This window comes from Babylonia areolata, chromosome 11 (assembly GCF_041734735.1).
Source record: "Babylonia areolata isolate BAREFJ2019XMU chromosome 11, ASM4173473v1, whole genome shotgun sequence".
NCBI classification, from domain to species: Eukaryota; Metazoa; Mollusca; class Gastropoda; order Neogastropoda; family Buccinidae; genus Babylonia; species Babylonia areolata.
Window position 1 is genome coordinate 34,385,474 of NC_134886.1, and position 66,456 is coordinate 34,451,929.

The window sequence follows — 66,456 nt, forward strand, 5'->3', positions numbered from 1 at the left end:
AGTCACTGCAAGTATCAACAACGAAAAACGAAAGAAAAGATTGGGGTATGTGTTGCAAAGTAGTAAAAATAAATATCATGCTTGAACAAACACAAAAACAGTGACATCAGATATGTGCCTGTGGAATTGTTTGAGGATGAACTGGTAATGTAATAATAAGGAAGTAATGGAATGGTTGTGAGTTAGTGATGCGGTTATAATTGCCTGCGGAAATGTTTGATAAATAGATTTTGTGAAAACAAGGAAGTAATAAAAATGGCTGTGAGTTAGTGATACGATTATAATTGCCTACGGATTTGTTTGATAGATACATAATGGAAAAATAAGGAAGTAAGGGAATTGTTGCAATTTAGCAATACGATTTTAATTTTTTTTTTTTCTGTTGGCAAGCATGGAAGAGATTCATCGGTTCATTTAGGGGTGAGCTTCACCCATTGTATGATTACCATAGTCTCACCCCTCCTTTCTTTATCTTGGCATGATACCGAATCTTACCATCTGCACCACTGAGGCTGCTCGTATAGTTGTTGAATTAGTTTTGAATATAATTTTATTTGTCCAGCGCAAGCCATGATGCTTAGATACCAGTTTTCGTGAACATCATGGAAGGTCCCCTACTGTGTGCAGAACGGCGGGTGGACTCAGTTTGCGGGCAACAACTACCCGTTGCGCGGGGGCAAGTTCACCCTTTGGGAAGGGGGTACCCGAGCTGTGGCCTTTGCCCATGGTGTTGGGCTGGACAAGGTGAAGGGCACCACGCATGACGGGTAGGTACCCGACTGCACTGCAGCTTCACTGCAGTCCCTGGATTCCTAACTGCAGTGTGAGGGAAGGTGCCTAGCTGTACTTTGAACTAGAGAAGGTACCTTCTGCGATATGAAAGTATAGATACCCGACTACTAAATGGCGTGGTATACCCGAGCACCCAATGACGGGTAGACACCAACCTGCACTCTGCCACATTGCACTATTTCCCCAAATCCCTATGATTGGCAGGTACTCTTTTTCACTATTAAGGTTCCGTACCTTGTTCCATTTTGTAGGGTAGGTACCCTGTTGCTCTATGACGGGTGGTTATCTGACTGCTGTGTGATGGGTAACAATATACCCAGCCGCGTTATGAAGGGTAGGTATCCAGATGGATGTCTTCTTGGGGTTTGTCGATCTAAGTTGTTCCCTTGAAGTGGTTTTCGGCATAAATGGACTCACTTTGTTTGCCTTTGAATTGTGTTTAATGTGCATGCATTCTTTTCGTGTTCAGTGAAGATTGTGATTGTTGTTTCCCCTCTTCTTCTTTGTACTACTACTACGACTACTGATACTACTATTACTAATACTACAACTGCTGCTGCTGCTGCTGCTGCTGCTGCGCTACCACTACTACTACTAGTACCACTACTACTACTGCTGCCACTGCTGCCGCTACTACTACTACTGTTGCTGCTGCTGCTGCTGTTGCCGCTACTACTACTACTGTTGCTGCTGCTGCTGTTGCCGCTACTACTACTACTGTTGCTGCTGCTGCTGCTGTTGCCGCTACTACTACTACTGCTGCTGCTGCCACTGCTGCCGCTATTACTACTACTACTACCACTACTACTGCTGCTGCTGCTGCCACTGCTGCCGCTATTACTACTACTATTACCACTACTGCTGCTGCTGCTGTTGCCGCTACTACGACTACTACTACTACCACTACTACTACTGCTGCTGCTGCTGTTGCCGCTACTACTAATACTACCACTACTACTACTGCTGCTGCTGCTGCTGTTGCCGCTAATACTACTACTACTACCACTACTACTACTACTACTGCTGCTGCTGCCACTGCTGCCGCTACTACTACTACTACTGTGTGTGTGTGTGTGTGTGTGTGTGTGTGTCGGTGTGTGTCGGTGTGTCCGTGTGTGTGTGTGTGTGTGTGTGCGTGTGTGTGTGTGTGTGTGTGTGTGTGTGTACGTCCGTGTGTGTGTCGGTGTGTCCGTGTGTGTGTGTGTGTGTGTGTGTGTTTCTGTGCGTGCATACCTCAGGATGATGCACGCCGTAGATTGGCTTCCCACCATTGTCGCTGCAGCAGGCGGAGAGATTAAAGGTACGTGTGTGTGTGTGTGTATGTGCGTGTGTGTGTGTGTGTGTGTGTGTGTGTGTGTGTGTGTGTGTTTGACAGTGTTTATTCCACTTAAGCAAATACATAATACTCGCAGGCTCTCCCCTCTCCTAACACACACACACACACACACACACACACACGCACGCACGGACACACACACACACACACACACGCACGCACACACACAAACACACACACACACACACACAAACGCGGGGGATCTTGTAGACAGATCAATCGGTTAGATGGGCCAGGTCCCCGTCTCTTACCCCTCTCCTCCCTTACTCTTTCATCCCGCCTCCACCCCACCCCACCCCGTAGACCCCCCTAGCATGGCGTGGCTGATGTATACTAGTGAGAAAATTGAAAATGTTTTGGATGTGGTTCAATGGCTGGGCTACTAACTTCAGCTGGCTTAGTCAATGCTTTCTACGGCCATGGTCCCTGATTTTGCTGTGGTTCAATTTCGGAAGTCAAATGAATGAAAGAATGAAAGAAGAAAGGAAATAAAGAAAGAAGTGATATAGGCAAAACTATAGTTATCAAAACTTTGTCATGAGAAAAAAAAATAAATAAAAGAAAGAAAGAAAAAAAATATATCGTTTAATTTTGTAGGAAGGAATGAATATACGCAGAAAATCTGCAGGTATCCAAAATTTGTCATAAACAAAAACAGCAACTAAAAACATAAAATCAGTTTTGTTTTGTTGTAAAGGTCATGGTGTCGGAAACGGTAAGACAGGCAGGGAGGTTACAAGCAATGTGAAGGGAGACAACTGGTGGCATGACCAGACGGAAAACACACTGTACGGGTTTTTGTTCCTGTTTCGTGCGCCTGAGCATGCGTGCTTATTCCCCGAAGAATACACTGATGATTTTATAATGAACACACATGAAAAACTGTACAATATACAATATTAGAATTTTCGTCTTTGGAAAAAAAAGCGAAGAAAAAGGAAGGAAGAAAGAAAGAAAGAAAGAAGAAGAAAAGAAAAAAGCAACAAACATTTTGTTCATCCAAAATTGTCAGCAGAACGTGTTCAATTTTCGTAGCGTTATCATATTTCATTTCACATCTGGTAAACGTGTTCCGTCTTTTGTTTGGTAGGTGTTTTAAATCTGCTTTTACAGTTGATCGCATCACGTTTTCGCAACAAAACTGTTAATGTTATAATTGAAATAACATGTTTTAGTCACTGTACCTTAATGAAAGGTGGAAACGGTGACTGTTGTTGGGTTCCTTGGCACCGTGGCATTAAATACTTTATTTTATGTCGTGAAAATGCCGATGGCCTGGCAAAGCATGGAGCAAAAAAGATTTGAAATGAAGCTGAACTTCCTTCTCCACCAGAAACCTGCAAACGCTTTTAGAAAAGAACATGGAAGTTGCTCCCTTCTTTTTTACTTTTAAGAAAAGATAAGAATAACTTTCTTATCTCATTAAGAGAAATTACATCAGGTGCGGCCCCGGGTTCGAATCACGGTGACGGCGCCTGGTGGGTAAAGGGTGGAGATTTTTACGATCTCCCAGGTCAACATATGTGCAGACCTGCCAGTGCCTGAACCCCCTTCGTGTGTATACGCAAGCAGAAGATCAAATACGCACGTTAAAAATCCTGTAATCCATGTCAGTGTTCGGTGGGTTATGGAAACAAGAACATACCCAGCATGCACACCCCCGAAAGCGGAGTATGGCTGCCTGCATGGCGGGGTAAAAACGGTCATACACGTAAAATCCCACTCGTGTGCATACGAGTGAACGTGGGAGTTGCAGCCCACGAACGCAGAAGAAGAAGAAGAAGAATCAGGTGCGGCAAGACAAAACGTAGACAATCACTCAACCCAAAAATATCAAACATGACTTGATTAAAAAGAATCAATACCCATATAGGACATTCATCAAAAAAAAAGAGAAAAAAAGTATTACAAAATATATAATTCTGTATCTTCACTCAAAATGTTGTAATTAATCATCATTGTAAACATATTGAAAGACACCAAGGTTATCATTGCATGTCTTGATTGAAGTAAGATAAGATATATTGTTCATTGAAAGACACGAACATTTCGCAATTCCTATTGTACATTCATCCTGCACACTGTCACACGTATTCAGTAAATGATTATCTGAATAATTTATACAAAGTGCAACCCATTATGCATGCACTTTCACACGTACTCGCATGCAAACGCAGGCGCGCGCGCGCGCACACACACACACACACACACACGCGCGCGCGCACACCCACACTGTGACGCACGCACGCGTACATAGTTCTTAAGAATTTAAAAGGTGAACTGAACGTGGTATAAAAGTCGTCTGAGCTCTCTATTTTAATAAAGTAAACGCTCTGTAGTGTTGTACACTACTATATGATTTATTATTGTTGAATACTAAGTTGAGTTGAATAGTTGTTTTTTTGACTCACTTGTGTAAATAAAGTTCGGTTGTCTGTGTGTGTATCTGTGTGTCCGTGGTAAACCTTAACATTGCTATTTTCTCTAGAAATGCTTGGTCTGCCATTACCAAATTTGGCTTAAAGATAGTAGGAAAAAAAATCTTCACAGTGATACCAATAATAGGTTATAAGTCTCCCGAATCATTAACAGTTTATTTCGTTGATGTTCGTTCCGCATTCCGAAAACCGCTGTTACCCCCTTCGCAGCTTCCCGATTGTCTGATGACAAGACGCCATGACCTCGTTTTTCTTGTTCGCAATTAAAAACTAAGAAATACACATTCTGGACAGAACACATACAGTGACACTAACTACATTATTGACGTGTTTACTGCATATGAATATTCTAAAGTGGACACTGAATTAACTAGAATGAACAGAAAATAAAACTTGAATTGGTCGTTTCACTGCCTCGTCTACACGGCACTGGTCGGTGCAGATCTTGACAAAACATGTTGCAAAGCTTGACGCGATGGCAACGTCTCCTTTACCACCGCAGATATTCGCATAATCCCAACACGCTAGTCAGGCCTTGCACTTAGAACTCGTCCGTAGAACATGTCTTGTTTTCCACAGACAAAGACATCGACGGCATGAGTATGTGGGACGCCATCCGGACCGGAAGTGCGTCACCAAGGTCAGAGTTCATCTACAACCTGGACGACAAGTTTTTCCCTGCCGAAGGTCACGCTGGCATCAGGTGAGGCGAATACGCCAGGCCTGACTATCTCTGTAATTGATCGTTGTTTTATTTCCAGAACATCTACTGATGTTTAGAAACCTTTGTAGAAGTGATGGAGGCTATTCAGCTAACGAAAAGAAAATGATTCCAGGAACATGATCTCTTTTTTCTTGCTTTCCATATTCACACGTTGTCTTTTTTTGTTTTGTTTTTTTGGGGTGGGGTGGGTGGGAGGACTGGGGGGATGACATGATCGTTCATGTGTGAATTATTTGTTAATTTGTGCACACCCCTTCAAATAGCTAATAAACTCAATTCAGTTCAACACACACTCGCTCTCTCCCTCCCTCCCTCCCTCCCCCAACTATATTCCTTCCAACTTTTTCTTCTTCTTTCCCTCCACAGACAAGGTGACTACAAGCTTCTGGTGGGATTCCCTGGGCTATACAGCGGCTGGTACCCACCTGCGAACATGACCCTGGGTTGGTCAGATATTGAGATTCTGGTGAACCCCAAAAGCTGGGACGATAAGCCCCGCCTCTATAACCTGAAAGGTGCGTGTTCTGTTGGTGTATGGATGGTTAGTAGTAGAAGTGGTGTGGTAGTAGTAGCGATGGTAGTAGTAGTAGCAGCAGTGGCAATGATAATGGTTGTTGGAGTAGTAATGGTGGTAGTAGTAGTAATAGCAGCAGCAGCAGTAACAGTTGTAACAGCAGCAGCAGCAACAGCAGCAGTAGTAGTAATAGTAGTAGTAGTAGTAGTGTTCATGGTACTGGGCATCGTTTGTTGTAAGTATTATGATTATTATTATTATCGCTAGTAGTAGTTGTGGTAGTAGCTGTAGTCGTCGACACCTCCCCGGCCCTGGAGGGGGTCAGGCTGGCTTGATCCTCTCCCGGGGGGGTGGGGGTGGGGGTCACTATCTTGTCGTGGTCGGGAGGCTTAGTGGTCAGTGATCGAGCAGTCTATGTCGGCGGGGGCATCAGTGCTTTCAAAGATTTATTGCTTTCTAGGCATTTGATAGCCTACATAGCCATTGTAGTTGTTCAGGCTGAATACGTGGTGATTTTTGTACTGATGCCCCTGGTAGGGCTTTCCATGCCGAACAGGTCGTGAGTGAGGCCCAAACTAAAAGTGATCCACTGTTCCTTTCGCTATTCTCTCTTCTTCTTGATGCAGAAGTGAAGCTACTCATAGAAGAAAACAGTAAAGAAGGGGACATCATCATATACACAGATGGCTCAGTCACCAAAGACCAGTCCGGTTGGGGATTCACTGCAAAACAAAATGGCAAAAACAATTAGGGAAGAGGATGCTACCTGCAAAGTCACAACCTCGAGCCTAACGATGCAAGTTGAAGCTGTGACATATGCTGTCCAGTGGCTATCATCTATCCATATGCCTGGAAATCAACATACCATGATACTAACGGACTCAATGAACCTCATACAGAAAATTGAATGTGGAATGCGAAGTCCAGAGTGGCATGAGGCAATGCGCAACTTTCAGATTTAAAAACTTACATAGTCATACTGCCCGGGACATGCAGGTGTTAAGGGAAATGAGCGAGCTGACAGACGTGCTGGTAACGCAACAACGAGCGGCCTACATCTAGGTAATTCGGAAATCCTCAGAAAAGTAAAAGAATAACAAAAAGAACAGGTATAAGGCCATCACACCATCGATCGCCTCAAAGAAATAAAGGTAGAGAGAGGGAGCAGCCGTAAGTTTAGCATGAAAGGTAGTGCACGATGCTTTGCAAATCAAACGAACATTGGCATCATTTTCAAACCAACATTGCGCAAAATCTCTGTGGGCTCTTCCAAATACAGTAGACTGAGCAACACGCTAGACGCCACGTTCCTGGCATCAGAGATCTTTTCCCACCCCTCTTGCGGCCAATCAGTGGCAGCCTCTCTCTCTCTCTCTCTCTCTCTGTGTGTGTGTGTGTGTGTGTGTGTGTGTGTGTGTGTAGAGGATGAGGTACGTGTGTGTATGCATGTCTGTACTGTGGGAGGAACGGAATATTGGAACGTGCGGTTTTGCATATGTATGTATATTTATTTATATATTTATATGTTATGTGGATGGGGGAGGGAGGGCGTAGGGGGTGGGGGGTGGGGCTGGTATGGGCGTAGGTGTGTGTGTTTGTATAAGTAAGTGTGTGTGTGTGTGTGTGTGTGTGCGTGCGTGCGTGTGTGCGTGTGTGTGTGTGTGCCGTGGAAGCTGCGATACGTAGCCTAGGAGTGAGTGTGTGGAGAAGGGTGGGGGTGCGGGTTAATTAGGGAGGTGGCGTGGGTGTGTGTGTGTGTGTGTGTGGGGAGGTGGGGGAGGGGGGGAGGAGGGGGGGGGGGGTCGCGTACGTTTATGTGTATTTGTTTGTGCTTTCATATCTGCATGTTTGTTGCATATCTGTTATGCATGTGTGTGTGTGTGTGTGTGTGTGTCTGCGTGTTTTACATTTATTTGCTTATTTGCCTATCTGTCACCATTATTGTCTTTTAATTTTTTTATTTCTTCTTCTTCTTCGTATTATTATTATTATTATTATTATTATTATTATTATCATTATTATTATCTTCTTTTTTTTCCGCAAGGCCTGACTAAGCGCGTTGGGTTACGCTGCTGGTCAGGCATCTGCTTAGCAGATGTGGTGTAGCGTATATGGATTTGTCCGAACGCAGTGACGCCTCTTTGAGCTACTGATACTATTATTATTCTTTTTACCGCCTCTTTTCTGCCTTCAGCTCCCCATCAAGCCTTCTTTTCCACATTCTTTTTTCTCTGCTGCCTTCTTCAGTCACGCCGTGTTTGCCGTGCGGCGCGACCTGTGATGGAGGGGAATGAGATCCTGGGGATTGAGAGAGTTCGCTGTTCTCAACACGTCCCTTTGGCTCGGACCTCTCCAAGGACAGGCGGCACACGTTGGCCCGTGTGTGTCAATCAGCTTCCCCTACGTGGGGCTGGGTCAAGACTGCCAGTTAAGAGGTTGACTAGGTTAACCCTCGCAGTGTCCATTTCTCAGTTCCCCCCAGCTGGGCATCATCCGGGGGAGGGGGGAGGGGGAGAAGGGTAGAGACTGAGTTAGAGCTAAACTGTTGGTCGTATGTCGGTTCCGAAACCTGGAAGGGGTCAAGTTGGTGTTCCCTTGACCCTGGCCCCTAAGTTGGATCCCATGGTGGGTGGGTAAGGGAGGGATGAATTCTAAAACTCAAAACTATGACTTCCAATCAAATCATCCCCCAAAAAATTGCGAAGAGGAGGAGACCAGGAACGGAGAGTGACTCCGATGCCGATTTGGAAGTCTGAGAGACCTCTGGATTTTGGCCATCATGGCTCGTGGTGGAGGGTTCTGATACTGACAGACCCTTGGCGGCTCTCAGCCCCTTCGCCATCCAGAGGGGCTATCAAGGTCTAGTTGGTACTTCGAAAATTATCAAGCGGCTGAGGAACGGATCCTTTTTAGTAGAATGCACATCCAAGGAGCAGTCTCAGCTTCTACAAAAAGCCATCACATTTGTGGATCGGGCGGTGAAGGTCTCCCCTCACAAAGAGCTGAACTGCTATGAGGGGGTAATTAGATGCCCTGATCTGAGAAGTATCGGAGGCCGAGATTTAAAAGGAGCTGTTGTTGCAAGGGGTTACTGATGTTTACAGGGTGATGGTACAAAAGGGGTCGGACAGAGTCCCGACCAACACACTTTTCCTCACCTTCTGCTGTCCGACTATCCCCAAGGATATAAGAGTTGGTTACCTGCAGGTGAACGTGTCCTTGTACGTTCCGTCCCCTCTCCAGTGCTTCAAGTGCCAGAAGTTCGGCCATGTCCGAGACCGCTGCAAGGAGGAAGAGGCGTGTGGCACCTGTCCAAAGGCGGTTCACCAGGGCGAATGCATCAGTCCAGCCCGTTGCGTCAACTGCGGAGGCAGCCACCCGTCTTCATCAAAAGACTGTCACACCTGGAAAAAAGAGGAGATCCAGAAGGTGAAGACGCAGAACAAAATTCCCCTTTTCGAAGCTCGAAAGATAGTGGAGGCTACGTTACCGAAGGCAGGACCGTCATACACGGCTGTCGTCAGACCCAAGAAGGTGAACGTGGCGGTCCAGACGGCGTCCACAGGGACGCAGACAGATGCACCTACATCAGTCAAAGTTCGAAGAGATGCTAGCCCAGCGTTCTGAGACTGAGTCTGATGAGAAAGGGTCAAAGTCATACAGACAGACCAGTCAGTGTCGGATTTCACCTGTGCGAAGTGTAGGAAGGACTCTGTCTGACTGTCTGTCTTTCTGTCTGTCTACCTACCTGACTATCTATCTATTCACCTATCCACCTACTTTCGTATATGCCTACCTACATACTGTCATTGTCTTACAGATGACCCCACAGAGCACAATGACCTTGCCGACAAAATGCCGGACCTGGTGAACAAACTGAAGGATCGTATGGCAGAGTACAAGAATAAGTACGTCCAACCCAACTTCCCTGCCTACGACCCCAACTCCAACCCAGAAAAATACGGTGGTGCATGGACGCCTGGATGGTGCTGAGTGACGTTAGCTGTTGCCTGAATGACGTCAGCTTTCGCCTGCATTTGTCTGAGTAACATCATCCTTGGGGGTCGTCGTAGTGACGTCGTCTTTCGTCTGAATGACGTGACCGCGTGGATATTTTGCTACAAATTTCTCGTTGTTGTTGGTGGTGACCATTTTTTTAGACAGAGGAAATATAAAAAATTCTGTTAATTCTGGTAAGGCTGTCTTTTTCAAACCTGAGTATTTGCTACACTAAATCTGCCGTAAAAAAACACAAAAAACCCCACACACCCACACACACAAAAAAACCCCACAACTCCCACCTCCCCTCCCTGAAAGACCATCGCATAAACCCAATGTTCTAATTGATGTTTGATTGGTTTTTCTGTTTGTCTGTGGGCTTGTCTGATTTATCTGTTACATGAGTTACTTGGTATTTTTGTCCTGTGCATGATGTGCGTGACACTTTGGTTCGCTGCGGTGCTTGAGATACTCGTGCACTTGGTGATCGTGAGTTTTAGGAAGGTGAGAATGTGAGTGTGTTACTTTTTAGATAAACCGGGTAGCACAGGATTGTTTTTTTTAGTTCTGTCCTTTTCCTGACCTCGCTGTATTCCTATTACTTCTTCTTGTATTTTCTATCTTTGTGTTCTTAGTCTTGATAAGGTCGTTGGCTCATGTTGTTTACTGTATCGTTTATTTGGATAAAAGTTGGGTTTTTTTGTTGTTCTTTTGTGTGTGTGTGTGTGTGTGTGTGTGTGTGTGTGTGTGTGTGTTTTTTTGTTTGTGTTTTTGTTTGTTATTTACGCCTCCATCTGTGCATTTTTGTGTGAATCCCATGGTAGTGCTTGACCATCGCTCCTCCTTACCCACCTTGGGTTTGTGACGGTCCAGTGGTTTTCTATAGTGTATGTGTGAGCTTGCCTGAACTATGCTTGATTGTTTTCTTTAGTGTATGTGTGAGCTTGCCTGAACTATGCTTGATTGTTTTCTTTAGTGTATGTGTGAGCTTGCCTGAACTATGCTTGTTTTCTTTAGTGTATGTGTGGGCCTGCCTGAACTATGCTTGTTTTCTTTAGTGTATGTGTGAGCTTGCCTGAACTATGCTTGTTTTCTTTAGTGTATGTGTGGGCCTGGTTGAACTATCCTTGATTGCTTTCTTTAGTGTATGTGTGAGCTTGCCTGAACTATGCTTGTTTTCTTTAGTGTATGTGTGGGCCTGGTTGAACTATCCTTGATTGCTTTCTTTAGTGTATGTGTGGGCTTGCCTGAACTATGCTTGTTTGTTTTCTTTAGTGTGTCTGTGGGCTTGCCTGAACTGTCTGTTTGACTTACTGTCTTCTATCGACAGACCCCAGAGAACACCACTCACCACAGCCAAAGAACCACAATCACTGTCAAATCTTTTGTAGACAAAGGAGTTAAGTGGTGGGTTCAGTGGCGCCAGCCAACCTGATGACCTCCCTTGTTAATATGGTTGAAGCTATTGAATTTTAAAAAAATAATCTGGTGTGAGGTAACCCCTAGTACCACCACTACTACTACTACCACCACCACTAATACAACTATTACTACTGCTGGTGTGCATATCATTCAGTATGAAATGAGGCGCAATCAGTATGTAATCTGGAGAATATGTATATATGCACCACGGCGTTGACCATTACACAAAGCTGCACACGCATACACACACATACATACACGCGTACGCACGCGGGCGCGCACACACACACATACACACACACGCGCGCGCGCGATTCAAGATTTAATTAACCTTTGACACCTGCTGGGGCATGAAATATTTCAGAAAACAACATAATCAAGAACACAACTAGAATTGGCTTAACCTTTGCATCAAGTAAGGTAAAATAAGGATTAACATTCCTTCTTTTGTATGAAAGTCTTCTTTGCAACATTGCAAGTCTTAATGAATTTACTAAACCTAAAGAGAACCGTTTACATGCAAACAATATTTAGGAAAAAGAAAATACATACATTGTACATACATGTTTATCAGGCAACAATCTTTTACGAATATATATATATATATAAAATGACACACACACACACACACACACACACACACATGCGCGAGCCTATATATCACATTCAGTGAAAATGCATAGAATCGATGAATAACACACACACCTGTTCAATCTATGACCCCCCCCCCTCTCTCTCTCTATGTATATATATATGCACGCACAAAAGGCATGACTAGCGCATAGGTTATGCTGCTGGTCAGGCATCTGCCTGGCAGATGTGGTGTAGCATGTATGGATTTGTCTGAACACAGTGACAATTCCTGGAGTAAAAGCTGAAACTGAAACTAAAAACGTAACTTGGCACACATTGATGCCTTGATGTTCACATGGAAGAGTTCACTACGTTCCTGATATAATTATTTTTGCTTCCAATAATGATATAGTTGTAAGCTGAAACAGTTTGCTGAAAAAGACAGCTAAACAAAGACTGATTCATTTTGACGCAATTGGGAGCAGTGGATTTGGAATTCCCCATTTTGCAGAAAGGGGCTTTCCCCCCTCTGTAATTTAAACGCAAGTTTGTATTCTTTTGGAAAGGTGAAATGTTAGAGGAAACATTTTCCATTTTATAGAAACTGTTCACACAGACGACATGACATATTTGACTTAGAATTCCTATCAGAAACAATGATTCTTAGGGTGTGCCCAGAGTAAACTGATTTGACTTTTTACCCCTATTGACTGTAAAAATTCTTTATAAAAACTGAATAAATGAACCAAATCCAAGATTATGAATATCATGGTGCTAGAAAAGGGTCCAGCCCACACAAAAAATTATACTTTTCTCGTTTTTCTTCCTTTTATAATGGATCTTGAGAATGAACGTACTGGCTGAGACGCTTTGTAGGACGTGTGCACTTCATTACTGTTTTAGCAAGTCATGAAAAGACTTTCAGCATGCTAAAGGCAAAACTGAGTATTTTGTGTCAAATGTGTGATATGAATAAAATATGGTGATAAGAGCAAAGATCAATTTTACCTACAGTTTGTAGACTGTTATTCAATTTTCATTTTCAAACAGTGAGATTCAAACCTGTGACTGCAAAAGACAATGTCCTCAAAGTGGAAAGCTGAAGAATGGAATTACCGGTTTGGTCATGTTGCCAAGTCGTTGGCAGAACACATCACACGATAACAAAGGTCTCCTGAGAAAGTCCACCACTGAACAGCACAGGAAGTCTGCACTAATAACAGCACTAAGACACATTTCAAACTGACAAGACTGGTAGCCATGCCATCAGAATGTGTTACAATGTGCTGCTGGGTCTTCTACAGCAGACACCCCGCAAGAGGAAAACTGAACTGCAGAGCCCATTCTGGTTATTCTGTCTGTACTTCACAGCAATCACAAGTACACTTGTCTGATGCTTATCTTGTACATTAGCATGTCAGTACTACCGAAATTGTGTGCACCATCACTTGCCACTGCTGTGTAAACAAACACGCAGCACACTTTGAAATTCTTTTTTTCAAAGGGAACTGCCCAAGAAATATTTTTTTCAGCTGAGCTGCCAAAAGGAATAAGTAATATTGAGAAGAACCAAATCATAGTCCTGTCGCAAACCTGATATTATAAAATATAAAATTCAGGCGAGTAATGACATACACTTGAAGGGATAAACGGGTGATTGCAACGCGCTGAAGGTATAGGCTTTTGTAATCTGAATTCACAGATGACTGATGTCATTTCATCTCCACCCAGTCCTCTCTCCAACCACCACTGTTCTTACCTTAACAGCTTTTCATTCCGTCCAGACAAAAAACCCAGATGAAATAAATTCAATGACGTCCTCATCCAAAATATACCAGCATGGACTGACTATAAAAATATTGACAACAGCAACATCACAGCAGTAATACTACAAACAAAAACTTATTTTCTGTCAAGATCGAATTGTCACAAAACCCAGGAAACAAAGCAATTATGGCAAACAAGATAATGAAGGAATTTGATAACAACCTCAAAACAGTTGCAACAGGGAAATAATGAAAAACATTTAAAACATTGCGAAAAACAGCCCATCAAAGCAAAATCACGGCAGCAGAAAAAAAAAAGCAATTTGCAGACTCAGTGAAAAATTGGAGACTGCAGCCAACATGGAATATGGCACGAACGACAGGATACTATCTCTGGTAAGCACAGTATTTCTTTTTGATATATACCAAGGTATATAAATATGGTTACCAATTAATGATATTGAAATATAAAAAAAAAGCATCAACAGGAGAGGCAAGGCCTTCAAGACTCACTTGTGATACATTAAAAAAAAAAAAAAATCTAATCGTTAAAATGTGTTCTGTACTTGTTATCATAAAGCTTCAGGTTAAAAAAAAAAAGGAGAAAAAAAAAGAAGAAAGAAAAGATAAGTCCTAACCGGATTCGAACCCCGCGTGTTCGGATGAGAAGAAACTGTCTTACCCATTACACTATCACGGCTCCTGAACTGACATTCTAAAATTTAATATTTAAACATACTTGTTTAAAGGGCGATAAATCGATTGCGGCATTCGCTGTGAGAACGCTGTTTAAATCATATTATTCTGGTGTATCTTGGGCATTCAAAAAATCTTTAAGGACAATAAAAAATTCTTTTTAAGTCCGCGGTAAAGGAGACGTGGCTATCGCAACAATCACACTGCAACATTTAGCCGCTTTCTCTAGATCTACAAGTTTACCCGCCGGGAATGTAGTACGACACGGTTGAATGATTCAATTTCTCTTTTATGTTCATTATAGTTTTAAAGTTGATATGAAAATTTAGTATTTTGTTAAACTAATAACATGTATGAAACTAATAACGTCGTATGAACTGAAAAGGCCTTCATTTTGAGAAAAGTCAAGACTGGAAATTTTTTCGTTTCATCAATTCAAGGGTATTAACTCGCATGGTTTATCTGTGAATTCCGACTGATTCTGTGGATATTCTATGGCAGTTTGGGGCATAATCCAGTAAGTGATGAGGCGTTCACAAATCTTTCTCTGAATAAATATTTAACGGTCTCCTTCTCCAACTTTCCATCACTTATCATGTATTGTCGATTGAATATAGGATTGAACGGGTAGGTCAACAACTTGAAACAAAATGGCGTCGTTCGCGTTCGCGAAGAATATGAACACGTGCTTTGAATGTGTATAAATATGTGTATGCAACTGATTTTTGCCATTCGTCGCCTTGACAATCCACAAAAGCGTGTATGGAAACGGGCATTAGTTACAGAAACAAATCACATAAAAGTGGCGTGTCCGCCACAGAAATGCTGACAAACACCAAGTCCCCTCTGCTCCCCAGCGGAGTAGAGGCAGTTCCTCTCCCATGAGAGGAGGGAGAGATTGATGAAGAAGAATTGGACCCTTTCGGACCAAGAAAAAGAGGGATGAGTGTGGCATCCCTCTCTATGGAATCTGGGCTATCCTCAGACGAAGAAACTTCCTGGACTTTGAAAACAAAAAAGAAAAGACGAGACTCACCAATCCCAACCCCCGAGAGGCCTGAAAACGCCTATGAATCTACTAAAACCGATACTGGACCTCCCCCGGAACTCAGTCAAAATGTACCAACCTGGTCAACAGACAGTCCCAGGAAATCAATAATCGATGGATCCTCCCATGAACCTAACAGAAATAAAAGACCCAGACCCACCCGAGGGCCTGGTAAAACGACAAGAGAACCGGTTATGAGCCCGGTCTTCTGCGACTACCCTGTGATCATTGAAGATGTTGGCAACAGCCAAAACACCCTCCAGGCTCTTGCTTGGAAACTTGCTGATATACTAAAAGGCTTGGTGGGCCCTGTCTGCACCATCAAACCTCTTGGGCGGAAAAAAACATTAATTGGCCGCAGTTGCCATCTTCAGCAGCAAAAACTACTGAAGCTTAAGAGACGGCGGTACAATGCACAGTGCCTATGCCCATGGTGGAAGGTGTTCAAGACAGCCATTCGTCTAACCTATAAAGACGGAACTCCATCCCAGGCAGTCAAAATGACCGTCCTAGCAAAGACCCTACCAAGGGCTTTGAAAGTTAACAAACGAGAGTACGCCGTGACTCCCTATGTAGCAGAAGTCACGCGATGCTACAAGTGCCAGCAGTTTGGACATGTCAAAAAGAAGTGCCCGGCAAAGGAGACCACCTGCCCGACTTGTGGCAAAACGGGCCATGTGGCTAACAAATGTACTGCACTGAAACGCAGGTGCATAAACTGTAAAGGAGAACACTCGGCAGCATATGGGGGCTGCCCAGCGCGACGTGAATGGTCGACTGCAAACTGCATAAGATCGGAACATTATGTGCCCAGGGCGGAGGCTTTCCGACAGGCCAAGAACATCCTCCTAGAAAAAAGAAAAAGAGAACAGACCACTGCGCAAGAGGCCCGTCCTCCTGTCCCGAACGCCTGGCAGCCAGAGAAACGCTCAGCCCCAATCACGAAACCAAAGGCTAGAACAACGGCCGCTCAGAAGACCCCTCCAGCAGAGACAACGGTTGAAAACCCTACTGCGGGACCCTGCCCGATGGACCCCATTGAGGAGCTCCGCATGGAATTAGCAGCAGAGAGAGAGGTAAGCGCATCCAAGCTGAACTGCAAAAACTTAAGGCCGCCAGTCGAGAAAACAAAGAACGAGCCCAAGCCCCGACAACCCCCCAAAAACGGAAGAAGGAGCCCTCCAAAAAATAACAACGGCACTGGAGAGCTGCCGAGGCCTCATCAATGATGATGTGGTACGCCTTGTAATGGCAATCATCGAATCCACCTGCTAAAATGGATAGCAAAAAAGACAGGAAGATGAGACAACAGCTGACAGTACTCCAGTGGAACTGTCGAAGCATTCGAAGAAAAGTCACCAGCCTCTCCCATTACCTCCAAGAACACTCCGGCATAGACATACTGATGCTTCAGTCACTCAACACTGAAGCCAAGGAGCTCCCTCATCTGCCTGGATATTACTATCCACCTGTGATGGGTTTAGAAAACAGAAAAGTGATGGTTGCCACGTACGTCAGCACGCGCCTGACATACACGGACCTCCAGACTCCTGCTGGCACAGTAGGATGTCGGCTCACCACGTGCGCTACAGCCATCTCTACGAAGGGTAACAAACAGACCAACCTAGTCAACGTTTATTACCCTGCTGGAAGCCTCAAAGAAGAAGACGTGGCATGGCTACAACATCTAGACAATCAAACTAGCAGTTGGGTGGTAGCTGGAGATTTCAACGTCAGCCACAGACTGTGGGACCACGACCAGACCCAAAACACTGGAAATCACCTGGCAAACGCAGTTACGGACTCCAATCTGTTTGCCGGTGATACAGCATTTTAGACCTGGCGCCCTGAGACTCATGCTCTTTGTGTGTGTATACACGAGCTGGTCCTTCTTGCCTGTTCCCACTTTGCCTACGCTGATCGTGCCGCCTCCTTCAGCGCCGGTCTCTTGAGAGTTTTGACGTTGTTTGTCCTGTATCGCCTACCCGTCATTCATTCCCATTTCGCCTATTCACCTCTCTGTGTCTTTCTCTGTGCTACACATAATACACAACACACACACACAAAGAGTCACACACACGGACGCACACACACACACACACACACACATGCACACGCTCACACCACCCCGACCCTATTCTACAATGCAATGAAGAAAATGATTTTTTTTTTTTTACACTTTAAAACACACACTCACACCCACACCCGCACACACACACAGGAACTTGGAATAGGCGAATCGGGTCACCAATTTAGTGATAGACGAATCGGGATTAGGCGAATCAGGAACAGGTGAGTTGGGAATCTGGATGACACCGTTATACAGTTAGTGAAGTCAACACAGAGATAAAATTATATGGTATAGCGGAGTGATTATTGTGGTGAAACCATAGCATCCCTTGAACGTTGAACTGATACACACAACGTGACGGCTTTCAAGTGGAGTGATGGCCAAGTGGTAACGCGTCCGCCTAGGAAGCGAGCTAGAGAATATGGGCGCACTGGTTCGAATCCCACAGTTGCCAGTATTTTCTCATTTGGAACAGACGAAAAACTGACGTTCCGTGTACAGCTTGCACTTAGCGCACGTAAAAGAACCCACATCAACGAAAGGTTGTTCCTGGCGAAATTATGTAGAAAAATCCACTTCGATAGGAAAACAAATATAATTGCAGGCAGACAAAAACGAAAAAACACAGAGATGGTGGTGCTCTCAGTATAGCGACACGCCCAAATTTCACACAGAAATCTGTTGTGACAAAAAGAGTAATACAATCAATACAATACGATGCATGTTAAGAAGAAAGGTTCCCTGTTTACTGCTTTGTTTCATGTTTTCTGTCTTCCTTTCTGTCTTGCTTCATTGCTATAATAATCTTTCTTGTGATAAGAATAATACTACGTACTCTGAAGAACTGTCACTGTTTTCTTGCGTGTTTATTATGTTTGTCATGTTTCCTACTTTCCTTTCTTTCTTTCTGCTTTCGCGTTTTTCTAAATTTGTTTTGCTGTTTCTTCCTTCGTATCTGCCCTTTTTTCTTCCTTCCTTTCTTTCGTAATGTGCTCGAGGCCTTTTGTTTGTCTGCTTTTGTAGTTCTTTCGAGGAGGAGGAGGAGGGGGATTAGAAGTGTAAGAAGAAGTGTAAGAAGAAGTGTAAGAAAAAAAAGAAGAAGAAGAAGAGAAGGAGGAGGAACAAGACCAAGAAGAACAAGAAGAAAGTTGTAACAGAAGATAACAGAGATCACAGTGTTTGAAAAGACAGACATAACTTTGCTCTAAAGCAGCACACCCATAAAGCAACACACCCATACAGCAACAAAGCAGCACACCCATAAAGCAACACACACATCAGGAACGAACTCTTCAAAAAAAACAAACAAAAAAAAAAACCGCACTCAAAGTGGCGCACTCATAAAGCAATGCACCCTTTAGGTTTTGCATCCATGAAGGAACGTACCCATAACGCCACACTGCAACGCACCCATCGGGCCACAAATGAATGTACTCCAGAAAAGAATATGCCCACAAGCCAATGTCCCCCTAAAATCCTGCCCCCATGACACAAGGTACCTCATATCCTGTCACCGTTTTCTAAAAATTTTCATTTGATCCAGAGTTACAGCCAACTGCTGGTCTGAAGATGGTGTTTATTTCTCAACTTTGGATACCATACATGCTCTGAGATGTCCCAAAATTGCAACAATTTAGTCAAAATTATGTGAACTATTAAAGTTGGGTTTTTATTTGCAAGTTGCAACCTCTGCCATCATTTCCAAACATTGTGTTGCTCTTGATGCAGAAAAGGTATTCATTCAGCTTCAGTAAGGCAGTTGCAATCATGTTTAAGGAGACCTAGATGTATGTGTACTGAAAGATGTGACCAAACACAATACAACTGACAACAGATGAACTGAAGGAAATGACCTCAGAACAGTGGTAGAGATCCGTAGCTCCAATGCAAGTGAGCTTAAAAAAAAAAAAAAAAAAAATCATAGGAGTAGCCAGAGCTGTCACTTCTGGATGGAAACTGACTTTACCAACAAAGAAATGATACAAATCAATTGTTGAAGACAAAATTATTCAATGGAAAAAATACTGCAGTAGGCCATCCTGTTTACCACAGAATATTTGCTATGTTGTGATAAAAACAGGTTGGTCTACTGCAGTATTTTTTCCATTGAATATCACATGAAAATATGCATATGTATAATGCATGCTCGCTTTAACTGCCTTATAATTATGGAAGGCAAATAATAATTTTCAATAACTGCTTGCAAACGTACTTTGATTTGGCCTTAAGTGTATGGAATACAACTTCAACGGCCTTCTTCCACTGATCTCTCTCTCTCTCTCTCTCTCTCTATATATATATATATATATTTAGCACAATATTGGTGCAGGCGATTTCTCTCTCACTGGCTGTAAACTTTCAGAATCAAATCTCGACAGTATTCTTCTGAAATTAAAAATGTTGATGGAGAAAATCATGTTCCAACTTGTTTTTCCCCTTTACCCAGGATGCTCAAGACTTCCGGCCATACCTCTAGTTGTAATCAATCTTGGTTTTGTATGTTGAGGGTGACAGGGAGGAGTATGATGGATATCAGCCTTGTCTTTATCTTATGGAAAACAATATATGCACAATCCATCTTTTATATTTCAACTAAGTGGGTTTATCACAGTAAATCATTATCACCGGAATAGAAACAACAGACTCTCTGAATGGTATAGATGTACATTGATGTAGTATTCATACTGAGTGTCAGGTCAGGTTATTAGATCTGCTACTGGTAACCTGTAATCCAGTACAACCTGTTCAGGGTCGGGTTGCCGGCGACTAAACCGGCACTCCCACCGCTCCCTTCCGGGACTGGTGAGGCGGGTGGCTAGACACCCTTATGGAGATCCATAAAAGGGCGTTGGCTCAGGAGAGCCACCGACGGCCATCTAGCTCCACTGTGCTGTGTGCATGCCACACGCAGTTGGCCCCCGGGGTGTGTCTACCCATGCATGCGAAGTCTGGATCCGGCAGAATCTGCGGAAGAAACCTATCGGTTCAACAGAGAGGAAGGCGGTTACAGCAACGCACTGTGGAGTGCAGAGAGCAAGATGAGACACCGAAAGGATATCTTGGTCATCCACTGCATCCGTGCTCATCCTCCAGTCGTCTCGACTTAGTCTTGCCACTGGAAACTGGTGGACCCGGACGAGAGAGTGAGGTCGACGTTGCGCAACTCCTCTTCACTTTAAACAAACTCATCGCGCAAGTCATCAGTCATCCAAAATGACCTTTCATCCTTCATCCTTTCATCACCCCCAAGTCCTGTGGCGACAGGCGAGCGACGAAACGACAGGTGTGGGTACACTGGCAGTCGCAGCCGCAGACCTGCACGCAGGCGGCTCAGGCCATAGGGTCGTTCTTCGTCGACAGGAGCAGCGATGGAGCTCGGCAGCCGTCTGAGCGTCTGAGCAGCCCTCTTTAGGAATGCACTGCTCACCTCCCTGGCATGAGGAAGGGGCTAGAAAAGGTGCCCTAAAAATTGCCTGCTCCATATCACCCTGGCCAGCATACCGCGGCTGGCAGGGACCCTACATCAGCGGTCGAAACAACAAGAAAGAAAAGATAAAAAACAAGGATCGTTCCTCTCACCATTGGTGCTTGGAACATAAGGACTCTCCTGAACAGAGATAACGCGGACAGACCCCAAAGGAGAACGGCACTAGTTGCATCCGAACTCGCCAGATACAACATTGACATCGGAGCCTTGAGTGAGACTCGGCTTGCAGGCGAAGACGAGCTCTGTGAACAGGGATCTGGTTACACCTTCTTCTGGAGTGGACAAGGAAGCGAAGAGCGACGTGAGGCTGGCGTTGGTTTTGCAGCACTTGTCAGCAAGCTAGCTGGAATCCCAAAGGGAGTCAATGATAGGCTTATGACCATGAAACTCCCACTGGCATCTGGCCAGAAGCACCTCACCATTGTCAGTGCCTATGCCCCAACCATGACCAACCCGGATGAAGTGAAGGCGAAGTTCTACGAGGACCTTCACTCTGTCATTGCTGCTATCCCTAAAGCAGACAAGCTCATCATTCTTGGGGACTTCAATGCTAGAGTTGGCTCTGACTACATCTCCTGGGATGGAGTGATTGGAAAGCACGGTGTGGGCCACTGCAACCCAAATGGATTGCTTTTGCTTCAGACCTGTGCAGAGCACGAACTGCTGATAACCAACACAGTTTTCTGCCTCCCTACCCGTAACAGGACGTTATGGATGCACCCTCGCTCAAAGCATTGGCATCTCATCGATTACGTCATCGTCAGGAAAAGGGATAGGCAAGATGTACGTGTGACAAAAACAATGTGCAGCGCTGAGTGTTGGACAGACCATCGCCTTGTCTCGAAGCTGAATATTCGAATCCAGCCCAAGAGACGCCCCCAAGGCCAGAAGGCTCCAAAACGGCTCAACATCGCTAAGCTGAAAAACATCACCATCAAACAGTCCTTTGTGGAGCTGCTGGAAGATCGTCTGGAATCCGCCTCTCTGGACAACCAGAATGTGGAGTCTGACTGGAGGACCCTGCGTGAGCTGATCTATAGTACAGCTTCAGAGACCCTGGGACCCATGACCAGAAAGCACAAAGACTGGTTTGATGAAAACTGTGATGAAATCAAGCAGCTTCTGGATGAGAAACGCCGTCTGCATCAAGCCTACCTGAGCAACCCAAAGTCCACATCAAAAAAGGATGCGTACGATGCCATCCGCAGGACTGTTCAGCAAAAGTTATGCCAGATGCAGGATAAGTGGCTGAGTGACAAAGCTGATGAGATCCAGGGATATGCTGACAGGCACGATATGAAGAGGTTCTATGATGCCTTAAAAGAAGTCTACGGCCCCACATCCTCAGGATCATCCCCCCTCCTCAGTACAGATGGGAATACCTTGATCACCGAGGAGAAAATTCTCGAACGCTGGGCTGAGCACTTCAACAGTGTCTTAAATCGCCCTTCCTCCATAAATGATGAAGCCATAGACTGTCTCCCACAAGTCCCCATCAACGAAGCACTGGACGATCCGCCAACACCTCTTGAGACCCAGAAAGCAATCCGTCTGCTATCCAGTGGCAAAGCACCTGGCTCAGACTCCATACCAGCAGAGGTCTACAAGGATTGAGGCACTGTGCTGACTGAGAAGCTCCATCAGCTGTACTCACTCATGTGGAAAGAAGAGACGATCCCCCAGTATTTCAAAGATGCATCTATCATTCACTTGTACAAGCGAAAGGGGAACCGGCAAGCCTGTGATAACCATCGGGGCATTTCCTTGCTCTCCATCGCAGGCAAGATACTTGCCAGGATCCTACTAAACTGCCTCACAGCACACCTTGACCAAGGTCACTTGCCTGAGAGCCAATGTGGATTCCGGAAAGAGCGCGGAACCACCGACATGGTGTTTGCTGCAAGGCAGCTGCAAGAGAAATGTCAGGAGCAAAATGCTGATCTGTTCTCCACCTATGTCGACCTCACTAAGGCCTTCGACACCGTGAGTAGAGAGGGACTGTGGAAGATCATGGCCAAGTACGGATGCCCTCGGAAATTTATTTCCTTGGTCAGTCAATTCCATGAAGGCATGCAGGCTCGAGTCCAGGACAATGGCGAAACATCTGCTCCTTTTGCTGTCACAAATGGTGTCAAGCAAGGCTGTGTCCTGGCTCCAACACTGTTCAGCCTCATGTTCTCTGCAATGCTTACTGATGCCTTCAGAGATGGCGATGTTGGAATCGGCCCTAAAGTACCAAACAGATGGCAAGTTGTTTAACCTCAGAAGGCTTCAAGCAAAAACGAAGGTAATGACAGACATCATCAGAGACTTTTTGTTTGCTGATGATTGTGCCCTCAACGCTGGATCTGAAGCTGACATGCAACTCAGCGTCGACAAGTTTGCCACTGCCAGCAGGAACTTCGGCCTTACCATCAGCACAAGGAAAACTGAAGTTCTCCATCAGCCAGCACCAGGGAAACCCTACGTTGAGCCCAACATCACAATCAACGGTCAGAGACTCAGTGCGGTGGAGTGGTTCACATACCTTGGCAGCACACTGTCACGAAATGCGACCATCGACGATGAAGTGAACGTCAGGATTGCAAGAGCAAGCGCAACTTTTGGTAGACTCAATGCAAATGTCTGGAACAGAAGAGGCATTAGTCTTGAGACCAAGCTAAAGGTCTACAGAGCAGTAGTTCTCCCCACACTACTGTACGCCTGCGAAACTTGGACAGTGTACCAACGACATGCCAAGAAGCTGAACCACTTCCACACAACATGCCTCAGGAAGCTACTGAACATCAAGTGGCAAGACAGGACCCCAGACACAGAGGTGCCCGCAAAAGCCACCCTTCCCAGCATCTTCACCATCCTGATGCAGTCCCAGCTTCGCTGGGCTGGACACGTGGCGCGCATGCCAGACCATCGGCTGCCCAAAAGGCTCTTCTATGGCGAGCTGCAACAAGGGAAAAGATCACACGGAGGTCAGAAGAAGCACTTCAGAGATACTCTGAAAGTGTCTCTGAAGGCGTTTGATATCAACCCTGACTCCTGGGAGGAACCTGCAGTAGACCGTGACAAATGGCGCGCTGCTGTGCACAAAGGCGCCAAGTTGTGCGAGGCCAACAGGACTGCTGCAGCTGTTCAGAAGAGGCAGGCCAGAAAGTCACGGGCAAACAAGCTCCCTGACAATGGTATGCCTGTCTTTGTCTGCCCCAACTGTCAGCGAACATTTCGTGCGCAGATTGGACTATTCAGCCATCTGCGCATTCACAGATAGATTCATGAGCATTCTCCCCCCCACCCCACCATCACCCTCCCCCCATCCCCCAGCTGGATGACAACGATGGTCATCATCGATCTCGATGGACACACCACCACCACCATTCATACTGATCAGGAACACTTCATATTTGCATTCTGTGGTAAATATTACATATATATATTTACGAATATTTTGTAGCTACTATTAAAAACGTTTAGGTTGAAATTTCCGAATGTTTATGGTAATCATAATGGGCGCATTTTTCTCGCTATCTTTGTCATAATGCCTATGGTCATTCTGATGGAGATAAGATTTCAGAAAAGTGACATCAATGTCTATAATGATGCCAAGTTTATGTCCACGGCAGTGGTTCATATAATGAGAAAATGCAGTTTTAAAGTTTAAACATACAGGGACACTCACATACCTACACATCAACACTAAGACAGCCAAATCAGAATTATTACACAGTTCCACTTTCTCAACACGAGATAAAACGTGTCAAGTTATATCCATAATGTCTTTACACATGTCGTGACACGAGGCTGAACCTTCTTCTGTGTTCGTGGGCTGCAACTACCACGTTCACTCGTATTTACACGAGCGGGCTAATACGTGTATGACTGTTTTTACCCCACCATGTAGGCAGCCATACTCCGTTTTCGGGGGTGTGCATGCTGGGTATGTTCTTGTTTCCATAACCCACCGAACACTGACATGGATTACAGGATCTTTAACGTGCGTATTTGATGTTCTGCTTGCGTATACACACGAAGGGGGTTCAGGCACAAGCAGGTCTGCACATATGTTGACCTGGGAGATCGGAAAAATCCCCAGACGCCGTTACCAGGGACCCTGAGATTGAAAGTCCAACGCTTTAATCACTCCGCCGGCGATTGCGCCTGTCGAGGCTGAACCAAAACGAATTTCTATGATGCACATCAAAGCAAGCAGATGCTCTGTCTGCTACTCTGTTCCCGACTGATTATCACACAACTTTTGTTATAATCCCAGTACTCTGAATGAAGAACAGGCATGAAGCAATGACAAAACACTGTCTGACCCTCTTTCTTCTTCCGTCATTAAACAAAACACTCAAAAACCACTAGACACGGAAAATTAGTTTATTACAAATACAAAATTTCAATAAAGTGCAGATTTACAACAACAACAACAAAACCTACCTGTAGGGAAACATTTCCAACATGCGCACCTTCTCGAAATCAGCAACCAAACTTCAGATTCCCAGAGTTTTGAGATTGTTCAGATATTTACAACTGGGAAAAAAACACAATCAAGCAATATAGAATAACAGCATCCAATTTCCACAATATCAAGAATCCTTTTTGTCAGAAACTAAAAAGACAAAGTTGAGTAATATGCACCGAGTTCTATTCAGGTCACAGGTGTTAAAAAATATCCCCTGCCCCCAAAAGGTGTCAGATCAAAGGGAACGTATTATCATCACTAACTGCTGACAGGGTCCGTAAATCAACGGCCATATTTCAATCACAGAACAGAGAGACCAGACGTTGCTGTCAGCATCAACATTATTATATATCTGTATATACATTATTATATATCTGTATATCTTCCAAGTAATAAGAAAAAGTACAGTTTGCTTCTTCTCCATTGTTCAATGCCTATCTCACTCTTAGGGAGGAGGGATGAGCTCTGTATCATTCTCCCTGGCCATCAGCTCACTTCACCTCAACAACATTCTTTGGTCATAATAAAAATTTGCAACTTTGTGCAAACGTCTGCACATTGTTAAGTAAAATTTCTCTGTCTTCTACTTGTCATCCTGAGTCAGAAACCTGAAATCATGTGTGACACTGACACACATACCATTTACCATCTATACAAATTGACTAAAGCTCACATACCTTGAACAATCAACCCATCCCATTAAAAACCAATAACAAGAAAATCCCAAATAATCAATCATCAACATCCCAACAAAACACACAAGCTTCAATCAAACAACATCAAAGAGTGACTTGTTCCCCACCCCTATCACAAAGCTGAATTTTGGTTCTGATGTGTATGTTTACCTCTGTTATGTTTTGGTTATGCCAGTGACTGCCAGAACTTGTGATCTGCAGCATAAAAGTCATGAACAAACTGATGCATGTTCCCAAGTTGGCCAGCAATTGCTCTAGACATGCAACAAGTAGTAAATGATTTTATCTAAACTCTAAATGTTGTTTTACTTTTTGTAATTGTGGAAATGTGTAACAAATCCTGCAGCAACATTCATTCGTAGTAATATGATGTATTGTGACTCACTGACGCCCAGAAGACCTGAGTTTAAAAAAAAAAAATGTAGTATGGATAACGAACCATTCTTCTTCCTCTTCTACTCCTCCTCAAGTCACGCAGAGAAGCAGCTCCTTTCTAGCTCCTTTCTAGGCCACCATCCCCTTGGGCTTCTCTTTGTTGAAGACACTGATAATGCACTCTGCGGCCAAGAGGGACATCTGGTTGCGGGAGTCCCAGGTGTTGGAGCCCATGTGGGGGGTGACCGCACAGTTGTTCAAGTGAACCAGGGGGTGGTCCTTGGGCAGAGGTTCAGGCTCCGTCACATCTACCGCTGCCCCACCAATCACCCCGTTCTCCAGGGCAACGACCAGCTCTTCGTGGTTGATCACTCCTCCCCGCCCCGTGTTGACGATGATCGCAGTGTTCTTCATGCTGTGGGCAAAGTCAGGCATAGCTTAGTTTGATAGGAGTTTTTTTTCCATCACATATTTTCAAACTTCAGTGCCACATCATAGTTTGAGGTGTTTTTGTCATCAATTGTTTTATCTATAAAAATACAGTTTCACATCTTAGTTGGTTTAAACATTTTTAATATCGAGAAACATGGTGGAATACAGCGTTCAGTATCAGTATCACTAGCTCAAGGAGGCCTCAAGGGAACTAATAACTGGGTCACCTCGTAATAAAGTATTTACGTTTGCATTATTTACAGGGAGAGTAGCAATTGTCTTCTCTCTTATAGTTATATTGTTGTAATTTGGGCAGTGTAAAAGAAAATGTTCGACTGTCTCTTCAGGATATTCACAAGAACAATTTGTATGCAGTAGAAGATGAGGATCAAACAAATCTTGGTTAAGGTTACTCATATTTAAGCGAAGTCTACAATGACATTTTTTTCTTTTCTGTTACCAGTGTGATAATGTGGGGAGACGGCTGTGTCACTAGAGGAAAGGTATCTTTTTAACGGGCTTAAAGAATCACTACATTTTATGTTATCAGGGACTGTTCCATAGTTTGGTTGTAGATGGAATAAATGAATCAGAGTTTAAGTTAGTTTTACAATGTGTCACAGCTCTCTCAAGTGGTCTACGTCTGTGGCAAGGATTATTAGCTGAAACTAGAGGGGGTGTGAGGTCAGACAAGTATTTTGGACAGCTACCGTCCACCATTTTGTGATATTATACTAGTTTGTGTCTTTGACTACGTTCCTTCAAGGAACATAAACCCAACTTTTCAATTAATTTTCTATGACTTGTTCCTTTAACTGCTCCTACTATGATTATTACAGCTTCTAACATGTTTTTCTGTGCATCACTGCAATTATCCCACAGAATACCTGTGAAATCAAAATGAGGTAAAATAAATGATTTATACACGGTCTCTAATACTTTTCTGCTTAATTTATATTTGTAATATTTCAAGCAAGAAATCAGCATTCTTACCTTATTGGCAATACTGTTAATATGCCCCCCCCCACCACCCCCCCGACCCCCCCCCACCCGCCATTTGCAGATCCCCGTGGAACACCTACAGGAACTAACTGTAAATCTGATTTTTCACCCCTTAAAGCCTGAACCGGACTATAAATGGCGGGCGATTTGAATCAAGCCAGTTTCTCACCAGAGTCTGACACTGTGACGTCGGTGAAGGTTTATTCAAAATAAAAGCCTAATAAAGCTACGGTTTGGCTTCATTTATAGCAGCTTCCAATCTAGACCTGAATTGACTTTGGAAAGTACAAAATGTGTCAGCTACACGTAATACAAAATTTGAATGCAGAGAAAAGGGGCGCAACCGAAACCTTGCTCTCGGGAGTTAAGACTTTAAGACTACAGTCTGGAATTGATGTGACAGATAATCTTGAAAGAAGTCCTGTAATTTGCCACGTATACCAATGGCATTTAACTTTAAAAAAAAAACTCGCGTGCCACACCCGATCAAAAGCCTTTGAAATATCAAAATATACAACTTTGGTAGGGATACCTTGGTCCTATGTACCACATAAATCATCATAAATATTTATTTATTGGTTAACAGTTGAATCACCATGAATTAATCCAGATTGTGCATGTGCAATGATATTAGTTATTGTGAGACTGGTGATATACATGTCTATGGATGCATTTTTCTAACACTTTACCTACACAGCTTCATAATCATGAGATGGGACGGTAATTTGAGCACAGCTCCCTTTCACACTTTTTATGTAAAGGAGTCACATGTGCGATTTTCTGATCCAAACATTTATCAAATAACCTGGTTAGTGGTTCATTTATAATGTTGGCAGATGCAGTGAGTAATCTGTTATGTATAAGACATGGCCCAGTAAACGTGTTAATGTTTGTAATACCTCAGTCACTTCTGGGACTGTAAAACTTAATTCAGATATTTCAGTTTCTAGCGAGGGATAACTCGAAGAGTACCACTGCTAGAGTCTATCGTTGACTGCTCAACAAAACATCCATTCATTATGTTAGTTTTTTCTTTATTTGTGTAGTACATCTTTGTTACCAAATTGTGAAGGATCAGAAGCCTTTTTATTCAAATCTTCTAGGTATTCGATTTTCCTATTTCTAACTTTCGATACTACAAATTCCTAAATTGACGGAAGCTTTGCCAGTCTCCTGGTAAATTGCTTCTTTTTGCTTTCTTGTGGAGGTCTTTACGTTGTTCAATTAAGAATAGAATTTCACCGGTCATCCATAGTGTATTACCAGAGCAGATTTTAACCTGCTTGAAAGGTATGCATGGTTTAGCTATATCAAGTAAAATTTCACTAAACAGTTCTGCACTTTTATCTACAGTTTCCTTGGATAATACAATATCCCAATTAATCCCTAATAGTAAACGTTGTAATTTTTCCACATCTAAATTCTTGTAGTTGTAGTTATCGATAGTCCTCTTAACTGAAGTTTTTCCAGTAAACGAATTCTTTATGGAAACACAAGGAACACTGTGGTCACTACAGATGGGGGATAAGACATCAACAGATTGAATGATTTGTGGACTTTGGGTTATTATCAAATCTAAACATGTACTGGTAGTTTCAGTCACTCGTGTAGGTTGGTTGGTCAGTTGATACAAGTCATATAGGTTTAATATGTCAAGGAAGTGCTGTGATGGTCTGTTCATGAAGTCAGTATTGAAATCTCCAAATATTAAGAACTTACTCGACGTACTGTTGGCTTTGTTAATACTATCACTAATTAGTTGCCAGTAATTTACTGGTGAACTAGGAGGGCGATAAAAAAAGACCCAATAAGGAAACTTGTCTTGTCAAGTTTTGTTTCTATCCATACAGCTTCTAAGTCAGGTACTGAGAGGTCGTGGCGTACTTTACAATATAGAGAATGTTTTACATAAATTGCAACACCACCGTGAGGGTCATTTGGCCGGTCACGTCTGAAAGGTGGGTGAAAATTAGTCAGTTACTGTCGCTGTTACAAACGGTATCCGAAAGCCATGTTTCGGAATCAGTATTCACATCATAATTACTTAATTCCAAGTCTAAAATGTCTATCTTATTTCTCAGACATTGATATGTATGGCACGGAGCTCACCACCTACAGCTGGTCCTGGGTTGTTAGTATCAAAAACATGAAGAAGAAGAAAACTATGCATCTTTCAATGTCAAAACAACTGTTACAGTCTTTACCACTGGTTCTGTTCATACATTTGATACATACATATTATTAAGAAGATATTTTCAATATCTAGTAAGAATAAAGATAAAGTGGACAATTTCAGAAATGCAATTAAAAACAAATCAAGTAAACAAACAAAAAATGGCTCAGCAACTGATGAGCACAAGCATGATATGGATCTCCCTCAAGCCACGTTGTGATTACATAGCATTTTAACCGAGAAAAAAACGTGAAAGTGTTTAGATTTATTAATATATTTAACACATGAACATACTGAAAAAATGCATATTATCATCTCTTCTGCAGTCTTACAGAAAACGTCGTGTTCCAGTTAACTGTTCACAATGAATCGAACACGCCTTCTCTCTCTCTCTCTCTCTCTCTCACACACACTCACACACGCACACTCCACACACACACATATGCACAAGCACGCCTGCATGCCCGTTCATGAGCGACGATGGGCGCACGTGCATGGGATGGTTTACATTCATAAAGGCAGGATCCTGTTATGATTTCCCAAATGTCCAGTTTGTAACAAGGCGATGTGTTACGTTATATCAGGGTTACAAAAAAACTATACATTGAACCATTTGCAAGGCTATGATGCATAACACTGTCATGTCTCCACACAAACACACATACACAAACATGCACACATGCATACACACACACACACAGACAAACTCATACCATGCTTACACACACACGCGCGCGTGCATGCGCATACGCATACACACACTTTTATACGATCAAAATATGTCAAAATCATAAACATAGCCTTTTCCACCATCAAGTCATATGGGGACTTATCCATGGACATTCCATTTACAGCAGCTGCACCAGTATGTGCCAATTCATTCGATCATATATGTATCGTTGTATGTCACAGGAAGGCACTTGCATGCACTTGATTCGGAATGGGGGGGAATCCAATTCCAAGTTAAAGGAGGACTTTTCAGTGAGTTTTCCAGCTGCAGCCTCTTATACAGATAGCTGAGCACTGTCCATAAACATTCAAACTTCAGCAATTGCACCGATAGGTGTTAATTCCTAAAAAAAATCCATGTACAGATAGTTGAGAGTCATCTCCACATTAGCCCCGTACATAACCCCAGCCAGTGTGAAGTCCAAATTCACATCTCAGTTTGAGGTGGTTTTCGTTATCATTATTTTCTTATTCATCAAATGTTTTATCAGATCTGTATAATTACAGTATGCCCAAGGAGTAGGAATGAAGAAATCGGCTCTGGAAAAACAACAACATATATTTGTGTGCCTGTGACTTAAAAAACCCACCAAGAATCATCCTGAATATCTATTGTGTCAAATGATTTGGAACTGAATAAACTTTTAATTTCCATATGAAAAAGGCACAGGAAAATTCGTATCTTCTTTCTGCACTACTCAAACGATGACAAGTATTGCAAGTGGAGGAGTGACGTCATGCAGGACAGATTATTCAGCCACAATATGCTCATGGAAAAACCCACATATTTGTCTGCCGTGGCTTCAAAACAAGAATTTTCCTGAACATACATGTGGTGTCAGACGATTCAGAATTCAGTGAATTTTATATATCGATATGACATAGGCACAGGAAAATTCGTATTTTCCCCTCTGTACTCAAATAAAGACAAGAATGGCAAGTGGAGGTGTGACGTCATGCAATACAGATTACACAGCCACAAGAGAGCCGACGGCGACTGTGAATGTTCAAACATTTCACGACCATGAGCTGATGCATGAATCTTCGATCCAGATCAAACTAACGTTGACGAACGGTAGTCATCAGATACCGATACAGAAGTTGGGACTATAATAAGCCTCACGGCTTTTCGAATTCCCTTCTTGAAATATGTATTTTGGGGTTTGCATTTGCATGCTAATTTGCCTATCAATTAATTGTCAAAATCACTTTTCTGAGCTAATGATCTAAGGTCGTTATCCAGAAGATTCTTGAAGTTGGTTACAGTGTTAGCTGATTTTGTTACATTTAATAGTGCACTCCAACATTTAACAGCTCTGATGCTGAAGAATGATTTGCAAACATTTGTCCTAAAAATTTGTATATAAAAATTGTTATTTGAACTTCTGGTTATATCAGATTTGTTAGTTGAGAAAAGAGTGTTGGGTCAAAGTCATCAATTTTGTTTATGATCTTGAAAACTTGTATCATATCTCCCCTACAGTGTCTGTATTTGAACGAGTGTAAATTCAGTTGCATCAACCGATTTTTGTGATCTAATTCCCACAGTTCTGGCACCATTCTTGTTGCTCTCTTTTGAACCCGTTCAATTGCCACAGATTGCCTTTTTAATCCATGATACTAAATTATATTTCCATATTCTAGTATCGGTCGCTTTATTTATAGCTGACTGAATGTAGGCATCAAAAGACAAATTTTGATCAAATATTACACCCAGGCCTTTTTTGTAAATATATCTTTATCCATAAACGTAAACGTTCTCCTTGTAATACCCAATATCTCATTCGCTTTATTTATAGCTGACTGAATGTAGGCATCAAAAGACAAATTTTGATCAAATGCTACAGCCAGGTCTTTTCCTCAACACACTCCGAAATAACACTAGTAGTTTCGTCTGTTTCATAACATTGTCATGTTTTGAATTATTCTTTCTTAAGTGTAGAACTTTACATTTGGACACGTTAAAATACAAATTCCACTTATTTGACCAATTTAGTAATTTATTTATATCATCTTGCAATTTCATGGAATTTTCAGTTTTATCATAAATTTTAGTATCATCAGCAAAAACCTTACAACAGCCACTTACACATTCTGGTAAATCATTTATAAATATAGTGAATAAAATTGACCCCAGAATACTACCCTGGGGAATCCCACTTAGAACCTGTGAAACTGATGAATAGCTTTTACCTACACGCACCTGTAGTTTCCCAGACAGGAATACTGTGATCCATTTTGAAATATTATCTGTAATGCCATATGCCTCTAACTTTGACAATAACTTGACATCACATCCTCCATCACATCTAAAAGCTGTGTTATACATGATCCATGTCATGATGTGTATCGTCACATAATCAGCTGACGTAAAATCAGCCCAGAACATAGACTCAATTACCATAGTGTCTGTGGCCTGGAAGCGCAAATCCACTGAATGTTACAATTGAAGTCATGATCATGTCGTTTGTATGCAGGATTACCAACAGGGGGTTAGGGGGTGCACGGGAGGGGTAGTACCTCTAGAAGGGGGGGGGGGGGGGGGGCTTGTCACGCTCTTCCGGGAGTGGTTCGTCCTCTATTGGTCCCCACCAGCACCCAGCTCTCACCTATGGGTCCTAGAAGCTGCTAGCATGCGGCAGCGCCCAACTCCCGGGCAACGGCTTTGACAGGCTAAACTAGGTGAGGGTAGCCGACGGGTCTCAAACCCTTGGTGAGTTAGGGCTTGTCTACCCAAGCATGTGAAGACTGGATCCGGCGGACTCTGCGGAAGAAACCTTCATGGTTCAACGGAGAGGAAGGCAGTTGCAGCAAAGCACTGTGGAGTGCTGAGGGCAGGAGGAGGCACATAGGGCATCCTGGTCATCCACTGCATCCGTTTCCATCTCCAGTCGTCTTGACGTCGTCTTGCCACTGGATACAGACGGTCTCGGACAAGAGAGTGAGGTCGACGGTGCGCACCTCCTCTTCACTCTAAACAAAGTCATCGCGCAAGTCATCAGTCATCCTTCATCATTTTCCCCAAGCTCTGTGGCGACAGGCGAGCGACGAAGCGACAGGTGTGGGTACACTGGCAGTCGTAGCCGCGGACCTGCACACAGGCGGCTCAGGCCATAGGGTCGTTTTTTTACTGACTGGAGCAGCGGTGGAGATCGGCAGCCCCCTGAGCGACTGAGCAGCCCTCTTCAGGACAGCACTGCTCACCTCCATGACATGAGGAAGGGGCTAGAAAAGGTGCCCTAAACATTGCCTGCTCCACACCACCCTAGTCAGCATACCGCGGCTGACGGGGACCCTACTCAAGCGGTCGACACACAAAGGAAAGAAAGAAGAAAACAAGGAGCACCCCATTGACCATTGCCACATGGAACGTGCGTACGCTTCTGGACAGAGGCAACTCGGACAGACCACAGAGACGCACAGCACTCATTGCGAGTGAATTAGCCAGGTACAACATCGACATCACTGCCTTAAGTGAGACCAGACTGGCAGAAGAACGCGAACTCTGTGAGTGAGGCGCAGGCTACACCTTCTTTTGGAGTGGTCGCGGACCTGAAGAGAGACGTGAGACTGGAGTTGGCTTTGCAGTGAAGACAACCCTCGTTGGCAAGCTGGCTGGCCCCCCGAAAGGAGTGAATGATCGCCTGATGACGATGAAACTCCCCTTATGCAACGGGAAGAAGTTTACCATCATTGTCAGCGCCTACGCGCCCACCATGACCAACCCGGATGAGATCAAGGACAAGTTCTACGAGGACCTGAACGCTGTCATCACCACTGTTCCCAACGCAGACAAGCTCATCATTCTTGGTGCCTTTAACGCGAGAGTTGGCTGTGACAGCACCTCCTGGGAAGGCGTGATTGGGAAGCATGGGGTTGGTAACTGTAACAGCAATGGTCAACTACTTCTCCAGACATGTGCCGAGCACAACCTTCTTATCACAAACACCGTCTTCTGCCTCCCTACCCGTAACAGGACGTCATGGATGCATCCTCGCTCTGGGCATTGGCATCTCATCGACTTTGTCATTGTCAGGAAGAGGGACAGGCAGGACGTACGAGTCACGAGGGCCATGTGCGGCGCTGAGTGCTGGGCAGACCACCACCTTATCGTCTCCAAACTCAATCTCCGCATCCAGCCCAAGAGACGGCCTCAGGGCATGAAAGCACCCAAACGCCTGAATGTCAACAAGCTAGAGCTAGGCAACATCAAGCAGAGCTTTGCTGATACCCTGGAGGAACGCCCTGAGTCCACCGTGCTAGACAACCAGAATGTGGAGTCAGCATGGGGCGCACTGCATGAGACGGTGTACAACACTGCCACGGAGTGCCTTGGACCTTCTGCCAGGAAGCACAAAGACTGGTTTGATAAGAACTGCACTGAGATCAAGCAGCTTCTGGAAGACAAATGCCAAGCCTACAGAGCCCACATTGAAGATCCCAAGTCACAGTCAAAGAAAGACATACTGAAGAGCGCATGCAGCACCATCCAGCGGAAGCTGCGGCAGATGCAGGATTCCTGGTTGAGCAACAAAGCTGATGAGATCCAGGGCTTTGTGGACAGGAACGACATGAAGAACTTCTATAGCGGCCTGAAAGAAGTCTACGGTCCCACCACCTCTGGATCTGCTCCACTCCTCAGTGCTGATGGTTCTACCCTAGTCACTGACAAGGACGGGATCCTTGAGAGATGGGCTGAACACTTCAACAGCGTACTGAACCGCCCTTCCACCATCAATGATGAAGCCATCGACCAACTCCCCCAGGTGCCAGTCAGTGAGTCGTTGGATGCCATTCCAACTTTGGAGGAGACCCAGAAAGCTATCCGTCTGCTATCCAATGGCAAAGCCCCTGGCTCAGACTCCATTCCAGCTGAGGTCTACAAAGAAGGCGGTATGGCGCTGACTGAGAAGCTTCATCAGCTGTTCCAGCTCATCTGGCAGCATGAGGCAGTTCCACAGGACTTCAAAGACGCTTCCATCATACACCTGTACAAGCGCAAAGGAAATCGTCAGGCCTGTGACAACCATCGTGGAATATCCCTGCTGTCCGTCGCAGGAAAGACTCTGGCCAGAGTGCTACTCAACTGTTTCATAGGGCACCTTGAGCAAGGTCTCCTACCAAAGAGCCAGTGTGGCTTCCGGAAAGAATGCGGGACTATCGACATGGTGTCTGCTGCCAGGCAGCTCCAGGAGAAGTATCAGGAACAGATCGCCGACCTTTACTCCACCTATGTCGATCTGACCAGGGCCTTTGATACTGTTAGCAGAGATGGCCTTTGGAGAATCATGGCGAAGTACGGATGTCCCAGAAAGTTCATCACCATCATACGGCAACTACATGATGGGATGCTCGCCCGAGTCCAAGACAACGGAGAGACTTCAGAACCATTCCCTGTTTCTAACGGAGTCAAGCAAGGGTGTGTTCTTGCCCCCAGCCTGTTCAGTCTCATGTTTTCAGCCATGCTGACAGATGCTTTCAGAGACGCTGACGTAGGCATTGGCATCAGGTACCGCACAGATGGCTCACTCTTCAACCTCAGGAGGCTTCAAGCAAAAACCAAGGTGAGGACAGACACCGTCAACGACTTCCTGTTTGCTGATGACTGCACTCTCAACGCTGCCTCTGAAGCTGACATGCAACACAGCGTCGACAAGTTCTCTGCTGCCCGTGACATCTTTGGCCTCACAATCAGCACAAAGAAGACTGAAGTGATGCACCAGCCAGCTCCAGGAAAGCCTTACGTTGAACCAAACATCTTCATCAATGGGCAACGACTGAACGCGGTGGACAAGGTCACATACCTGGGCAGTACACTCTCTTGCACAGTTGTCATCGACGACGAGGTGAATGCCAGACTCGCCAAAGACAGCGCTGCCTTCGGCAGACTCTATAAGAACGTTTGAAACAGGAGAGGCATCACCCTGGAGACGAAGCTTTAAGTATACATGGCCATAGTTCTGACCACACTGCTCTATGGATCTGAATCATGGACGGTCTACAAACGCCACGCCAAAAAGCTGAACCACTTCCACACCACCAGCCTCAGAAAACTTCTCGGCATAAAGTGGCAAGAGAAGATCCCTGACAGAGAGGTGCTCACTCGTGCAAACTTGCCCAACATCTACACCATCTTGATGCAGGCCCAGCTGCGCTGGGTAGGCCATGTAGTTCGCATGCCAGACCACCGGCTCCCCAAGAAACTGCTGTACGGCGAACTCCAACATGGCAAGTGCTCCCATGGAGGCCAAAAGAAGCGCTTCAAAGACACTCTGAAAGCTTCTCTGAAGGCCTTAACATCAGCCACGACACATGGGAGCTGAATGCAATGGACAGACCAAAGTGGCGTTCAGCTGTCCACAAAGGCGCCAAATCCTGTGAGGCCAACAGAATCGCTGCAGCAGAGCAACGCAGACAGGCCAGGAAAAGCAGGGCCAGCAAGTCCCCGACAGCCGCCACCATCCCCTGTCCACACTGCGTCAGAACCTTCCGGGCGCGAAATGGCCTGACTAGTCATCTGCGCACCCACAGAGCCCAATCCACCCACCCCCAGGATGATTAGATGGTCCTCGTCGATCCTGACGGACGAACCACACATTAAGCAAAGTGTCTGAAACGAATCATATCCATTACTTTGCAGATCGGAATTTTCCCGTCTTCGTTGCTTTAAGCATGCAACTAAAATATGGCAAAGGAGTGCAATATTTTTCTACATGGTTTTGACAGGCATGCACCTGAAACCATTGAAAATACTACAGTTCCAAGGTGTTATGTGCAAAAATACTTACCGACAGCAAAGATAAGACTGAGGATGCGATATTTATAAACATCCTGATCTTCATGATTTTGACCCTAACGACTTGTTTTTCTGTACAGCTAAGAATCGCTGGATGCGACTTTGGCTGGGTTTTCGCGTGCTGCGCCACATGATTATTTTGTCTTTAGCACGTCAAGTTTTATACGGAAGAAAGCAGAGGTTATTAACGTTGCATAATCTGATGGATTAGGTTTCTTTTCTTTAATGATATACTCGGGGAATAAGGTTCATTTCTGTTTTAAGAACTTTTCCTTCCACCGATTATGAAATCGACCCTATGCTGATTTTTCTAACAGACTATATGCCTCTTTTAGTCTTTAACGGAAAGACGGACACGTATTTTTTGTCGATTTTTCTGAATATTGTGCTCCTGTTTTGGCTGCTTTATCAGCAATTTTATATGCCACAGATGCCCACATGAGAAGGTACCAAACAAAAACTTGTACCAACAAATACTGACATCAGTACGTTTAATCCTCAAACAATGTACCAAATCGATTTGCCTCAATATATAAGCCAGGTCTTGTTTCAAGGCTAAATTATTCTAAAGCATAAAGCACTGATTTGGAATCAACAAAGAATGCTATTTTAGAGAAAACTGTTTGATGGCTCATCAAGTAGTTCATATCTTGTGTAATAGTAATAAGCTCAGCCGTAAATATGGGAAGATTCTTTCCAATAAAGTAAGATTTATCAACTTTGAAAGCAGGAATAGAAAAAGCCGCGCCAGCATTTTTTGTCATCAAGAATAGATGCGTCTGTAAAATATATGGAGATGATTCTAGTATTCTGCTATGTGTATTCTAGCAGTACTCGTCGTGATGTTAATATTTTCTTCCCTTTTTGTTTCAGAATAATCAATTAAAAAAAAAAAAAATCTGCTGTCAATATTTCACATAAAAGAACAGGAGTACAGGGTGGTTTTACAGCTCTTTCATGTTAACACCAGATTCTTTAACGAATTTGAAATGTGAGTTGCAACTGTTTCTTGTGATGAAATGGCTTTTGTTCTTTTAGGAAAATCAATGTCAGATCTTACTGCCAGTTCATCTGTAATTAAATTTTCTGTGATTGAGGTATATATGACAGCGAATTTCCCTCTCTCTCTCAATATGTCAAACTCCAAGGGCAATAACGATGATAATGATGCTGCTATGTCCATTGAAAATATAACCTGTTCCCCAGGCCATGTTTATAAGACAGTAACACTTGATTCTACACCGGATTCACTTAATGTGGAAGGTAACTGGAGCACTGTAAATGAACTTGTCTTGTCATTTTTGACTCACTTGTGTAAACAAAGTGAGTCTATGTTTTAACCCGGTGTTCGGTTGTCTGTGTGTGTGTGTGTGTGTGTGTCCATGGCAATCTTTAACATTGCTATTTTCTCTGCAAATACTTTGTCAGTTGACACCAAATTTGGCATAAAAATAGGAAAAATTCAATTCTTCCCAGTCATCTTGTTTAAAACAATATTTCACTTCTGGGATGGGCACAAAAAAATTAAAAAAAAGAAGCCAAATTATATGCAAACTGAATTTACTGTTATATTTATATATTTTTATTCTCTAAACTTGGCACTTTGATCTGAAATTCTGACACAACAACAAGAGCAGTCATTTTAATCATTTTTTTGTTCAAACAGGAACTTCTTTTGCTAAGCATAGAAGTTATATTTATTTTGCATGTCTTTGTTGCAGATAGTAAAAAAGGGATATTACTCTGTAATTAATGCTAGGGGGCTTACTTTGCTTTAAACTGATCTTTCTCATCTTAAACATTACAATTTGAAATTATACTCAATACATAAAAAGCTTTTGTTTTTTACTCTCAGTGTACAGGGCTTTCACTATGTTCATTCGCCCAAGTGGTCTTTTTCGGAAAATGCTAAAATCAATACGACGAGTGGACTTTATAGATCTATTGGCTGAGCTCTGAAGGTCATGGGCAAAAATCAATTGGGTACACATATTTATACATATTCAAAGCGCGTGCTCATATTCTTCGCGAATGCGAAGGACGCCATTTCACTTCAAGTTGTTGACCTGCCCGTTCAATCCTATATTTAATCGACAATACACGATAACATGTGATGGAATGTTGGAGAAGGAGACTGTTAAATATTTATTCAGAAAAAGATTTGTGAACGCCTCATCACTTACTGGATTATGCCCCAAACTGCCATAAAAATATCCATAGAATCAGTCGGAATTCACAGTTAAAAATAATAAACCATGAGAGTTAATACCCTGAATTGACTGATGAAACGCAAAAATTTCCAGTCTTGACTTTTCTCAAAATGAAGTCCTTTTCACTTCATATGACGTTTAGAAGTACTTGTACTTGGCTCTACATGTTATTAGTTTAACAAAATACTAAATTTTCATATCAACTTTAAAACTATAAAACTAGAATTAACATAAAAGAGAAACTGAATCGGCCGTGTCAAACGGGAGTAATTAAACTTGTACATCTATCTAGATCCAGAGAAAACGGCTAAATGTTGCAGTGTGATTACGGCGATAGCCACGTCTCCTTTACCGCGGACTTAAAAAGAATTTTAAATTGCCCTTACAGATTTTTTGAATGCCCAAGATACACCAGAATAATATGATTTAAACAGAGTTCTCATTGCGAATATCGCAATCGATTTATCGCCCTTTAAAAATACATGTTTATATGCTATATTTTTTAACTTCAGTTAAGGTGCCACGATAGTGTAATGGATAAGACAGTGTCTTCTCATCCCAACACACGGGATTCCAATCTGCCGTTAGGACTTTTTTTTCTTTTAATCCGAAGCTTTATAATAACAAATACAGAACACATTTTAACGATTAGATTTATTTTTAAGTGTATCACAAGTGAGTCTTGAAGGCATTGCCTGTCTTGTTTGTTATAAGATACGATTTTGCATTACTTGTAGAAACGTTCTCCTACACATTCCCGGACACCTTAGCCCTTTCTCATACAGCATTCATGTCACCAGATGTCAAAATATTAAGCAGTGTACATGGTCGCCTTTCAGGTGGTGTGGTTTTCCTTGCCAGAAGCTTTGTGCAATATGTCAGTAGAGTCGAACGTGAAATACACGTTAGTCATTTGAATGAGACGATAAACCGAAGTCTCGTGCACTTAGCGTCCACTTCGATAGGAAAAAAACAAAAACAAAAACAACAACAACAACAAAAAACAAACAAACGAACAAACAAAAAAACCCAAACCCCAAAAACAAACAAACAAAAAAAACCCCAAACAAACAAAAACCGCAGGTAGGGAAAAAAAAAAGGTGGCGCTCTCAGTGTAGCGACGCGCTCTCCCTGGGGAGAGCAGCCTGAATTTCACAAAGAGAAATCTGTTGTGACAACAAAAATCAACAACAACAGAAACTACCCCCCCCCCCCCCCCCCCAGCGTAATACAATACACAACAATATATTACACATTCCACCATTGCACAATGTGTGAAATGCTGGTTACGAATGGTACAGATGGAAAACAGTAGATATCCAAAGAAAGCTTATAATATGCTTCTGAACCTGCAGAACCAGAATTATGTGACTTGGGCATGTAAAGTTACAAATTTGGTTCGGAGAAGTCTGGGAATATCAGGGGGGTTGGTAACTCGGAAATGTTTCTAACAGCTTTCAAACAGAGACTTATCGACTGTTTAAAAAAGATTGGCATGCTAGTTTAGAGTCACATACGCTCTATGATTTCTACGCCTCTTAAAAACATTCTTTTTCACCAAGTTGTCATTTACTTTAAATTGCCAACATCAAAATTCGTAGCGTTTTCTCGAGATTGAGGATTGTAATGTCTCCACTGAATTGTCATTTTTACAGTACAAATTTGATGTGAACAGAAATGTAAACTGTCCTTTCTGTGTCAATGTCCCAGGAACAGAACTTCACTTTTTACCAACGTGCTAAATACATAACTATCCGGAAGGAGCAAATACCAGGAAAGTTCAATGGACAACCATCCATGTTTAAACTTACTACACTTCTGTTTGCCAATGTAAACGAAAGCCTAGTTTGTCATCTGTCCCTTTTTGTATTCAAAAGCGTTAAAAAATTGACAAAATGTGTGAATGTGATTTCATGTCGGTGTATAGATTCATATTTTTTTCATACTATGCTCACTCCATTGTATGGGCAAACGGCCTGGCAATTAAACTATCCTGCATTCTGTGTGTGTGTGTGTGTGTGTGTGCGCGCGCGCGCGCGCGCACGCGTGTGGGTCCGTTGTAAACTTTAACAATGCCATTTTCTCTGGAAATACTTTGTCTGCCAATGACAAATTTGGACTGAAAATGGTGGTAAAAAAATATTAACAGTCACACCAATAATAGGTTGTAAGTCTTCCAGATTAAGCTGTATTTTGGGATCATGAACGGTTCATTTCGTAGAGGATCCCAATTCAGACAAGAGAAGCAAGGCCTTCAAGACTCACTTGTGATACACTTTAAAAAAAAAAAAATCTAATTGTTAAAATGTGTTCTGCATTTGTTATTATAATGCTTCGGGTTAAAATAAAAAATAAAAAAGGGAAAAAAAGCCCTGAAGGCAGATTCGAACCCCACGTGTTCGGGTGAGAAGAAACTGTCTTACTCAATACGCTATCGTGGTTCCTTAACTGACGTTCAAAAATTTAACATTTAAACATGCTTTTTTTAAGGGCGATAAATCGATTGCGGTATTCGCAGTGAGAACGCTGTTTAAATCATATTATTCTGATGTATCTTGGGCATTAAAAAAATCTTTAAGGGCAATTAAGAATTCTTTTTAAGTCCGCGGTAAAGGAGATGTGGCTATCGCTGCAATCACACTGCAACATTTAGCCGTTTTCTCTGGATCTAGATAGATTTACAAGTTTAGTTACATCCACCGGGAATGTACGACACGGTCGATTCAATTTCTCTTTTATGTTAATTCTAGTTTTATAATTTTAAAGTTGATATGAAAATTGGGTATTTTGTTAAACTAATAACACGTAGAGCCAAGTACAAGTACTTCTAACGTCGTATGAAGTGAAAAAGACTTATTTTTGAGAAAAGTCAAGACTGGAAATTTTTGGGTTTCATCAAGGGTATTAACTCTCATGGTTTATTATTTTTGACTGTGAATTCCGACTGATTTTGTTGATATTTTAATGACAGTTTGGGGCATAATCCAGTAAGTGATGAGGCGTTCACAAATCTTTTTCTGAATAAATATCTAATGGTCTCCTTCTCCAACTTTCCATGACATGTTATCGCGTATTGTCCATTGAATATAGGATTGTACGGGCAGATCAAGAACTTGAAACAAAATAGCGTCCTTCGCGTTCGCGAGGAATATGAGCACGTACTTTGAAGATGTATAAATATGTATACGCAATTGATTTTTGCCCATGACCTTCAGGGTTCAGCCAATAGATCTATAAAGTCCACTCGTTGTATTGATTTTAGTATTTTCCGAAAAAGACCACTTGGGCGATTGAACATAGTGAAAGCCCTGTACACTGAGAGTAAAACACATATATTGAGTATAATTGCAAAATGTAATGTTTAAATTGAGAAAGATCAGTTTAAAGCAAATTAACCCCCCTAGCATTAATTACTGATTAATTTCCCCCTTTTTTTTATACTATCTGCACCAAAGACGTGCAAAATATATATAACTTCCATGCTTAGCAAAAGAAGTTCCTGTTTGAACAAAAAATGATAAAAATGACTGCTCTTGATGCTGCGTCAGAATATCAGATCAAAGTACCAAGTTTAGAGAATAAAACAACAACAACAACAAAAAAAACAACAAGTAAATTCATTCTGCATATAATCTGGCTTCTTTTTTATGTTTTTGTGCCCATCCCAGAGGTGCAATATTGTTTTAAACAAGATGATTGGAAAGAACTAACTTTTTCCTATTTTTATGCCAAATTTTGTTTCAACTGATAAAGTATTTGCAGAGAAAATGGCAATGTTAAAGTTTACGACGGACACACACACAGAGACAACCGAACACCGGGTAAAAACATAGACTCACTTTGTTAACATAAGTGAGTCAAAAATGGTTGGGTTTGAAGACAGCATGAACTCATTTTTTTTTTCTTGTTTACAATAAAAGAAAAAACAAAACAAAATGTGGACAGAACATTTATAGCGACATTAACTATATCATCGACGTGTTTACAGCATATGGATATCTCAAAACGGATACGGAATTAGATAGAATAAACATAAAACAGAAATTTAATGGACTGTGTCACGATTTCTGATTTCTGAACGAAAACTGTCGAGCACGGATCTGGAGAAAACAGCAACATGTTGCTGTGTACTTGAGGCGATGGCAACGTCTCCTTTACCGTGGATTTTATGGAATTTCTAAAATACCCCTGATATACCAAAATAACATGATCACCTCGAATATCGTAATCAATTTATCACGCTTACGAAACATGTTTAAATGTTAATTTTTGAAAGTTATTGATAGCGTTGTGAGTTGATTAAGTCTTACTCTTGAACAGACCAGTTTGCTTCGAATCTGCTTTTTTTTTGTAAAATCCAAAATTTCATAACAGAATACATAACATATTTTTACGATTTTCATAATTAAAGATTTATTTCATTGTATTTTCTAAACTAGTAAAAGTGTGTATCTTTAAGGCCTCGCCTCTCTGGTTTATGTTTCATTTACATAAAACAAACAAACAAACAATACCCCTAAAAAAACTCCCAAACAAAACAAGATCACATCACTGAGTTTTTTTTCAATAAAATATTTCACAAATATAACATGACATCTTAGTTTGAGCTGGGCGGTTTTTTCATCAGATATGATAGCAATACAGTATAACAAATTAATTCGATGTGTTTTTGAAAAATGAAGAAGTTTAAAATTTCTTTTTAAGCAAATACTTCATGAATACAATATTAGTTAGAGATGTTTCCCTAAAAAAAAACTTGATAGTGTCACATCTTAACCAGAGGAGTGTTTTTGTTTCTTTCATAAAATATTTTACAAATAAAGCAAAACAGTGTCATGCTTCTGAATTTGTCTTTCTTCTATGTTCAATTCACAGTTAATGCTGACAAAGCACTTTGAGATAAAATGAATTTGTTAAAGTTTACTACAGACACATACCTGCATACAGTCAGACAACTAAAGCATTACACAGACACACTTTGTTGACACACATGGGCCAATAATTGCTGAAACTTTATTGCTTCCTTTTCCTATCAGGCAGCGCACTGTCATAAGATAGTATATGTGCAATGCATTCGTTTTGTTGTGAAGCCAAATCTGTTCAAGAAATCAACAGACAAATTATGCCCAGAGGAAATTAAATTAAATTTTACCACAGACATACATAAACACACAGAGAAACATGCAAACAAAATATGCGCGCGCGCACCCACACAGAGAAAAATACATAATACAAACACGCACACAGACACCAATACACAAACAAGTGAAAAGGGTTATAACACAGACTTGTTTTGTTTACCACACACGTAAGCCAAGAACAACAAGAACAACACAGAACAAAAACACATGGTGCATGTCCCCTAGCCCCCACACAGTGCGCCTACATACATGCTGAAAGTGGCCATGCACAGCCTGTGGCGGGTCTGGGGCGTCAGGTTGCAGCAGATGCACAGGAAGTCCAACTGCATCAGCATGTCTTCAAGTTCCTTGCAGTAGATAGCCTGCACGTCCTTGGCAAAGGACGTCTCCACCACGTCATGGTACAGGATCTTGGAGGGGGCAAACGGCAGTATGCGCTTGGCCACGCCATAACCAATACGCCCCAGACCTGCAGCAGGAAAGCAATCAGGCTAACATCAGATAAACATCTGACAATCAGACTAACATCAGATAAACATCCGACAATCGCCCAGATAAACATCTGATAAACATCAGACAATCACAAACAACCGACAAAGACAAGTATAAAACATTACACAAAAACACATATGTGAAAACATCAGACAAACAGGAATCAGAACTCCAGACAAGCTTGGCACCTTCATTCGTGCAACAAATCTATCAAAAATATCCCTCCTACCTTTTTCCCAAAGTGTTGCTTGTCCATACCCACAAAACAAAACTAACTGCAAACTTAGCATGAGCTTTTTTAAGTTTGATTTCATAGACAAATTATTAACTGTTCTGACGGGAAGGGGTGGATGGGTGGTGGTAGGGTTGTGGGGAGGAGTGTTAATCTGTTTTATGGTGTACTGCTTCTGATAATCAATGGCTTTCAAAGTGTGTTCAAGTCTTCTGATTTTGTGTCAGTGTATGCAACATATGTATTCAGAAATCTATTTCCGACTGAAAGTTTCTATGTTTCTTTCAATTTCGTAGACATGATATAATGGATCTGTTTGGCTGTTCATGCCATTGTTTTTGTGTGTTGAGGAGACACTGGAGAAGACAGAGAGTTGCAGAAAATAGCAGATATAACGTTTGATGCTTTGTGTAGCAGTGGCAGCAGAATGGCCCACTTACCAAAGATGCCCACCACACTGTTCGAAAGCTGATGTCCAGCCAGCCAAGTGGGGCGCCATTCCCGCAGCTGACCATTTCGCACTGCCCGTATACCTGGCACAGTCAAACAATTACTTTATCTTTTATTTCCACACACTGTACCTTTTATCTTCATTTAAAAAAAAATCCCCTGTGAACTTTAATCCATCATAAACTGCAGAATGGATTTCTCAGTCTTGGTTTCCTGTTAGACTGTAATATTTGTCGTTATAACTTACACTCAAAAATACTTTGCACCAACAACCTCCACAATACACTGAATACGTTGATAAAGTTATGTACTATGTACTGTTATGTACTATTCCCCACAATATTCCTTGAGACCCCGGTACACTTGATAATAAAGACATATTCTATTCTATAACCTTCCAACGTAATATCAGCTTATTTTTTCTTTATTTTGTAATGACATAATGGACTTGCTAAAAAAACAAAAAAATAAAAAAAGCAGCAGCAGCAAAAAAGGTGATGGCACAAAGGTCAGACTGTTGTGGAGTGATGGCCTAGAGGTAACACGTCCGCCAAGGAAACGAGAGAATCTGAGCGCGCTGGTTCGAATCACGGCTCAGCCGCCGATATTTTCTCCCCCTAGACCTTGAGTGGTGGTCTGGACGCTAGTCATTAGGATGAGACGATAAACCTAGGTCGCGTGTGCAGCATGCACTTAGCGCACGCAAAAGAACTCACGGCAACAAAAGGGTTGCTCCTGGCAAATTTCTGTAGAAAAATCCACTTCGATAGGAAAAACAAATAAAACTGCATGCAGGAAAAAATACGAAAAAAAAAGGGTTGCGCTGTAGTGTAGCCCGAATTTCACACAGAGAAATCTGTTGTGATAAAAAGAAATACAAATACAAATTCAAATAAACAACTACAATTTTCTGTCTTCAAACCTTCTTTGACTCGCCGAGCGACAAAGAGGAGCATTGTGACTGTTAACTCGGCTACGCTGTCAGTAGAGACGCCAGGGGTATTGCTGACCGTGATCTTTCTCTTCTTGCACTCATCCAGGTCAATGTGTTCGTAGCCCACCGACATGGTGGCGACAATCTGCAGTTGTGGCCCTGCACAGCAGAAAATTAATCACTCAAAATCATTGATAACAGTTAAAAAAAAAAAAAAAAAAAATAAGCAGCGAAAAGCAACGTCCTACACCTACCTAAAATATGAAAGTGTTTCAATCTACAGGCATTAATAGCTCTAAAACAAAGTACGAAGCTTCTAACAACTGCGTGTAACTATTTCAAAGCATAACGATCTCTGGACATGACGACGGCAGAAAATAATCCAGCACATCGATCAGCCTGCATAAAAAAAGGAAGTCCACATTTGCAAGTTCAAAATTCTGCCACCAAACTAATTTTTATGGCACGCAAACCTCTTTGTTAAAAAAAAAATTCTTCCACCAAACTCATTTTTAATTTAAGGCAAGCACACCTCTTTGTCTTTTCAAATTAATTACCATGGCTTCCTGTCGAGCAGAGAATTATGTGCAAGATCTCACGTCTCTGCTTACATGTAATTTCTGGAACTGCATCTCAGTATTTTCCAGACAACTTAAGCAAATAATGTAGTAACCGCTCGCTCTTCCAACGATAAAATCTTTGTGTTCCCAAAAACAGAAACACAGCGGGGAAATTTTAGTTCTTCATCTACAGGTAATTCATTTGGGATTTTTTTGCAGTCCATCACAGTCCCTCTCTCACATCCTTTCAAACAAATCTAAAACACATGAAGTTCACAGCCAACCGTCGTGCGGTGCAGATGTTGCCGAGCGTGCTTAGCAGTCCGTGAATTCTGACTAAACCATGCGGTGGGAAACTCGCTTATCATGGAGATGTACGATTTTGATTTAAACAAGTACTGTTCGAGGTAAGTTACAGGAAAGATATCTGGAAAGCCTGTTTGATTCATAACACACACACACACACAGAGAGAGAGAGAGAGAGAGAGAGAGAGAGAGATGTAACGGTGTTTCAAACACTAAAAAGCGTGCATTTGAAAAATCAAAATCACGGGAACATAGTTGGTGTATTTTAACCTGCACAACTATTTTTCTCCCATTTTCGGTTTGCTTTTTGAATTATTGTCTCGTCTTTAAAAATAAGTAAATTCTAGGAATATAAGCTGGTTTGCAGATGCATAAAATGTATAGGATAAGGGAAATAGATAAGAGAACGCTATAGATTTTATTCCCTGTATTGAGACATGGGAACTGATCAAGAAGAAAGAGAAACACCCGTAGGTGCTGGGGAGGTCCCAGAGAAGCACTGTCTCCACCCGCCCTTGGAACAAGTGTTGAGTCACACTCGTAGGCAAACAATAACATTAACGGGCTCGTGCTTGTCTCGACCTCGCAACCATGGCATTCAGAACCCGCTAACACAGGTGTTGGTCCCATATTCGTGTGTGTGTGTGTGTGTGTGTGTGTGTGTAGATCTTTTCTTTTTTCAGATCTACTTTCTCTTTTTTTCTTTCTCCAGAGGGCTGAATGTAAAAATGAAGAAACAATTGTTACTCATTCAGTCTACCATATTGAAACACAATTTTGTCTGTTGACACACACACACACACACACACACAAAACAACAAACAAAAAAACAAACAAACAAAAAACCCACAAAAAACCCAACAACAAAAAACAAAACAAAACCAAAAAAACAACAACAACTAGAAATAGAAAGAGAAAAAGAAAAAACAAACAAAAAACCCAGTGGATTCTGAAAGTAGTAAAGGATAGCAAAAAAAAAGTGTGAAACTAAAACAGTTCTAGAAAGATAGAGCAACGATAGGGGAGGATTATCGTTAAAAATTGTTTTGTAGTAAACATTATGCACCCGAAAACGACAACGATGGGGTTGAGGAGTGGATTTGAACTCGGGGAAAAAACAAAACAAAAACAAACACACAACAACAAAAAAACAAAAAAAAAAAAAAAAAAAAATCGTTCGAATCATTATTATCATTATTTTTTTTAATGTATCTCAAGTATTTGATAATTTTGGTAAGTTCACTGTAAAGAAAAAAAGACGTTGCTACCGCTTCAGGCACATCTCAACATATTGTCGTTTTCTCCAGATTTACGCAGACCTGGTGTATGGTACAGAACTGGAAGTAAACGTGTGCGAGAGAAAATAAAGTCCGTATTTCAACCAATCAGATATAAATCTCGCGCTTTGTACTAATCGGTTCCTTTTTGTTCCGTGAAATGTGGTGTACAGTTCTATCGGGTATATTACAACTGATTTCTTTTGCAACCTTTTCCTTGGGATTTCTTTCTTCTCCTGGAGACATTTTTTTCAAAACACTTTTCACTGACATAACAAGGAATGCCACCGACAAACTATTTATCAAGTAGTTAATGTTTTAGCAACAAAATTGCACTTTACTGGAATGCAGTACCTTTGTATGGTAAGAATAAGATAGCTAACAGTGTTAACACTTTCCAAAAAATTCCTTTAACAGGTGAAAAGGCTGTTTGAAATTCCTATATGATGAATAATAAAAGCCATTATTATTACTCCTGAGCAATTGCAATGGCAGCTCCAATTGATGTATTGTTAGACTTGACACTAAAAAGTCGCGAGGCTTATGAAACGTCCCAAGAACTGAACTTAACTAAACTGATGATAGCAGAAATGGGAAGTCTTTGTGTCACTCAAATGGCGACGATCAAACTAAGATAAAGTTATCAATCTCATGATGCTTATCATATCAATCATATAAAGTGTCACGGCTTTTAGGTAAGTCTTTTGCCTGATCAATCAGGACTTAAATTTTTTTTCCCCCATACTTTATATAAGTGGTAGTAGTAGTAGTAGTGTAGAGACTGGCATCTGACTACCTAGGCCTCATGGCCTTTTTTATGTCCCCTTGAATATCGGTCTCCTTTTATTTGTGGGATGCATATGTTTTATTTTACATGTTCTGTAAATCACTCATCAAAGTCAATATTTTTTTCTTTTAAATTGATGCTCATGTCAAGGAGATGTTTGAACACATTAGTATTTTATGCAAGTTTAGTTTCGACTGGTAGTGCATTCCATATTTGTGCAATTCTATTAGCTAATGAATTTTCCCTTAGATTAGTATTACAGTGCTCTTCACAAATTTTCATCATTGAATTTCTTGTACTCTCATAATCTGACATTCTAAAAATATTCATAGAAATCACAGAAATGTTTGGCTATAGGCTAAAAGCCTTTTGCCCTCATAATCAGTGTCCATTTATGTGCTTTTGGATCACTTGTTGTGAACAGACCCTTGTTTAAATCAGGCATAGTGTATACTACATTTATCTACAGCTCAATAAAGATTTAACTCTGTGGAAAATACATATTCCTTAAACTTTTTGTCAATGTGATTTTTGAAGGCGTTTACCGATGGTGCATTGATGGTGTCATGGGAAAGGTTATTCCACAGATTTATGATACGGTTTGTAAAAAAAACTTGCGGAACTGGTTAGTTACGAAATTAGTTTTGTTTATTTTGAAGTTGTGCCAACGCTTGCACTTGCAAGTTCTGAAGTGCAAGCGTTGTCCAAGGAATCTCCGTATCCGCTCTGACCCAGAAAAGCTGAAGGACCCCGAAATCGCGGATGTGTTCCAGGCTCAAGTAGGCGGGAAGTTCGCAGCCCTCAACTTAATTGACATCGACGTAGACACCCTTGCTAACAACATCAAAGAGGTGCTAACTACAACAGCTGAACAAGTGGTGGGAAAAAAGAGAAAAAGGATCCAACCATGGGTGACAAATGAGGTCCTAGATCTGTGTGACAAGCGGCGAGAACTGAGAAGAAAGAAACACTCTAGTAATGAAGCCAGGACGAAGCACCAACAGGTGAACAGAGAAGTCGGGACGAAGATGAAGGCAGCCAAAGGAAACTGGATGGAGGAGCAGTGCGAAGAAGTTGAGAAAGGCATGGAAGCAGGGAACAGCAAAAGAGCCTACAGCACCCTCAAGACCCTCACTAGACTGGCTAGCCAAGATCAACTGTCATCGAAGATAAGGATGGCAAGCTACTGACAGATAACGAAGAAGTCCTGAAGAGGTGGACAGAATACTGCGACGGCCTCTACAACTACCAGCTCAATCCAGACTCATCCATATTGCCGGACAACCCACGGTCCACAGACAATGAAGAAAATCTCCAAGTATTGAAGGAGGAGGTTGAGGCTGCAATACAGAGTCTGAAGCCAGAGAAATCCCCAGGAGTGGACAACGTCCCATCTGAGTTTTTGAAGTACGGAGGGAAAGAGACCACAGAAGCACTAACAATGCTATGTCAGAAGATCTAGACAGAAAAGAAGTGGCCAACAGAATGGACCCAATCGCTGGTGATTCCTCTACCCAAGAAGGGCAACCTCAAGCAATGTCAAAATTACAGGACTGTAAGTCTAATTAGCTACCCAAGCAAAGTCATGCTCCGCATCATCCTCAACCGATTGAAATCCAAGGCTGAGGAGTTGCTATCAGAAGAACAAGCGGGCTTTAGAAAAGGGCGGAGCACTGTCGAACAAATATTCAACTATCGAGTCCTCATTGAAAAACATCTACAACACCAAAAGGACATCTTTCACAACTTCATCGACTTCAAGAAGGCATTCGATCGGGTGTGGCACAGCGGCCTCTGGCAAGTACTGAGAGGCTTCAACATTGATGAAGGGCTCATTCAAGTCATCCAGGCCCTCTACAAACATTCCAGCAGTGCAGTGCTCCTCAACAATCAACAAGGACAGTTCTTTCGGACCACAGTCGGAGTCAGGCAAGGATGCCTATTATCCCCAGTACTTTTCAACATCTTTCTGGAGAGAATCATGCAAGAGGCCCTCGAAGACCACCACACTTCCATCACTACTGGCGGCAGGCCAGTCTGCTATCTTCGATTCGAAGACGACATCGACCTCACGGGGGGCACTAACACCAAGCTCCAGGATCTAACAAATAGACTTATTATAAGAGCAAGTGCTTACGGCATGGAGGTCAGCACAGAGAAGTCAAAGGTCATGGTCAACAGAACAACTAACATCAGTGCCAGCGTAACCATGAATGGTGAGCCCTTGGAAGAAGTGACAAGCTTCAAGTACCTGGGTGCAACCCTGTCCAAAGACGGCATCCGCACAGCAGAAATCCGAAACAGGATTAATTCTGCAACGGCAGCGATGGCCAGACTGAACAGGGTATGGAGGAGCAACATCGGATTCCACACAAAATTCCTGCTCTACAAGTCACTAGTGGTTTCCATCCTCTAATATGGATGTGAGACATGGACACTGATGGCAGAAACAGAAAGAAGAATCCAAGCATTCGAAACCAAGTGCTTGAGGAGACTACTACACATCTCCTACAAGGAGCACAAGACCAATGACTATGTGCGAAACCCGGTCAGCAACCTTGTTGGGCCCCAAGAACCACTGCTGGCGACTGTCAAACGACGGAAGATGGCATGGTTTGGTCACATCATACGACATAATACCCTCTCCAAAACCATCCTGCAAGGGACTGTAGAGGAGGGCGCAGACGGGGGCGGCAGAGAAAGAGCTGGTCCGACAACGTCATGGAATGGACCAAAATGACGATGCCAGATCTCCTCACGACAGCTGCCAACAGAACGGCGTGGCGAGCTATGACATCTTCCTCGTAGTTAACCATAGTGAACAAGGAAGAGGTTGTGCAAGGATCATAAATATTGCGCATGATCTTGTATACTTCAATGAGATCACCTCTTAATCTTCTAAACTCTAGGCTAGGCATATTAAAAGAGCCATTATAGCAATTTAAAATCTTGTATGTTTCTATTAAATCCCCTCTTAGCCTTCTTCCCTTTAATGAATGCAGATTTAAATAAGTCTGTTGATAGCTCATAGATTTGCATTCTTTTAATAACTTACTTAGTTGCTCTTCTTTGTACCTACAAGAAACAGTACAGACAAAATATTTCAACAGTATTCCAGTACAAATCTCAGAAAGTTTACATTTAGTAACTGAGTAACAACTTATTGGAACAAATTAACAAACAATAGCAAATGTGCACCTACGAAGGTGGCGGCAGTGAAAATTTAAATATTCATTACAATGACTGAAATGTGATTTTTGGCAAACATGACAATATAAGTAAAACAAACAAACAAACAACAACAAAAAAGTAAGTGAATATCTTGATTGGTTCTGAAGATATTCCATTTTAAAGATGTGACGATGCGTACATGCTGTTAGTACTTAATATTTTCACATTTTCACAGTTATACTATACTGTCCATGAGGGTACTGTAATGAAAACTGATATACTTTTAAAAACCATATGATAATGACATATTGCACAAGAAAACACTAACACTTCAGCAGCAAAGAAATTGGAAAATATGTCTGTCAAAATAGGAGGAAATAGAAAATCAAGACGTGTCAATCTGCACAGAATAGCAACTTCGAAGGTCTACAGCACTGAAAAGAATAGACAGTTGCATTTCATAATAAAATATCCTGCAGAATACATCACAGAAAGTGCAGTGAATTTATTTCAGGCAGAATAGTTGACTGATTTAAGTATCAGAGTCTCAAACTTTGAAAAATCTTCAATCTGACCAGCGGAAAAAAGATTTTTTATTGGGGTAGCATGCTGCAAAGATGACTATTTCAGTAACTGTCACAAGTAGGACCATGAAATTTTGTGTGTGCATTAACTGAAATGTCAGCTTTCAAAATAAATTAAAATCAACCTTGAAACTTCCCTCTAAAGTTGGCAGAAAAGGAATGATAATTGATTTTCTCATTAAAAAAAAAAAAGGGTGCATGCTGCGGATGAGACTTCTTCAAAATTTTTGTTTTTGAAAAAAATATTGAAGTTACAGCCACAATAAGTTACCAGTGGTCTTGGCTGATCATCTTCTAGGTGGCGGCAGTGAAAATTTAAATATTCATTACAATGACTGAAATGTGATTTTTGGCAAACATGACAATATAAGAAAAACAAAACAAAAAGTAAGTGAATATCTTGATTGGTTCTGAAGATATTCCATTTTAAAGATGTGACGATGCGTACATGCTGTTAGTACTTAATATTTTCACATTTTCAGTTATATTATACTGTCCATGAGGGCATTGCAATGAAAACTGATATACTTTTAAAAACCATATGATAATGACATATTGCACAAGAAAACACTAACACTTCAGCTGCTAAGAAGCTAGAAAAATATGTCTGTCAAAGTAGGAGGAAATAGAAAATCAAGACGTGTCAATCTGCACAGAATAGCAACTTTGAAGGTCTACAGCACTGAAACGAATAACAGTTGCATTTCATAATAAAATATCCTGCAGAATACATCACAGAAAGTGCACTGATTTTTTTTTCAGGCAGGATAGTTGACTGAATTTTAAGTATCAGTCTCGAACTTTGAAAAATCTTCAATTTGACCAGCGGAAAAAAGACTGTTTATTGGACTCCCTCTCCCTCCCTCAGGCCCATAACTAAGTAGTAGTTGGGGGAAGCCTAGGGACCGCAGACGCAACCTCCCTTCTCTATCTGTCTCTGTCGGCAGCCGCTGGGAGCAGCTCACGTGTGTGGAGTCCGGTCCATTGATGTTCTCATGCCAGTTCTTCAGCTGTCTTCCTCTTCTTCTCCCGCCCTTGATGGTGCCTTGCATGATTGTTTTGGACAAGCTGGTGTGTCGAGTGTTGTGTCCAAACCATATAAGCTTGCGTCAATGAACATGTACGGAGCAGAATTGAGAACCTTGCTGGACCTCAGGAACCTCTCCTTTCAACTTATTGGGGTAGCATGCTGCAAAGATGACTATTTCAGTAACTGTCACAAGTAGGACCATGAAATTTTGTGTGTGCATTAACTGAAATGTCAGCTTTCAAAATAAATTAAAATCAACCTTAAAACTTCCCTCTAAAGTTGGCAGAAAAGGAATGATACCTGATTTTCTCATTAAAAAAAGGGTGCATGCTGTGGATGAGACTTCTTCAAAATTTTTGTTTTTGAAAACAATATTGAAGTTACAGCCACAATAAGTTACCAGTGGTCTTGGCTGATCATCTTCTGCAAAATTGCTACAAATTTTTAAACAAATGCAACTTGAGAGCATTATACAGAATGGGTAGGTTGATCTGATGGGGCATTCCACGACAAAGGTTCCCAGGAGGGAGCAAATATTATTTAAGCTGCTAGCAAAAATGACAGATATATGAATCTATTTTCTTTCAGCTCTCTAGCTTTTTCTTCCATCCATGAACCCAGTCATGCATTTCATTATAGAAGAAACACAATAAATAAGAAATAAAAGGTGGATGATACATCTTGATTTCTTCACAAAATGGCATTCACAAGAGAAAATGCACACCAAAAAATCTCTCATTTTTTGACACTCACAGGTTTCCAGGCATATGCAATAACATGCTGCTCGCTACCTGAGATGTTCATACTGGCCTTTTTGGATCATGGAATAGGTCTTGCAAACCCTGCCATGAGCAGCTGTTTCTGCAACATGTTAGCTACACAGATCAGCTCATAAGAAAGAACAAACGTTATGTTCAATTTAAAACTTAAAACCAAAAACAGAGCTCTCAGTTTGATATATGTTTAGGATTTTGTCAATTTCTGTGTGTTTTGAGTGGGAGGAAAACACTGTGATAACAGAATTATAAAATGACATACTAACAGGTAAGTATTCATTCAACAGCAACACAAAATTCACTGCACTGAACTATATGGCTGCATTTACCTTTCACACAATAACTCAAATTGCAGCGACAACTTATGCTTTGACAACTGAAGTTTTGGGGGTCTGTCCTTTCCAGTTGCTGACAAGAGCAACGGAACAGAGTCTCTGTGGGCCTTTCCAAACACAATAGACCGAGCAACACACTAGACGCCACGTTCTTGGCATCAGAGATCTTTTCCCATCCCTCTTGCGGCCAGTCAGTGGCGGCTGTGTGTGTTTGTGTGTATGTGTGCTTTTGAGTGCGTTTGTGAATGCGCGAGAGTGAAACTGTACACAAGTGTCAGGAGAGATATGTGTACGTGTGTGTGTGTGTGTGTGTGTGTGTGTGTGTGTGTGTGTGTGTGTGTGTGTGTGTGTGAGGGGAGGTGGGAGTGCAGGGGGAGGTGGGGTAGAGGATGAGGTATGTGAGTGTATGCATGCCTACACTGTGGGAGCAACAGGATATTGGAACGTGTATATATATATATATATCTTTGTATATACGTTTGTGGAGTTGGGGGTGGGAGATATGGGCGTATGTGTGTGTGCTTGTACAAGTAAGTGTTCATCTCTGTGAGTGTGTGTTTGTGTGTGTGTGTGTGTGTGTGTGTGCCGTGGAAGCTGCGATACGTAGACTAGAAATGAGTGTGTGGAGGAGGGGGTAGAGGAGGTGCAAGGTAATGTGTGTGTGTGTGTGTGTGTGTGTGTGTTGGAGCTCATGTACGTTTATATGTATTTGACTGTGCTTTCATATGTGCTTGTACAAGTAAGTGTTCATCTCTGTGAGTGTGTGTTTGTGTTTGTGTGTGTGTGTGTGCCGTGGAAGCTGCGATACTTAGACTAGAAATGAGTGTGTGGAGGAGGGGGGTAGAGGAGGTGCACGGTAATGCGTGTGTGTGTGTGTGTGTTGGAGCTCATGTACGTTTATATGTATTTGACTGTGCTTTCATATATGTGAAACTGCATGTCTGGTGCATTTCTGTTATGCATGTGTGGGTGTATGTGTGAATGTGTGTCTTCATTTTTTACATTTATTTGCTTATTTATCACCATTGTTGTCTTATTTATTTATTTATTTGTGTTTTATTATTATCATTTTATTAGTATTACTAATATTATTACTACTACCTTTTTCTATATTATAATAATTATTTATTTATTTATTTATTTATTTATGCAAGCTTATCTATTATTTATTCCCCCGTTTTTTGTTTTTGTTTTTGTGTGTGTGTGTGTGTGTGTGTGTTTGTGTGTGTGTGTGTGTGTGGTTTTTTTTTTTTTTTTTTTTTTTCCCAAGGCCTGACTAAGCGCGTTGGGTTACGCTGCTGGTCAGGCATCTGCTTGGCAGATGTGGTGTAGCGTATATGGTTTTGTCCGAACGCAGTGACGCCTCCTTGAGCTACTGAAACTGAAACTGACAAGAGCTTTGCCATCTACATGTACTGTTCATCTTATTGATGTCTTTGTTGCATGCGATTATTTACTCAGATATTTCCACTTCAGGGTGCTACATTTCATGACTGAGACGAAAGTATTACTTAATGTCTTAGGTATATATGATTAGTTAATATTGAATATTTTATTGTTAATATGCACATCATACTTAGTATCTTATTCTTTGATATATATATTTTGTGTACTCACCTTTATTTGTGTGTGTATGTGAGAATGCATGTCTTAGATATATATCAAGCTGAATATTTCATTCACAATATGTGCACGGTATTTTGCATTTTATCATTTCATGAAATATGTGTTTACTTCCTTTTGTTTTCGTTTCATGCAGTCTAGATGCACAGCATATCATGGGTTACATGGACACCCCCCCCCCCCCCCACACACACACAATTATACTCTCTTAATTGCTGGATTCCTGATAGTTTTATATAGTTTGACTGAACCTGATGTACAACTTGGGCTATGGGTGTTATTGTACTGATTTTCTTTTTACTCATTTTAGTTTGTTAAAAATTGGTGTTAAATTTTTGAAGAAACAGGATGTTGACTGCACTGTTCAACTTAATCATATATCTCTTCACATTACACTTTTTTCATACTCAGACAAACACATACAAGCATACATGTGCAAATGCAAACTTGCTCTCGCTCTCTCTCATACACACACACACCTACTCCACTGACAGGAAAGAAATGGGGAAGGGGGTGACTGGAGGGAGGAGGTGGTAGGTTATATCACTGTCAGCAGTCAGGGTCCCAGCAAGTGGTCAGTGATTTGGCTCAATGCCAAGTTTGCCACAACCATTGACAACCCCCTCCCCTCTCCTTACCATTGATAGGAGATACTCTGAGTTCAGTTTCAGTAGCTCAAGGAGGCGTCACTGCGTTCGGACAAATCCATATACGCTACACCACATCTGCCAAACAGATGCCTGACCAGCAGCGTAACCCAATGCGCTTAGTCAGGCCTTGAGGAAAAAAAAAGAAGAAAAAAAAGGTGAATAAATAATAGATAAGCTTACACACATAAATAGATAAATAAAAAATAACTATAAAAAAGGTAGTAGTAATTAAAAAAAGCAAAAAGAAAAAAAGGTAGTAGTAGTAATAAAAAAAGCAAAAAAAACAAAACAAAAAAAACAAAACAAAACAAAACAAACAAACAAACAAACTCTGAGACAAGGGAGGGGAATGACTATACAACTCTCAGCAAACTATGAAAGTGAAGTTTGCAGAGGAGAGAGGGGGAGGAGGGGCGTGAGGGAGGGGGGGGGGAGGGGTTAGTATTAATCGGTGTTCTTGTTCTTTCTGAAATGTGAGAGCATAGTATCTATCTGTCTGTATATATTAATATAAAGTTTCACAGCTATCGAAGCAAAATGCAACTAGAATACCAGACTTTTGTGTGATGTTGAATGAAAAAGAAACCACATTACAATTTTTTTTACTCACTTATTTAACACTTACCGAATTTGTAGCAGACGAAGCTAATGCTGTCAGAGCACTTCCGGTTTTAGACCCGGGTAATATTTTGCTTACTAAAGCAAAAATCAATCAAATATTAGTAATGGAAATTAATGGTCTCCATTTTAACATTTTTCATTCTGTATCAATGGTTTTTGTGTGTTTTACTCAGAAAAAAAATCGTATTCCGATTGAAACACAGTGTCACGCTACGAAAACACTGATGAAATAGCTCCAAGCTGCTCAGTTACTGACATCGATCAAAATCCTGATTCAAAGAATTTCATATCAATATTGTGCATGAAAGTGCTAAAGACATTCGTTTTCAAAAATGATATAAAACTTACCGATAAAACTTAAGATTTTCTGGAGAAACAATGCCATTTTTGTGTTTGATGAAGTGCCGCTCTCCTGTGTCCAACGTTGATTGGGCCGACGCAACTGACGAAGTGGGGTACCTGCTTTTGAATCGCTTGAGCAAATTGGGTATGGATAAAAAATCTTAGTTTCGGATACCACTGAAATCAGCAGAAAATGCTCTTTAGCGCTCATGCAGTATCACGTAGGGTCAGATTTCATTTTCGAACTGCGCGAGGCGTTGAAAGATAGCCAAAAATGTCCCTGACTTTGCGTTCAGATCTAACTACCCTACTTCGCCCAAGGTTTGGAAAAACGCACGAAAGTTCTCCTTGAACTTTCGCCTTTCATGGCTCCCAGTTTTTCAAACAGTAAGCAGTGAATGGAAAGCAACGGATGCGATTTTTTCCACTGTGTGGTTGAAACTAACTTTGTCCCGCTCAGAAAGGCGCCGGCCGCCATTGAACAAGGATTGCTATTTCGCGTTACAGTACACTTCTTTTTCTTCTATCCACGAACTCATTCACGCATTGCATAAAGCAAACACAATAAAAATGTAAAATATAGACGATAAATAATTATTTCAGTCGGATAGTTTTTCACAAAATGAAATCAAATTTGAGAAATTGCACTTCAAAATTAGTCAATTTTTTTAGGCGTTCATAGGTTTCCCGGCATCGGCCATGGTGGCTGCCGCTACCTACACCTTGTATAAATATTTTTAAGAACCTCATAGATAAACACGAGTTATTGACAAAAACGAAATATGACTTTGATGGATAAAATAACTGAGCTAGTCAACGACCTGACCAACAATATAAAGGAGTAAATCTTAAGGGGCATAAAAAACCAAAAATGGCTAAGTTGTATAAAACAACGCCCCAAATCCTGATCCAGTCCAGATTGTCATCATAGAGTAATGGACTCACAAACCAGTGACCAAACCACAAAGTCGTAGGAACAACGAACAGGCAAATAAGCCTCAATCGTTGATCAAGTCAAGTCAAGTCAAGTCAAGTCTCGAAGTATGGGTGCCACACAATATTACCATATTCCACTTGTGATCTAATGTTATGGCTAACTTCCTATGGAGAAATTAACCAGCCCAGATTACTTACCCGCTGCATCCAGAACTTCTGAATTAATCTTGTCAGTCAGCATGCACAATAAGGCATCATATTTTTCCGCACCAAGATTTTTCACAAGTTCTTCGTGTGGAATCGCCTCGTCGCTTTCCCAATATGTCAGGTCACAATCATTTTTCTCGAGGAATTCGGGGCCAGGCTTTGGGATAAATCTTGTAACGTACACCTTGTACTTTCCCATTTTAGTTGACAGTAAATTATGAGCTGACACTAGCAGGTATCCAGAGAGAAAGCGTGAGTTATGAAACTGCCGTTAGGCCTACGTCCTTCAACCCCCGATTAGGCATTTGCATGCAGAAAATCGATTGGCTGAAATGGTCCAATGAAATGAAGGCGTACATTGCATCAGCGAATACGAAAATAGGATATTTTTTCTTTTCATTTTAATCCCCAAAAATACTTTCAAAGTAGAAACCAGTTGTTTTCCTGCATTTCTACAGAGATCAAATAGATTGCAAACGAAGAGAGTCAGAAACAACAACATTCAGAATGATTTTTACGTGGAATAGTATTTTGTGCGTCATTCCAGAATATGTTCTTTTGCAATGCTGAATTATCGGTCCATGCCGTCTGCGAAGGTCAAGGCCGCTGTTTGAGGGCATTTGGTCGAGCGTTTAGATTATTTATATATGGGAGCAAAATTTTGATCAAATCGAAACATATCTTTGTAGCAGCGAGCGCGCTTTGATCAAGACAGTGTCTTTCGCTCCCAGATCTAATAGTATCAGTATCAGTAGCTCAAGGAGTTGTCACTGCGTTCGGTCAAATCCATATGCGCTGCAAGGCATCTGCCAAGCAGATGCCTGACCAGCAGCGTAACCCAACGCGCTTAGTCAGGCCTTGAAAAAATAAAATAAAATGAAATAAATAAGTAAATAAATAAAGGGAGCTTGAATCGCTTTTGTGAAAAAAAAAATCCCAAAGAAGAAACCATGAGTTACCAAAAAGATTAAAACAACACTTAATATGAAGAAGAGAGCATTTTTTAAGGTGAAAATAGAATTATGGATACGGTAAAGCAGAGTACAAGCGCAAAATAGAAGCTAAATTAATTGGTAATTATATGAATAGGTTTGGGAAGAGTTGAATTAGATGAGTGGTTACAAAGCAAGAAAGGGAGAATCGAATCAGTAATGACGTGTTCAGCTGAGGAAGCAGACTAACAGAATACCTTTTATGGTCGGTTTGACTGTCACAACTTCAGTGACAAGAAGAAAGAGCTGACTGATCTGACCGAGATTCCCTCGGATCAACAAGGTGAGAGAATAGTTGTCTATGAGGACTACGTTTTCAAATAATGAAATAGAGTAAAAAGGAACAAATAAGCTGGTCCAGATGGTATCAAAACGATCATCCTCTTCCATTGTGTTTGAGAGAGTTGTTTTTGTTTACTTGCAGGGATTCGTGAAGGAACGTTTTGACCCGATACAATTAATTTTGCATACGGGAGAAACAGAAATGTTGATGATGCTTTGTTTATATTGAACAAGGTATAAAGAGCACTAGACAAGCCTGGTACATACATCCGTTTGACGTCTTTTGACTTCTCAAGTGCTTTTAATACTATTCAGCCCCACCTTTTAGCTAAGGAACGTTTACAGCTGAAAGCTGATTCTCTGGCTGTTTTATGGATTTTAGACTACCCCACAAACATACCTCACTTTGTTAAAATCAAAGACTCTGTCTCCAGTGTTTTATGCATCAACACAGGTGCACCCCAGGGTACAGCGCTGACATCTTTTCTTTTTATTATGTATGCAGCTAATTGAAGAAGTAGCACATAATCTTGTCCACTCGTAAAGTTCGCTGATGATTCAGCTCTGACAGAACTTTTAATGATGATAATGAGACAGAGTACAGACAGGTAATCAACAATTTTACCACTTGGTGTGATGCTAATTTCTTAAATGTTTTGATTTCCAGAACTAATGAAATTGTCATCAAGGGTCATCAAGGGAGAGGTTGTTATACTTACAAGTTCCTTGGTGTAATTCTGGACAGCAAACTATCATGGAATGAAAATTCAAATGTACTTGTGAAAAAGTAAACAGCCGGCTGTACAGTCATAGGAAATTAAGATCTTTAGATGTATGCAACTAGATACTATGATTTATCTTTTATTGTTTTGTTGCTTCTAGCGTGTTTTCTTTTTTTCTCTCTCTCTCTGTTAAAAATAAAACTGATGTACTATGAAAGTGTGGAAATCCTATTTATATATGTTTTCACCGGCAGTTGCCAGTCACGAGTTTTGCTACATGAATGTTTAACACGTTTGTTCAATGTTATGATTTAACTATCATGTGTGCAAAAAATTTAAACCTGACATTTAACAGTTCATAATGATGTCATAGAAGCCTTTTTTTTCTTTTTCTTTTTTAATTTGCGTTTCTTAGTAGTCATGCTATTTCACAAAGTGTGTGTGTGTGTGTGTGTGTGTGTGTGTGGAGGATGATGGGGCTTAGGGGCTAGGGGTTGAAAATGTACTGGCTGAGTTGTATTACTTGCTTGTGAATATATAGATAGATAGATAGATATTGCTTTCTTATCTTTGGTTCAACAGTTTGTCATATTGTGTGTGTGTTGGACTTGGCTGTGGGCTGACATATTGTATATGGTGAGAGACTTGCCTGTGCATGTTCACTTGTAACTTATTTGGATTCATCCGGTTTTTGATGTCCAGGAAGCAGTCGGATGTTTCTTGTAAGAACGAGGACAAATTTTCAGGGTATCTCTTTTCTGAAGTTGAGTGTCATCAACATAAGAATGATGACTGACATTGTGGCGGTTGATATTTTCGGTATTTTCTTGTTCAACCGTCTTTTTAATTGTTTTATCATTTTTATGCGTTGGTACATCTCTGTTTCTCTGTATCCCTTCTCTGTCCACCTTCTCGTAAACCCAGTGTATTGATTGATGTTTTATTGTCTTTTTAAAAATTTTGATTATTGTTGTTTATTTTTTTTTAGTGTATCTGTGGGCGTGCCTGAACTGTCTGTTTGATTGTATTCTTTCGTGTATCTGTGGGGTTTCCTGAGTTAAATATCTGTCTGTGTCACAGGAGTGACTGGTATTTTTGTATTGAGCGTGTCGTGTGTGATGCTTCTGTTAGGTGTGTTGTTATAGATGCATGTATATAACTGGTGATTGTTAGTTTTAGGAAAATGTCAGTGTGTGGACGTTTTTAGGTAGTGCAGGCCGGGCTCTGGTGGCAAAACAATGTTAAGTTCTGCCCCTTTCCTCACCTTGCTGTATTTCTGCCTTCTTTTGCTCTGTACTCTTTCTCTTATATTTTCTCTCTTTATGTTCCTTTATGTTCTTAGTCTAGGTTAGATTATTGTCTCAAATTGTTTACTGTATCGTTGGTTTAAATTAAGTTTCATTTCTTTTGTTATTTACGCCTCCATCTGTTCATTTTTGTGTGAATCCTATTGTAGTGCTTTTTCACAACTTGTGTGTGGCCTGTCTTCGTTTTTCTCCCTCCTCTACTTTCATTTTTCCTCCTCCTCCCATCCTTCAGTTCGGGTTAAAGTTCCGAACTACGCACGAACCACGTGCATTTTTACTCAGCTCACCTGAGCGAGTATGAAATATTGTTGGCCAGCAACAATATTCGAGGCTTTTGCAGCCCGACTGCCGTAGTGTACGGGTCGTCTTCGTTGTTGGTTGGTAGCTACCCCGACGTCTACGCACCATACGAAGTGAGGGCCGGCTGTCCTCCATGGGAGCCACTTCTGTGTTTCTTCTTCGTCGTCGTGTCTTTGTGGTGGTCGTTAGTGTACGCTACCTGTGGCAGGTAAGAAGCCACTCGCCAATTTAACTTGAATGTATTTCTATCAGTGCTGTGGGTGTGAAAGAAGTAGAGGTTTGTCAAGAAAGGAAGGTGTACGTTAGGTTTTGACACGATAATTTATTTGGTTAATTACTTGTGCTACCACTGAGTAAATATGTACTTTTTCTTGTGTCGGTTAATATTTTTGCCAATTTTATTGCTGTTGAGTTTTAAAATTGATACAATTTTACCTCAGTTCACTGTTGTGTAAAACTGGGCGTTGGCTCTGTATGTTAGGTGTAGAGAGTGAGAGCGCCGTATATGAGTTGTGAATTTTTGTCTTGTCAGTGGAATTATATACCAGTTTTGTATTTTGAATGTGTTGTACATTTTTTTTCTGTCAATTATCGTTAAAAGTAGTATTATTCAGTACGGGGGGAACATTCCGTAATGTTCCAGCTCTCGCCGTGTCCTGGGTCCCGGGCCTTTCATCTGGTGACCCAGATCTTCGTCCCGCCCAGCCGGTGTCCTGTGTCCTGGGTCTTCACCCCCTCCTGTCCACCGGCCGTGACTGGTGTCCTGGGTCTTCACCCCCTCCTGTCCCCCGGCCGTGACTGGTGTCCTGGGTCTTCACCCCCTCCTGTCCCGTGACTGGTGTCCTGGGTCTTCACCCCCTCCTGTCCCGTGACTGGTGTCCTGGGTCTTCACCCCCTCCTGTCCACCGGCCGTGACTGGTGTCCTGGGTCTTCACCCCCTCCTGTCCCGTGACTGGTGTCCTGGGTCTTCACCCCCTCCTGTCCCGTGACTGGTGTCCTGGGTCTTCACCCCCTCCTGTCCCGTGACTGGTGTCCTGGGTCTTCACCCCCTCCTGCCCTGTGACTGGTGTCCTGGGTCTTCACCCCCTCCTGTCCCGTGACTGGTGTCCTGGGTCTTCACCCCCTCCTGTCCCGTGACTGGTGTCCTGGGTCTTCACCCCCTCCTGTCCCGTGACTGGTGTCCTGGGTCTTCACCCCCTCCTGCCCTGTGACTGGTGTCTTGCGTACCGGGCCTTTTGACTTGCAGCCTGGTCCTTTGCTTGGCACTGTATGCTGAGTCCTGGCACCTAGGCCTTTGATTGGGGGCTTGTGCCTTTGGTCGGACCTGCGCAACGTGTCCACCAGAGTTCGTCTGGTGCCGTGTGTCAGGTTTTTGTTTTTGTTTTCTTTTAAGAGGGAGGCTTCCTGAAGCCGGCAAAACGCAACACTGAGCACGAATGTGTGTGCCGGTCTGGGTTTTGGGTGGTTCTTTTGTTTGTTTTTTTGGTGTGTGTATGGTTGTGTACGTAAATCAGATTAAAACTACTATTATCTAATACATGTAATTATCACCTGAGTGCTTTGGATAGAGAGAGCGGAAGAGATTAAATTTTGTGTGGAAGAGAAATATCTGTATTCTGTGTTTGTGTTGTCGGGTGTACTGGGTTGGGTATTAGGTTTTAAAACAGTTCTCGATCTCTTCCCTAGGGGGGTCGTGACATGCTTGACCATTGCTCCTCCTTACCCACCTTGGGTTTGTGACAGTCTGGTAGTTTTCTTTAGTGTGTCTGTGGGCTTGCCTGAACTATGCTTGTTTTTAGTGTATGTGTGGGCTTGCCTGAACTATGCATGTTTTTAGTGTATGTGTGGGCTTGCCTAACTGTGCTTTTTTTCTTTAGTGTGTCTGTGGGCTTGCCTGAACTATGCTTGTTTTCTTTAGTGTGTCTGTGGGCTTGCCTGAACTGTCTGTTTGACTGCCTGTCTTTTGTTGACCGACCCCAGAGAACACCACTCGCCACAGCCAAAGAACAAGCGGACAACAAGCGCTGTCAAGTCCTTTGTAGACAAAGGAGTTAAGTGGTGGGCTCACTGGGGCCATACCTGCCCTGCTCTTGACGCGGTACAGGTGACCAAACGTGTCAATGTGGCGTGAAGTAAGCCCTACTTAAGCGAGAGCCAAGGTTGAGTGGACGACGCAAGTGGACATATTTTGTTGATTTCATAAAGTAGGGTTAGTTTATCAACATTTTTTTTTTTTTTTTTTGTAATGGGGATTTGTTAAAGACGGCGACCGAATCGAAAGTTTTGGCTGTGAACTGGACTTGGTCTGACTAGGGCCATGTTTGGACACCTGACACTGATGCTGTCTCTGCTTGGGCGGACGTGCTGAATATTGACCTTTGTGCAGCCTGTGGAACTGATCCAACTGCTTGTTTGTGGTGTTTGTCAGCCCACCCCGCGCTGTTCTCGCACTCCCACGCGTTGACACCAGTCCCGCTACGCTTCCTCGCATGCTTTTTCGGTTTTTTGTTTCCTGGCACATTGCTGGAAAGCATGCGTGCCCCCTGCACCCATCCCCCGCCCGCCGCCACCCGCCCTTCCTCACCACCTCGTGTACTCAGGGCCATGCCCCCTCTCCTCCTACACTTCAACGCAATGTGTGAGAAGGCGTGGGGGGTCGTTA

General features: G+C 42.1%; 2 protein-coding genes across 7 annotated transcripts in view; one reads left to right on the plus strand and one right to left on the minus strand.

Annotated features, from left to right (window-relative positions):
- The window catches only part of LOC143287688 (arylsulfatase B-like), a 37,020-nt gene extending 26,546 nt beyond the window's left edge, over nt 1-10,474 (plus strand). For 5 of the 6 annotated variants that reach the window (XM_076595881.1, XM_076595882.1, XM_076595878.1 and 2 more), the window contains 5 exons: nt 628-767; nt 2,031-2,092; nt 5,146-5,269; nt 5,657-5,805; nt 9,625-10,473. In XM_076595881.1, the coding sequence (XP_076451996.1) occupies nt 628-767; nt 2,031-2,092; nt 5,146-5,269; nt 5,657-5,805; nt 9,625-9,797 (648 nt within the window). In that variant the 3' untranslated portion in view covers nt 9,798-10,473. Of the gene's footprint in view, nt 1-627; nt 768-2,030; nt 2,093-5,145; nt 5,270-5,656; nt 5,806-9,624 lie in introns of all 6 variants that reach the window. The other variant, XM_076595877.1, reaches the window with a different exon arrangement.
- Nucleotides 10,475-26,512: 16,038 nt separating this feature from the next.
- On the minus strand, nt 26,513-60,390 carry LOC143287377 (glyoxylate reductase/hydroxypyruvate reductase-like). The gene is made up of 5 exons (XM_076595345.1): nt 60,183-60,390; nt 46,975-47,145; nt 46,043-46,135; nt 45,128-45,347; nt 26,513-26,810 (listed from the first exon to the last, which is right to left on the minus strand). Exons 1-5 carry the CDS (start codon nt 60,388-60,390, stop codon nt 26,525-26,527), a joined length of 978 nt encoding a protein of 325 aa, XP_076451460.1. The 3' UTR covers nt 26,513-26,524.
- Between the last annotated feature and the right edge of the window lie 6,066 nt (nt 60,391-66,456).

Coding starts and splice junctions, on each gene's coding strand:
- LOC143287377 (XM_076595345.1), bottom strand. CDS start 60,390: ATGGGAAAGTACAAGGTGTACGTTACAAGATTTATCCCAAAGCCTGGC. Junction 47,146..60,182: donor AGAAGTTCTGGATGCAGCGG/GTAAGTAATCTG, acceptor TCTGCTGTGCAG/GGCCACAACTGCAGATTGTC. Junction 46,136..46,974: donor CGCTCGGCGAGTCAAAGAAG/GTTTGAAGACAG, acceptor TGACTGTGCCAG/GTATACGGGCAGTGCGAAAT.